The 72,089-nt window shown below is 41.1% G+C and overlaps 2 protein-coding genes across 4 annotated transcripts in view; both read right to left on the bottom strand.

The window, feature by feature from the left end:
- LOC121694912 overlaps nucleotides 1–746 on the bottom strand; it is a 2,996-nt gene extending 2,250 nt beyond the window's left edge. The window contains exon 1 of the mRNA XM_042075310.1: nucleotides 188–746. Within this exon, the coding sequence (XP_041931244.1) occupies nucleotides 188–746 (559 nt within the window). The remainder of the gene's footprint in view (nucleotides 1–187) is intronic.
- A 20,935-nt stretch (nucleotides 747–21,681) lies between these two features.
- On the bottom strand, nucleotides 21,682–49,234 carry ccdc142 (coiled-coil domain containing 142). 3 transcript variants are annotated; one of them, XM_042073504.1, is made up of 14 exons: nucleotides 48,776–49,234; nucleotides 48,148–48,279; nucleotides 47,788–47,887; nucleotides 46,194–46,255; nucleotides 46,027–46,084; nucleotides 44,296–45,927; nucleotides 39,616–39,702; nucleotides 38,260–38,418; nucleotides 25,360–25,520; nucleotides 25,136–25,255; nucleotides 24,878–24,992; nucleotides 24,603–24,780; nucleotides 23,646–23,857; nucleotides 21,682–22,430 (listed from the first exon to the last, which is right to left on the bottom strand). In XM_042073504.1, the coding sequence occupies exons 3-14, from the start codon at nucleotides 47,876–47,878 to the stop codon at nucleotides 22,186–22,188; spliced, it is 3,120 nt and encodes a 1,039-aa protein (XP_041929438.1). In that variant the 5' UTR covers nucleotides 47,879–47,887; nucleotides 48,148–48,279; nucleotides 48,776–49,234; the 3' UTR covers nucleotides 21,682–22,185. The 3 variants fall into 3 exon arrangements, with proteins under 3 accessions (XP_041929438.1, XP_041929439.1, XP_041929441.1); XM_042073505.1 differs by having other exon boundaries at nucleotides 49,073–49,234; XM_042073507.1 differs by having other exon boundaries at nucleotides 45,799–45,927; nucleotides 48,776–49,232.
- Nucleotides 49,235–72,089: the final 22,855 nt, after the last annotated feature.

Genomic DNA, 72,089 nt, shown 5'->3' with positions numbered 1-72,089 from the left:
GCCGGATAGACTTCGCAAATTACGTCTCTGTATACCCCAAAGGCTATGCAGAACTCGGGAAAGGTCAGAGTCTTAATCAGTCTAGGGTCCCCATCCTTTAACGTGACTGATATGTCGCCACAGTCTACGACACGCCGCTCGCACAATTCAGAGCCCAGCAGAATTTTCACGAGATTGATATCGTTACCTGCTAATATTTGGCTCCTCAAGTGATGAGGGATGGCAGAAGACGGTGGGAAGAAGGGCGAGCCCGTGGTTAGGGGTACAGCGGTGGCCAGGGACCTTCTGGGAATGAACTCTGGAGTGACGTCATCACGCTGAGGCTGGTGCTGGAGGTGACGCAGTTCAGGTGCGGTGGAGACTCCTGATGCGGAAATGACGGTCGGTGAAGACGAAGGTCTGATGGCGTCGCTTTCCAGCGTGGAAATCCTGGCCGTCATGTCAAGGAGTGATGCTTGAATGTTAGACAGCGCTGCAATCACTGGGTCATTGGCTGGAGGTGTGCTTGGACCCGGACGAACTTGGCCACCGGCCCGTTTGTGTGCAGTACCGGCTGGCTCGATATGTTTCCTTTTTTGAGTTTGCTTTCTTCCGGATGTTTGGGGAGTAGGAAGCCCAGGCAGGATGTCGGCAGCCGGTGGGATGTCCTGGGAGTCGCAGAGGAGGACAAATAGATCCTCATGAGAGGCGCCGATTGGAGGCTGGATGTTGGAGGTTAGATCCTCGTCGACAGTGGTGGAAGTCATGGCCGTCAGAAAGGTGAGTAAGACCACACAGATTTTAGATAATGACAGTAGCATGAGCTTGGTATGCATTAACGAGTTGAGTTGCATAAATGCGAGCAGCAAGCAGTTAGGAATAACTAAAGCAGCTTTAAATAAGGCGCCCTGTTTGGATGTAGCCATTTAGAAGTGAGGGGAGTGCGAGGGGAGTGCGAAGGGAGTTGACAGCTGATCAGCTGACGCCCATAGCGGTTAGCAGCGCCTTGACTACTTGGCCTGCCAGAACTGACGCTGACGCTCAATTAATGGCTGAACCACTTTTACAACAGGTTTGATTGCCCTGCACCAGCTCCAGATACTGCTCTTGTTTGCGTGCCTGCCCTACCCTCACCTCCCAGTCTCCCAGTCTCTCCAGCTCTGCATCCCGGTGACATCCAACAATCTGAGCCCCCATCACCCCATGCCCTGCCCCCGCCTGATGCCTCCTTGCCTGTGCCTGTTGAGGTGTCCAAAACTCTGGCAACCTTGACAGGGACATCAAGGAGGTGGTCATCCCCCAGCCCCCACCCCACCTCATTACCAGTGCAACACTCACCCCCACCATCACTGGATATTGCACCCCTCCCCCACATGGCGACCACGAACAACGAGGTGACAACGACTTCAGTCAACAGCCATCAGACACACAGACCCCAGATGCTGCCCCCCTCCCCTCCCCTCCCCCCCTCCATCATCACTGCTGATCAGGCTATCGCACCTCTCCCCCACATGGTGACCACGAGTAGTGCAGCAACAATGGCTTCAGCCAACGGCCATCAGTCTCTAGCCACACGACAACCCTCTCAGAAGCACCCCTCCTCCTCCTCACCCTCCACTCCCCTCATCCCCCCCATCATTACAGCTGATCAAGTAAGTTATCTTTAAAAAAAACTTCATCCTCATAAGGTAGCCGGGCCTGACAGACTGTGTCCAAGGCTACTCAAGGCCTGTGCTGCTGAACTAGGGGAGCCACTGATCTTCAACTGGAGTCTACGTCTCGGACAAGTTCCAACACCGTGGAAGACATCATGTCTCACCCCCGTCCCCAAGAAACCACACCCCAGTGAGCTTAATGACTTCAGGCCTGTCGCTCTAACATCACATGTGATGAAAACAATGGAGCGACTGGTCTTAGGCATGCTCAGACCCCAGGTACGCCATGCACTAGACCCGTTACAGTTTGCATACCAGGAGAAAGTGGGCGTGGACGATGCCATCACTTATCTTTTACACAGGACACATTCTCACCTAGACAAGGGGAAAAGTGCTGTGAGAATCATGTTCTTTGATTTCTCAAGTGCTTTTAACACCATCCAACCCCTCAGACTGGCAGACAAGCTCTTGCAGATGGGTGTGGACGCTCACCTGGTAACCTGGATTACAGATTACCTGACCGAGCGACCACAGTTCGTCAGACTGAAGAACTGTCTCTCTGACACTGTGATCAGCAGCACTGGAGCGCCACAGGGAACTGTGCTCTCTCCAGTCCTGTTCACCCTGTACACATCTGACTTCTGCTACAACACCGAGTCATGCCACATGCAGAAGTTTTTTGACGATACTGCAATTGTGGGGTGTATCAGGGACGAGCAAGAGGAGGAGTACAGGAGCCTGGTGGAGGACTTTGTGCATTGGTGCAAACTCAATCACCTTCAACTCAACACTTCGCTCACCGCTCTGCTACCAGTCTCCATTGATGGGGTCAATGTGGAGGTGGTAAACACCTACAAGTATCTGGGTCTCCACCTGGACAATAAACTGGACTGGTCAGCCAACACTGACGCACTCTACAAGAAAGGACAGAGCAGGCTGTACTTCCTGAGGAGGCTGCGGTCCTTCAATGTGTGCAGCAAGCTCCTCATTCTACCAGTCTGTTGTTGCCAGCGTCCTCTTCTATGCAGTGGTATTCTGGGGAGGAAGCACAAAGAAGAAGGATGCTGGGCGACTTGACAGGCTGGTAAGGAAGGCTGGCTCTGTAGTGGGAGCTGAACTGGAGTACATCACTTCAATATCTGACAAAAGGACCCTGAACAAACTGATCAACATCTTGGACAATGAATGTCATCCACTCTACAGCACTAGAAAAGAGCTTGATCAGCTGGAGACTTCGCTCACTGCCATGCACAACTGAAAGGCTGAGGAAGTCATTTGTCCCCAGGGCCATTGAACTGTTCAATGCCGCACTAAAGGGAAGAGGAGAGATAGACTTCTCTGCTTAGTCTGTCTGCCTCTCCACCCTCTCCATGTTTGAGTACTGACTGCCCACTACTGCTTTTCTACTGTTTTACTACTGTTTTTAATGTCCACACCCTAATGTTTTCACTGCTACACTGTTTTTCATGCTATATTAGCACACATGATCAATGGCTGCGGTCAAGCTTCTGCTACAATACTGAATGAATGAATGGCTATAACCCTATTACCTCAACCTGTTCTTGCACTGACATAGTTTTTTATATTACCTTGTCTACATTATACTTTACTCTCCTATTTGTCCATATTATTATGCTGGTCTCTAGACCTTAATTTTTGCACTGTTGCACTGTTGGACTAATGTTGGACTACTTTTTGCACCTTCACCATGACACTCACTCTCTTGAGCACCTTGTCAGGCACACACAACTAAAGGACTATGGTTGGACTACTTTTTGCACCTTCACCATGACACTCACTCCCTTTAGCACCTCACCAGTCCCGGCCCTGTCACTACAAGCGTCTTATGCTTGATCACCCTCAAGCACATTGGACTTTTTAAATTTAATTTATATAGTGTATTTAGCAGTGGTGGACATTACTTGAGTACATTTACTCAATTACTGTACTTAAGTCGCTTTTTCATGTATCTGTACTTTACTTGAGTATTTCAATTTTGTTAAACTTTTTACTTTTACTCCTGTACATTTCGAGACCAAATATCTTACTTTTTACTCCACTACATTTTGTGACAGCTGAAGTATAGCTGAAGTTCCTTTTGGAAAAAAGACTGTGCAAATACAGTACATGTGTACATGTATATTTTCTATGAAGCGAGCTAGGCTATAATGGTGTTGCCTAACCTATGTTATTGTCATATGCACTATTTACTGTACCTTGTTGACCCCTTTTCACAATATTGATGTTACCATAACTAGCCTCTTGACGCCATCAAGCAAATGATAGACAATCTGACACTATCAAACACAAAAGGGAACATCTTGATTTGGTCCGAAAGTGTAAAGCATTCAACAAAGAAAAATGTGGTTACTTTGAAGTATCTAAGATAAGATATCACATTAGTTTGTTTTTAGTTATTTCTACATACAACAAGTATTAGCTGATTTTGTCCTTGAATGGAGGAGAAAGGCTCAATGAATGCCTATGTCTGTGCCGAATCATTTCAACAATGCAACTGTATTAGGCATAATACATTTCAGGACTTTTACTTTTGATACTTAAGTACATTTGAAGGCAAGTACTTTTGTACTTCCACTTAAGTGGAAATGTAAAAGGAGGACTTTTACTTTTACTGGAGTAACATTTGACCATGTGTATCTCTACTTTCACTCAAGTACAGGATTTGTGTACTTCGTCCACCACTGGTATTTAGTATTTAGTTTTGTTAGTTTTCTTATCTTCTACTGTCTTTATTGTACAGTGGAGTTTAGTTATATGTTTATACTTATACTTATGTTACCATTTCTGCTGTAAGTGCATGTTGTGTGTGATGTCTGTATGCTACTGAGACCCTTGAATTTCCCCTTGGGGATCAATAAAGTATCTATCTAATATTAATGAATCCCTCTGTGTGCTTGGCTACTTCCTGGGTCAATTGCTTGGTAGGGCAGTGAAGAGCAGTGAAAGGCAGGAAGTTCTGAGAGTTGTTGGCTTTAATCCACATGAGCCAAATATACATTTTTTTCTTTTTCTTGGTTATGGGGCAGCCGTGGCCCACTGGTTAGCACTCTGGACTTGTAACCGGAGGGTTGCCGGTTCGAGCCCCGACCAGTGGGCCGCGGCTGAAGTGCCCTTGAGCACTTCACTCACCTCACTGCTCCCCGAGCGCCGCCGTTGAAGCAGGCAGCTCACTGCGCCGGGATTAGTGTGTGCTTCACTTCACTGTGTGCTGTTTGTGTTTCACTAATTCACCGATTGGGTTAAATGTAGAGACCAAATTTCCCTCACGGGATCAAAAAAGTATATATACTTATACTTAAGAAGGCACTGACTTCAATGATGACTCCACATTTCTACTACATAAATGACTTAATTTAAATACACATTAATCTTCCCAGCGGTGAAATGTTCCTTTAAGAGTGACGTTTTTTGCCTCAAAAATAAAGCCAAGACACGTGTGAATTTAAGGATTTTAACAGCAGTGAAGTTCAATGCTAGTCTCTTTTACGGAGGAAGCCCATGCTACAAAACTCTATAGTCACAAATTTGATTGTGTTGGTATGAATATGTGTTGTAGTATGTGATTCAGTGTAATAAAAATGTACTAACATCTTAAAAACGTTAGAAGACATATTGAAATAGATTAAGAAAGCCATCACTATGGTTAGATTGGTTTGTTTAGATCCAGTGCAATTGCTGCCTTGACAACGCTACATCATTCTGACCTGACCAGGTTTCTCTTGGTCAGTGGTGTAATGCGTTTTAGGTAGTGTACGACAGCGATTTTTAGACAATGCACCAGACCAATTGTGCTATAGATTGCAAGAAAATGTTCACACATTTTTGATGAGGGATGAAAACAGCTGTTTGACGGCAGGGAAAGCTCAAACAATCACGAGAGGGAAGAAGAAAAAACAGAAGAGGTTTTTAAATGACACCTTGAGAAACCTCCACAGGAACATTTCTCATTGAACATCCTCATTCCAGCCTTTCCTACTCCTTGTTTTGCCATCTGCATCCATTCTGGGTAGTTCATCCAACAATTGCAGACAGAGAAACCTGTCTTTGCAAGGTCCATGAGAATTTTTCATTTCTTGCCGAAAAGCTTCACACGCTTAAATGAATTAAGGGTGTGGACATGGAGGATATGATGACATCCATAAGCTGCAATACAAAATCAATGGACTGCATGTACAATGTGTGTCCTGATTGCAAAGGGCAGGAGTTTGCTATCCTAGCAGAAGGTGACCTGCAGAAACGTGTCGAGATCACTCAGTAGTTGACTGAAACAGTGATTAGAGAAAAGAAGAACAATGATGGTGTCAAAGAAATGGTCCCTATGAGAATAGCAGTGGAGAAGAAAAAGGAAATAGAGTTAGGAGACATGCTGGAGATGTTTCAAGATCAATTGACCCATTTGAAACGGCATGTATTTAACATCAAAAGTCAATTTTCACATTACCGTGAATTGAGGCTAAATATGTCCAACAACGAATGCTTAATTCTCGTGGATTTTTCTGAAAACTATTCATGTAAGCGTTCATCTGAAATACAAGCAATGCACTTCAACCAGAAACAAGCTACCCTCCACACAGGAGTTCTTTATGTTGGGGGGACAGCAGAGCACATGTGCTTTGGCACAATTTCTTCATCAAAAGAGAAGGGCCCTCCTGCCATATGGCCACATCTGGCCCCCATTCTCGATGAAGTTAAGGCCTCACATCCTCCTATTGAGGTGGTGCATTTCTTTAGTGATGGCCCTACAACACAATATAGGCAGAAGGGAAATTTCTACCTCTTGACCACAGAGCTGGTGAACCGTGGCTTCAAAAAGGGAACATGGAATTTTTTTGAAGCGAGCCACGGGAAAGGTGCTCCCGATGGAGTGGGAGGCCTCCAGAAACGGACGGCTGACAGGCTTGTAAGCCAGGGGCATGATATCAGATCAGCAGAGGACTTATACAGTGCTTTGGTTGATAGTGGTACTGTACGAGTGTCCTACATCTCTCAAAATCTTGTGGATGAATTCCTCAAGGAGATGCCAGGTTCTCTGCCAACAGTGCCTTCAACCATGAGAATACATCAGGTGGTCACAGGGTCCTTGGGAAAGCTTCTCTATCGAGATGTAAGTTGCCCTTGTACTACCAGGCAAATGTTTGAGTGCCAGTGTGAAGACACACATGCCTTCAGCTTTGAGGTTCAGCCATCAACCCCTGCACTGCCTCTAGTACACTCAAAGAAGGACAATGAAATTCTGTGGAGTCCTCAATTGATTGGACAATGGTGTGTTCTGACCTATGAGGAGACAATTTACCCTGGCACCATTCAGGAAATCACAGAGACTCATGTGCAGGTGAAGTGCATGAGTAAAGTTGGATTTGCAGTGAACCGCTTTTTCTGGTCCCTGAGAGATGATTCTACATTTAAAATAAGAGGTTTTCACCGAAAGCAACTTTGCTAATTAAATTCTGTCTCATGAATAAAATGTTAACAATATGGTTAACAATATGTCCAGTCAACTAGGTTACTAGTGTCAACCGTGTGATTTTCATTGTTACCTAGGTTACACTTAGATTTTTAAAGTTAAAATAGCCAATATTGATGTTTCTGACATTTTTAAGCATTCTACAGTACTTATTTGCATAGGTTGGAGTTTACTATAACATCTTTTTTAATGATCAAAAATAACTTTAATGGAGATTTATGATGAAAAACATCATTGTCCATAAGGACAGTTATAAATGCATTGCATGTTCATCTTTAAAAAAAGGTTGATTATGGAAATCATTTTAAATAACAATTGTATGTGTGGCAGAAATAGACTCAAGAGCCTTCTAAATTGCATTTAATTTCAAGTGCAAGACTGAATGGTTTTTATAACACCCTGTTTGTCCATAACATAGTTGACAAACTCTGAAGTAAAAACATGTTTTTAAAAAATTTAAAAACAGTTAATGTTTAAGCTCTGCAGATAACAGATATGTAACACTGAATTAATATACTATATTGAGACACTTAATGTTCCACTGAGAAAGGACATTGCTCTTGTGCTTTTTTGCTGACATGAAATGTACCCTAAATTAGAGAATGACCCAGGTCACACAAGTTCGTTGACTGAAAAGGCAGAGACGTGGCTTACAAAAATATAATATAATTTATTAAACAAACCAGAAAAAATCTACTCAGGGCTTGGGCTGGTTTCCAGAGAACTTAGGAGAGGGATGAAACATTCCCAACCAAGAAGCAAGTCAGAGTGCTCCACAAAAGACACACCAAGCTGGGTGATTCAACAGTACAAGTCAATAGGCATGGCAAAGCACAGCACAGCACACAGTAAACGCCTTAAAGGGAGTTCCACAATTAGCCCAAGCACAGAACAGAAAAATAAATACAATACACTAACTGAAAATAACAAAGAATAAACACAGACTGAACACAGATGAGTCTGGATGGTGCAACAGGTCTCGGCCTCCGTTGTACAGCTCACACCTTTGGAACAGCAGGGCCAAACAGGGAGAGACTGGAGCCGCCCAAACCAGCCTCATCGACGGAACCACCGAACCAGCATTGCCCAAGCACAGGGAGAACAGACACAAACGTCACATGAACGGAGGCAAGACAATATGGAATGAAACCAGAAACAGAACAGCCTCGTATGTTGGCCACCACCCAGAGTTCAGGTCTGCAAGAGTGGAGAACAATAAATAAAATGAGCTCCAATAGATCATCAAAAGATGTCTTAAGTTGGGCAAAACTGTGGCCAGCAGTCCTTTACGGACCTACAGGGATCCAGTGGGATCAGATAAGGTCTGATCTTCCTAATGTTCAGCATAGACTATGCTCTCAACAGCTGTGAAGGAGAGGCAGTGGCGTAGTGTAAGATGAACAAATGTATGTCCGTCTACAGTATATTGTATTTCTTCTAAACAAACACAAAAGACACCTAAAAATTATATTAAAAATTCGCCTACAAATGAAACAAAGAAAGAAGAATAAAGAATATTCTCAGGCATGCCAAGGAATCGGATCTGTCCTGAAAGACCCTGTGTTTCCTGAGAGACCCCTGTACGATGCAGGCTCCGAGGTCCAGGGAGGGGCTAGGAAGCTGCGCTTAGTGCTTTAAGGGCCTGTGTCCACCAATGTGCCAATCTAACCCAAAAGTCTTAGCTGAACCTCCTCCCGACCAGGATTGGTTGGCAGTATAAGATACCATGGTGATACAGCGACGCTAAAACAGAGCCACTTTTGTGTTACAGCATACCCTGGCTTTGAGCGCAACATACCTCGCCAACCCACTAATCGACCTTCGTAGTATACCCCACTGGCTTGAAGCCCGATAGGTTTGTCTTTTTTTCAACTGCAACATTGACAAACACCTTGAGGTTCAGTTGATGAGCATATCCATTTAGCAGCTGTTTTCGTGTCTTGCACAAGTGCTGTGCTGTGTGCTTGTAGGCCTACATCCCTCCCTTTCATTATATTTCGATCATGCACAAAGCATCATGACCACATGAATTTGCCACATAAAACAGATTGATAGTAGTCGATTTTATTAATGTACGTTTACAATGGTAGTGATCAGACTTGCTTCCATTAGGCATAATTGTTATGTTAGGCTACACTCGCGAAAACTAGGCTATGCTGTGATCTACTGTACAGTGGCATCCTGTGTGACTTTCAAGCATGGGTTTTTACTTGAGATTACCAGCCATGTTCAAATAGAGCAGGTTAACCTATCACACACGGTTCTGTGCACCCATTTTCCAAACCACGTTTGCTGATACTGACTTTTATGGACATCATGCTGTGACCTTGAGCCTATTGTCAGTCAATGGCACTTACAGAAACAGGAGACAAGATTCCTCTAACTCTTGCCTTGCCCACAACTTGCCTTCATATTTTTTCCTTTTCAAAAAGTGTGATAGCCATAGTGAAGTCTTACTTCAGTAATAGTCCATGAGCCACAGGCCCAAAAAGGGGTGTGCCACTACCACTTGGGGGGGGGGGGCAAATTCTCACTATATTTTTCTGAAAGCTACATATTACTGGAGTATAAAATGGTATGATAGCAAGTTGGATCTTGTAGCTTTGTGGCTGTACAGGCCTTCAAAGTTGACTTCTGATTTGAAAAAAGCAAATTCCGCCTATTGGCTTTTTTTGTTAAACCACTCATAAGAAAAATAATAAGAAAATAATCTAAACCTCATTATTACTGATGCATATGTGGTGTTTGATGTTGGCATACATATTTTGAATCGTTATGCGATTTTGCCCTTCATTTTGGTTGATCAAATTCAAGATTTATGTGTAATAATGTGCAAATCTACGTTTTCAGAGACACAACGTGAGCCCACTACCTTATTAATCAATGTATTTCTACCTTCCTACCTCCCAGCAGAGACTTGATATACAAATGATTACATAGGTCTGCATTGCTATGCTATTTACTATTTGTAAATGTACTATTCGGAAACACCCCCCCAAAATTCAGTAAATTAGTATTTTATTGAAACTACCCATAAGAGATATTCCAAGAGATCAAAACATGATGATTACCAATCACATATTACCTTTACATTCAAGGAATACCAAATGAAAATTGTTCACATCATCACGTGTACCCAGCTTAACATAAATATTATAATTGTATAATGTCCAGTAATTTCCTGTGTATTAGCCGTATTGTGTATAAGCCACAGGACAGTGTTTTATGCAAGTTAAAAGAAACAAAATCATATACCATATGAACTGCCACCGTGTATTAACCTCATAGATGAAGAAATTTTGCAAAATCAATGTATAAACTGCAGCTAATAGTTGGGAAATTATGGTAATTGCATCACAGGTGCTAAAATGATCTACATTATTCATTTCAGTTGTACTTTTGACTAGTAAGAATGTGGGAATGAGATGTAGATGAACTGGTTGGTGAAAATATTCATACATTACACATTGTTATCATTATGTACAATTATTATTATTATTAGGGCCCGAGCACCGAAGGGCGCAAGGCCCTATTGTTTTTGTAAGGATTATTATTATTTTTCACTATTATTAGGGCCCGAGCACCGAAGGGCGCAAGGCTCTATTGTTTTTGTAAGGATTATTATTAGGGCCCAAGCACCGAAGGGCGTGTAAGGGGCTCTTATTGTAATAAAAGTGAAGTGCTGCCTTTCTAAGGAACTTTTCAAAAGAGGAGAGAAATATAAAAAAACAAGGTGGTTTACTCAGAACATATAGCCGGCATTTATTTACATCAGTTATCAAACAGAAATAGAAAATAAAATGACCAGAGCTCTGTTTAACCCCAAAATAATAAATCCAAAGTCCATCTACCCGGGTAGTACGTTTTTTTAAAGTAGGTCGAAATCTCACGCTTATCTGATTGATGAAATGAAATGGTGAGTAGTAGCAGTTCGTAATGCAGGCAAGATGATCCTTCCCCTCCTTCCCCTTCCGCCCTCCGCTCTGCCGCCTCGTGTCCAATGGCGAATTTTCCAAAGGAAATCTTTTTCTCAAATCATGCATCCAAGAAAAACCAACCGGAGAAAAGGAATGAAAGAAAGTAAATTCCTTTCAGTAACTTAGAATATTTTCCTCTGTTGTCTCTTACTTAGACGTAAGCTTGATGGGAAAACTCATAACTATCTCTTAAATGCGATTATTAATTTATTTTTTAACCAGTGTGGAATCTCTAATTCAGCTTCAGCTTACTAGCGTTCTGCTGCTCATGTTGTCTGGGTCTTCTTCTCTAACAAAGTATAGCAGTTTCCCCTCTATGCAGCGCCACCACTGCCACCTACTGGACAAATATGATGTGCAGGGAAAACTTAACCAAAAGTAATCAAGAAGTTGGATGTAGTACTAAAAATAACCTAATCCTGTATGAATGCTATTTTTTTGAGTGGGTTACAGGCGCAATATTAATATGGAATATTATTGTTATTCCACTTTTTTGCTTTCCTGTTTTTGAGGTGGTTAACATGGTTGAAAACTCTTGAAATGTGGCACACACGTCAGGTGTCACGCATCGCAGTTAGGTACAAGAGCTTGACCCCGGGCGTGACCCAGGGACTTGCTAGCGCCCCCTTTGGTGACTGATCTCATGGTTGGAATATATTTTGAGGTGGTTAACTTAATCAAAAAGTCTTGAAATTTGACACACACATCAGGTGTCACACAAAGCAGCTAGGTACAAAAGCTTGGCCCCGGGCATGGCCCAGGGACTCGCTAGCGCCCCATTACGCCCCCTTAGGTGACTGATCCCGTGGTGGACATATACTTTCAGCTACACACACCAAATTTGGTAGGTGTCTGTATATCCCCGAGATTCCTTTCATATGTACAATGCATTAGCCACGCCCAACAGGAAGTGAGGTATTTGAGATTTTGTGCAGACTAATATGTGATGAAATATGTGCTGAATTGTGATCCCAAAAAACGTGCTTCCCATGGGTGAAAACGCATGACATTTGGCACACACATCAAGTGGTACAGTGAATAGACAGGGACAAAAGCTTGGCACCGGGCGTTGCCCAGGAACTCCATAGCACCCCCTTATGTCACTGTGACTTGTGGTTGGCATATAGTTTTAGATACACACACCACATTTGAGGGGTGTACAGTATGTAACTCCCAAAAACAAACAACTTTTGTATTAACATGCCATTAGCCACGCCCAAAGGAAGTGAGGTAATTGAGATTTTGTGCGTTGCGGACATGATCAATTTGAACATACTCCTCCTAGACGGTTGATCCGATTCATGTCAAAGTTGGTATACATGACGTCGAGATGTTCCTGATTATAAATTGTGAAGCCTTTTTTTGATATGTTGTAATTTGACGAAATGGTGAAATTATTAATTTTAATACCCTTCAACACAAACAGTAAATGTGTCATAAATAAGAGGTTTTCACCGAAAGCAACTTTGCTAATTAAATTCTGTCTAACATTATGCCAAGATGTTGCTGATGTTAAATTGTGAAGGAATTTTTGATATGTTGAAATATGTTTATGGTTTTAATATCTCACCACATAAACAGGAAATGTGTCATAAAGTCATAGTGCATTGAATGAATGGTCTGAAACTTCTCAGGTTAATAGATATTATGATTATGATGATATTCAGACACCCAATGGGCCTGCATGGCATAGCGCCACCACCTGGCCAAGTAGGAAATGTGCCAGAAATGGACAATGCCTTAAGTGATTGATCTGAAACTTTATAAAATCTTGGATATCATTATTGTGATGATATTCACACATATAATTCACATGCCTAGCATAGCGCCACCATCTGGCCAAGCAGGAAATGTGCCAGAAATGTTCTATGCTTTGAATGAATCTGAAACTTCTCAGGTTAATAGATATTATAATAATGATGATATCCAGAGACCCTATGGGCCTGCCTGGCATAGCGCCACCACCTGGCCAAGGAGGAAATGTGCCAGAAATGGACAATGCCTTAAGTGATTGATCTGAAACTTTATAAAATCTTGGATATCATTATTGTGATGATATTCACACATATAATTCACATGCCTAGCATAGCGCCACCATCTGGCCAAGCAGGAAATGTGCCAGAAATGTTCTATGCTTTGAATGAATCTGAAACTTCTCAGGTTAATAGATATTATAATAATGATGATATCCAGAGACCCTATGGGCCTGCCTGGCATAGCGCCACCACCTGGCCAAGGAGGAAAATGTGCCAGAAATTGGTAATGCCCATATTGGTTGATCTGAAACTTTGCAAAATATTGGATATCATTATTGTGATGATATTCACATGTGTAATTCAAATGCCTAATATAGCGCCACCATCTGGCCAAAAAGTGTATCAGAAATGTTCTTTGCTTAAAATAAATAATCTGAAATTTCTCAGGATAATTTATATTATGATTATGATGACACACAATGGGCCTGCCTTGCATTGCGGCCCCACCTGGCCAAGCAAGTAAATGTGCCAGAAAATAACATGCAAAAACAAATAGCACACACATCAAATATGTACATTTTTCAAATGCACCACGTCGGTGCTTTGTTGGATTCTGAAATGTCACGGGTTGCGGCCCGCAGGTGCTCGGGCCCGCCATTGCCACTTGCGGCTATATTTATTATTATTATTATTATTATTATTATTATTATTATTATATTGAAGAGGTTCATTAGGCTTACTGTATTACTAATTCTTACTGTTTCTCTGTACAAGCCAATAAGGTAAAATTGTGTACCTGACACCACGCCGTCGTCAGACCAACATCATGTGACACCTCTGATGAAGGCTACAGAGGCAAGGTAGCCAAAACTTGTCAGGTACACAATTTTACCTTATTGGCTTGTACAGAGAAACAGTAAGAATTATTATTACTATTATTATTATTATTCTACTTTTTTGCTTTCCTGTTTTTGAGGTGGTTAACATGGTCGGAAACTCTCGAAATTTTGCACACACATCAGTGTCACGCAACGCAGTTAGGCACAAGAGCTTGGCCCCGGGCGTGGCCCAGGGACTCAGTAGCGCCCCCTTAGGTGATTGATGCAGTGGTTGGTACATACTTTCAGCTAGACACATCAAATTTGGTAGGTGTGTGTATCTCCCCAAGATGAACAACTTTCAAATGTACAATGCATTAGCCACGCCCAACAGGAAGTGAGGTATTTGGGATTTTGTGCGGACTAAAATGTGATGAATTGTGATGCCAAAAGAGGTGCTTGCCATCGGTGAAAACGCATGAAATTTGGCACACACATCAAGAGGTACCGTGAATACACAGGGGGAACTTCATAGCGCCCCCTTATGTCACTGTAACTTGTGGTTGGCATAAAGTTTTAGATTAGGGTTGGGCACCGAAACACGGTTCTAATATGGCACCGGTGCCGACGCAAACGATAGTAACTGCATCGAATAATAATGTGGATTTCGGTGCCTCATTTCGGTGCTTAAATCGCTTCTTTTTTTTTTATACAAGGCATCACTGCATGTCATGCGCCATCTCTAACGTCTTGCTCTGATAGCAGCACATCCAGATACAGCTTGACAGCTTGCGTGAGCCCACCGATACTGGTGCTAAATCGATACTTTTAAAACGGTGCCGGTGCCGAAACGGTGCCTGAACCGGTACTTTGTTTTTACAATAAAATGGTCTAAAGCATGAATTGCTTTTTTTTTATTGATGGGTCATTCTACGAAACCGTGCCTTTTCACTTTGACATTTTTAAAAAAAATCATGTAGGACAAGCCATATTTTAAGACATCCACATGATATAAGACATATATGACCTGCATAAAAAAACATTTTCCCACCTCAGGCTTAAATCCCTATTAATATTTTCCTTTTTATTGTAGCCCAGGTGTCTTTTTTTTACCACCCCGTAATGGACAAGATGCGTTCTATTTAGACATAATGCATAAATTGAATTCAGAACATTTCATGTTTTCCTGTCATAAAAATGTCCTTAATTTGATATTAAAAGTTATAGGTTTGTTTTTTAATTGGAGATTTGCAGAATTTAGATTCTAATCTTCAAACTGTGAATTCCGCATCCCCATTGGTTGGTGTTTTGAACAATATTGGCTATTTTACTCCCTATTGTCAAACTAAAGTTACATGTGTAAATAGGCCCACTTCACCACACTATGATCAAACATTTATTTATGGGCTATTTCACTCACTCTCTAGTATTTAAAAAAAAAAAACACATGTTATGGGGTGGTAAGTCATGTTACAGGGTGGTAAATCCTGTTACGGGGTGGTTAATTTTGTTTGTTTCCATAATTTAACAATAATTTGATTAGTTCTGGACATATGTGTGGACTGTTAATGTCGTAATAAGGCAAGATCCAAAGTATATATAAACATATTTATTAATATGAAGTTTAAAATGCAAATTTATGTCATGAAATACTGGGTACAGTACATTCAACATGGATAGATTTCAGAAGATTGAGTACATTCATTTTTGAAATATGATCATAAAATTGGGTACATTGAAAAAGATAAAGTACTCTCAGGAGGGGTGTCAAAAGCCTTCATTCTAGCCTTCGCCTACCCTGGAAATCCAGAGTTCTCGCAAGAGCACAATGGAATTGTCTCTGCGAGACACTCTGGCAATGAGCAATGATGCATGTTACTTTTTCCCCTTGCATCCCGTGGAACCAATCAAATCGTATCTGACATAGGCGGGCCAGAGGCGCGCTAAACTGATGACGACAGCGCTGCAACGTTGGAAACATTGATCGTAGTGTTATCCAATTGCGTCTAAGTCCGGAATCATTCAGAGTAAACATTGGTCTGGTGTTATCCAATTGCGTGAAGTGAAATTTTCAAATGCATGCTTGGTGCCACCCCTCGAGTTGGGCCATTACATGATTGTTCGTGGCCAGACCCTTAATCTTTCTAGATTATCAGGGTGTGGATTTTCCAGGCTAGCCTTTGCCTGCTTTCTCCTTTCAGGGCTAGTCCACACGTACCAAACCAATCTCAACACGACTCAACACGTTACTTCATATCCCAGGCCTAGAGGTGGCACTGTTTCTGTTACAGAAATTGACCAAAGCTTGTGTGCTGTAGGCTATACAAACAGACAGAATAGGCTACGACGAAAATGGCTAGTGCAAGGAAACCAGAATTGTTTGTGTGGACTGATAGTGAACTGTCAACTGTAGTCAACTGTAAAACTAATAAACTTAATTTTTACGGTTTGTGAAGGGTGCAGTCCCGTCCTTTATTTGGCTAACGCAGGTACAAATAATCTGCTTTACTTTCTTTGGTTGTAGGATAGTCCGCGATTCACATTAGTTTTGGCTATCACCGCAAGTGCATAGGCTACTGAACGCTAGGCCTACCCAAGTTCTAGGCTATTCCGTCGCCACATTTATAATATTGCTATAATACCTTCGTTAGTAACATTTAAATTTACACCGCACTTCCCTAGTAAATGGACGGGGCCTCATTCTGTTCCTTCCACTTTTTCCTTAACTTAACAACTTCTTCCCTCTTTCGACATCTCGTCTCCATCTTTGCCGTTCCATCTCTAGATACTGTTGCCTCCTCTCTGGATCAGCATTGCGGCGAGCACAGAATAGTCACTGTCGTTCAGCATTACTCATTGGAGCCATGATTGTCTGCAAATTATGAAAATTATCATAATTATTTACACTGACTAGGTGTGTGTGCCAAGTTGAGAGAGACAGAGAGAGAGAGAGAGAGAGAGTTCATGACTGGGTTGTCACTAGATACACAAAAAAGCTAAGTACTCTCACATTTTGAAATGCATTCATTTGCTGTGATGACCGCAGAAACCTCCGTTCTGCTTGTAGTTAGCCCTTCCCAACAAGTCCATCACAACTAGTTAATAATTATTTCTCACCACAATAGTCTCCAGTAAGCTAACATTGGCATACAATATAGTCATACAATAGTTATAAAACAGTGACCAATGCATACTGATGAACCAGCATTCAACAGATTAGCTGGTTGCTATGGACTCATTGCTAAGGGCTCACTGCAGAAAGAACAGAGGTTTCCCCCAGTCATCACAGTATGTAAAACTATATATAAATATAATTTTTATGAATTGTGTAATCTAAATGGCAATGACAACCACTCTACATTCCCCTTATCACCCCCTCTACATTCCCCTTACCACCCCATAACGATACAAAGTGTTATGGGGTGGTATGTTACGGGGTGGTAAATTTCACCTCTGAATGACTGCAGCTAGCACTGTGATTGACTAGCTAAGATAGCAAATATACCATTCAGTTTAAAATTTCCTTCACTTTACATTACAGTTGAAAACAAAAACCCTAATTTAACAGTGTCCTATGGCTAGCTATGGCTATGCGCTAACACTAGTCAGCTGAGTTTAATTAGCGATAATGTACACCGTAGCATTAGTTCATTTGCATATCTACAGCAGGCAAAGCAACACAAGAGGATGATCTGATTCAGGCTCATACTACAGGCAAAGATCATGACATAGAGGCTGGAGTCAGATACACCTAAGCACAAATTCCATGATACATTGACAAAAAGTAAAGACATTTAGGAGCATGAGTCAAAAAAGAAAACACAGGCACATGGCAAGACCATCAGACTGGACATGAGAGAAGTCTTTTGTCACCCTCTTGGACCAACCATGGTCATTGGCGACACCTGAGGGGACCCCAAGGAAAACCTCTAAAGCAGCACTTGCAAAGCATTTGCAGAAACTTGCATCACTATCAGATCATCTTCCAGATGAATATAATACATCAACAATCATTGATGGAATGTCTCTGGTCCAGAAGGTCAATAACAATGTCTCAACTTATGCAGACACTGCTGCTGCTATTCATAGCATGATCCGTAAAGAGGCAAAGCAGAGGCAGATCATTTTTTTAGATTAAATTAGATTAGATTTAACTTTATTGTCACTGTGCAGAGAACAAGTACAGAGACAACAAAATGCAGTTTGCGTCTAACCAGAAGTGCAAAAAAGCAGAAAAGTGCAATGTGATATACACAGTATAGGCAGGTGGTGCATGCAGGACAAGAAATATAGTGCAGTGTAGACAGTAGTATGCAATTGGTTTACAGAAGGTGGTTTAGAGTAGCGTAAATTAAATATAAATATGTGCAGTGTATTAGAGCAGAATAAATATGGCTATGTACTGTAATATGAACAATGTATGAACAACATGTACAGGTATGTGCAATGTAGTGGCGGTACCATTATAGTAGTAGTAAGAACAATATAGATATATGCAGTGTATTAACAGAATATATTACAGAAAAACGGAATAAATATGGATATTTAGTATGAACCATATAGACAGATATGTACAGTATGTACAACTATGTGCAGTGTGGTAACAGTACCATTGTAGTGCAGAAACAGTAACATTACTGTATTAATAATAAGTGTATGTGCAGGATGAAAAGCAGTAGAATATGGCTATGTACAGTATAAGTGTAATTACAGTATGTACATTTGTAAATAGATGGATGGGATAGATGGGTTGGATAGGGTAGTGCAGTTGTGGGGGGTGCTAGGGGATGTCCGCCTCCTTGTTGTCTCTGTCAAGGTTGCCATGGTCGTGGACACCTCAACAGGCACAGGCAAGGAGGCATCAGGCGGGGGCGGGGCAGGGGGTGATGGGGGGGGTTAGTTTGTTGGATGTCACCGGGATGCAGAGCTAGAGTTCAGTAGGGTGACAGCCGCAGGAAAGAAGCTTCCTCTGAACTTGCTGGTTCGGATGCGGAGAGACCTGTAACGCCTCCCGGAGGGGAGTGGGGTGAACAGTCTGTGGTTGGGGTGAGAACAGTCTTTGATGATGCGCGCCTTACGCAAGCATCGCTTGTCCTGGATGGCCTCGATGGAGGGGAGTGAGGAACCGGTGATGTGTTGGGGCAGTTTTCACCACCCTCTGCAGTGCTTTCCGGTCGTGGGCAGAGCAGTTGCCATACCAAACTGACACAGTTGGTGAGGATGCTTTCGATGTTGCAGCGGTAGACGTTCACCAGGATCTGAGGATGATGACCTCAGAAAGAAGAGACGCTGGTGAGCCTTTTTGATCAGGGTAGAGGTGTTGAGGGTCCAAGAGAGGTCCTCAGAGATGTGGACACCCAGAAACTTGAAGCTGGTGACATGCTCCACCTCAGTCCTGTTGATGAGAATGGGTGTGTGTGTGCTAGCTTTAGACTTCCTGAAGTCCACAATAAGCTCTTTAGTCTTCTTGGTGTTGAGAGCCAGGTTGTTATCAGTGCACCACGATGTTAGGTGCTGGACCTCCTCCCTGTAGGCCGTCTCATCATTATTGGTGATGAGCCCAATCACCGTAGTGTCATCTGCAAACTTGACAATGGTGTTAGAGCCATGTACAGGTGTGCAGTCATAGGTGAAGAGGGAGTAGAGGAGAGGGCTCAGCACACATCCCTGTGGTACACTGGTGTTTGATTGTTGAGGAGGTGCGATTATCTAACCTAACAGACTGAGGTCTGTTGGTTAGGAAGTCCAGAATCCATAAGTTTGGTTTTTCTTTTATCACAGACACATATATTGGTAGATGTTTTTTCTTTACCTTGACATGTTTCAACGTATACTTCCGGACCACACCTCCTGCATGCCAGAGTCATTAAGCAGGAGAACAACCGATACCACCGCTGGATAAAGGAGGCGATTGAAATAAGAAAGTGGAGCCCAAAGACGATGAACAGAGATGAAGGAGCATATATGCTCTCCCATACCTGGAGTGCCACCCTGGGGGGCGGCTGACTGACAGCAGGAGGTGTGGTCCACCTGTCAAAAAACTGACAGGTGGATCACACCTCCGTAACAACATCAGCTGATAAAAACGTGTCACACTACTCTACCGTGTGACCTTCTGATGAAGATGGAAGTATACGTCGAAACATCTCAAGGTAAAGAAAGAACAATATATGTGTATGTGATAAAAGAAAAACCATACTTATTTATCTCAAGTGTAGACACAATGAATGCAATACAAGTAGTCCATAATCGAGGGAGGTATTGATGCCCAGTTCACTGAGTTTGGTGATCAGTTTGGAGGGGATGATGGTGTTGAAGTCAATGAACAGCATTCTTACATAGGTGTTGCTATTGTGGTGGGCCAGGGCAGAGTGAAGTGCCATAGAGATGGCATCCTCTGTGCTCCTGTTCTGACGATGATGAATTCAATGAATAGATTAAAGATCCTTTGTACTCGTTTCAGCTACAATTTAAAAAACATTTGTACTGCAGACCTACAGTATGTATGTCATCATTTAACATTAATTTCAACTCGCAATTGAAAGTAAAAAAAGGTAGAATAGTAATGATCAATAAGGTCTGCATTCAGGTATTGCCATAACATGTTGTTCTGAAAACTCAAATTAGCTTTTTTTTGCACATAAATCTTGAATTTTATCAACCAAAATGAAGAGCAAAATCACATAATGAGTCAAAATATGTATGCCAACATCAAACAGCACATATGCATCAGTAATAATATGATTTGGATTATTTTCTGGGCTCTTATGAGTGTTTTAACAAAAAAAGCCAATAGGCGGAGGTCAACTTTGAAGGCCTGTACAGCCACAAAGCTACAAGATCCAACTTGCTATCATACCATTTTATACTCCAGAGATATGCAGCTTTCAGAAAGATATAGTGAGAATATACCCCCCCCCCCCCCCCCATTGTTTGATGAACAATGAAACACTACAGAATCTCTACTCTACCACATGCTGCTTAGATATTTTGCCTACCATCTTTTTCAAACTGTTTTTTTTTTTTTTTTACTTTGCATCACATGATGTAAATATATCACTGCTGTCTGGCACATTCATAGTCCCTGAAAGGAACGGTTCTAAGCCTCCTACAAAAAAAAATGTTGTGAGATGTGAGATCAGTGTTACTGTAGTGTAACTGGTAACACTGATGTGAGATCAGTGTTACCAGTTACACTATTTATACACAAGATGGCAGTATAGGTAGCAAATACGGAACTCATAACCTGCTCAGACCAATACTAACAGTGCTACCCTCTGTGAGGGGTGAATAGATGGTGGGCTGGTGTAAAATAATTTGGCTTATAGAAATATATATATTGTGAATATTATAGGTCTTGGGCCACCCTTAAAAGTGTTGTTTTAGCAATGCTGTAATGTCCATTGTAATGTAATGTCCCCCCCCGTGGCTCATGGACTATAACTAAAGTTTACCTAATTAGCAAGCTACCATCAGAGGCCAAACATCACACTCACTCTCTCTTGTTTTATGTAGATTATGATAGAGTTTACATTATCATCTGGCCCTTGCCCTTTGAAACTTTCCCCACTTCCCAGAGACAGATGCACTCCAGCCTTGTGCTGCATATGTTGGTGTAGTCTGTCCACAGAGAGAATAAAAGCATATTCAACTTTGATTCAGCAAGATGCCTGTTTTCCTTGTGTTTCTGCTGCCACACTAGGGGCCTCAATGAAATCTGAGGTCTACTACCTTTATATGGGACACTAAACAACCTAAAATACAATAGGAAAGCAATAAAAAAAAGACTCATTTAGATATAATTATTTATGTGTTGTTTATGTGAAAATTAATGCAAAAACAACATGTAGAAATACAAAACAGTAAGTACTGGACTTCAATCTCATAAAAAATAAGTTACATTGGTGTCAAATGGCAATTTTACTTAATTTTTCATAGGGGTTTATAAAAATGATAAATGATGACTTGATTAAGCATTATGTATATAATGTTGAATATTGATGTTAAAATAAGCACCAAAGAGGTTTTTGATGTAAGATTTAGAATAACTGTGAAAGAAATAAACCAATAAGGTATTTCCTATAAAGACAGAAGACTCTGACTACCTATTATGACTACCAACCAGAATGTACACTGTTTTTCATTTTAGTCAGGCACTTGTGGCAGAGTCTTTCATAGTTTTGCCATTTTCCTATGTAGCAGTATTTCCTCCTTGAGCACAAAACTGAGATAAGGCACAGGGCCAACTGTAATGAGGGCTGCAGAGAGTAAATGAGCTGCTCATGCATTGTCATTTCATGGCTCCGACCTGGTTAAACAGTGCAAGCCAGGGAGCTTCCAACGGGAACTATTATGAATGCGCAGATCTAGCCACTCTTGCTGAGCCAGAGGAAGATAAGAGTCAGGCAATGCAGAAACCAGCTCTGGGGTAAGAGAATCCTGGGCATGGGTCAGTGAGCTCTGGCAAGCTGCTTGAACATCCATGCTATCCAAGTTGTTGAGACTACCAGCAGCTTGATCCACTTGTGTAATTCTGGGGCCTAGAGTTGGAACAAAGGACAATGTCAAGAAAGAAAAATTATTTTATTACTTTTATTTATTTTCACAATAAATCTAAAGCAATTAATCAGTCAATCAATCAGTTTTTTTTTCTTTTTTAATAGATAAATTAGGCTACTGGTCATGTTATGAACGCAAATACACTTGATGTAGCTTACACCAGACCTAGGTTGACACAGTATTAAAGTCCATGAGGTGAACTGTAACATGTAACAAAAACAGTAGCAAGTGAGCAAAACCTCAACATTACTAATGAAAATGTAAGCTATAATGGATTTTTTGGTTTCCCCCAAAGGTGAAATTTATAAAATCAGGGACATAAATCCTTTGAACACCTCACCATTTGGAGTGAGCAATAAGAAAAAGAACTTAATGTCAGAATTTTGTTTGATGAACAATGAAACACTACAGAATCTCTACTCTACCACATGCTGCTTAGATATTTTGCCTACCATCTTTTTCAAACTGTTTTTTTTTTTTTTGCTTTGCATCACATGATGTAAATATATCACTGCTGTCTTTTTTTTTTTGATGAGATCAGTGTTACCAGTTACACTATTTATACACAAGATGGCAGTATAGGTAGCAAATACGGAACTCATAACCTGCTCAGACCAATACTAACAGTGCTGCCCTCTGTGAGGGGTGAATAGATGGTGGGCTGGTGTAAAATAATTTGGCTTATAGAAATATATATATTGTGAATATTATAGGTCTTGGGCCACCCTTAAAAGTGTTGTTTTAGCAATGCTGTAATGTCCATTCATATGTATTTCTCAGTCCTGAAGGATTAAGATGAATCAGAGATTCCAGTCCTATTGTAGCCCAACTGGTTTTATGTAAAAGTTGTATGAGTGAAGCATTACTAGACCTCCCATTTGAGAGCACTGCCACAGCAGAGTGCAGGGAGACCTAACCCAGCTGCAACATTTTTCACTTTGCCAAAATATGCATACATTTACAACTTTTCACCATTGTTTACAAATATACTAAATACACATATTTCTGGGTTAAAGTTTTGTTTCAATTTAAAGAATTTCAATATTTTTGTTCACTTGAACAGAATGTTTCTCTTACTAAAGGGAATATGACAATTCTTCTAGACAAATTCTAGAAATTTGGCACTAATTTGGTACCATGTAAGAAAATTATAAATGCAATATTTAGATGTCTTATAGGTTATGTTGAAGACTCACAGCAATGTCGAAAGGGCTCCCAGGCTTGTGAAGGCATGTAGGGCTTTGCCATGGGCTGCTGCAGCAGACACATAATAGCACTGTCTACTTGCTGAAAGACACGCAGAGACAACAACCTCTGGTGCAGCTCCTCTGATAAGCTATATTCCTCCGACTGGATCAGGTCTCGGATCAGGTCAAAATCTTGCTTAAGCTGCAGGGCTCCCTGGATGCTGAGAAAGATAGGATGAGTGGTTTTAAAAAGGTATAGTAAATTTGGGCCCGTATTCACAACAAATTTTAAGGCTAAAAGTAGCTCCTAACTGACGAATTTAGGAGCAATTCCTAAAAATAATGGGTGTGTCACTTGTAACTTTAGGACTCCTAATTTTTTTGACTAAGAGTAATTCACGAAGAATTTTAGACCTAAAAGTAGCACCTAAGTCTGGGACAGCTTGTGAATTCAACTGAACCATACAGTAGCCAATACACTAGGGCTGAACCATACTGAACCAATACACTAGGGCTGCACGATTAGGGGAAAATAATTGTAATTTGCGATACGATTTTTTAATGTCAATGAATTGATTCAGTTCAATATTCCAAATGTCTCTATTTAATTTGTGAACCCGATCGGTGAGCAAGAAGTGGCATAGTCAAAGAGGATGAAATGAATATAAAAGTCAGAAATGTGACAAAATGTGCGCGATTATTTGTAGCTTTTGCTACTATTTACTACTTACTACTATTTTGGGGTAATTGCATTGGTTCATGTTGCGATTGCAATTGCAATAATTGTGCAGCCCTACAGTACATCTCTTCAAGCAGGCCCAGGTATGGTTCAGCGTGCCTGGCCACAGTACAGACAACTTTACCAAGTGTGCCAATAATGGTGTAGGGCGCTGTGCATACAAGGAACAGATAGGAAGCAAAACACATCCTCCGAAGGTTATGGCAGAGGCAGTAACACATCCCTACCTGAACTTGATCTTCTGCTTGAGAATGTGCTCCATCCAAGCCTCCATGAACACAGTCATGGCTTCAGTCAAAGCTGCGACCCGCGCCTCCTCAGGCAAAGGCTGCACTCCCTCAAGCACCTGGCCAATTACACTCTGGGCTGCAGATGTGGCATACTCGCTAGGGCTGCTGGGTAATTCTAAGAGATTTGGTAAATATTCTAAATGAGTATGATGCAACTTTACTTTCTATTCAATAAAAATGCCGAACTTCCTACATGAGTTGAAATGAATGACCTGTTTTGTAATTGACCCTCCAGTGTTTTGCTGATGGCATTGTTTGTTCAAAAATCTCAATTGACATCCTCTTACAATCCATGGAAAAAATCCTCAGAATCCTGTCAGAAAAAGCCTGAATATAGCCAACATGATTAAAAAAGGGGGACAATTGTATTACTATTTTGTTATAAAGTCAACATTTAGTTAATGCCTTGTATCTATGACAAACTATAAAATGTTGATCACTAGATACATTGCATATTTACTTAAGCTTACCTGTAGGTCTGCTACTCCTCTAGTAAACTGTGCTGTCAATGGTGCAATGACAAGATGGCCTCCTTTGCCATTTAAATCCTCTACTTCCTGTGCATGTCTTTTCAATGAAGCCTGTAGAACCTGCCAATAAAATGAAAGTTTAGTTACACATGTTGTCTGGTATTGAATAGATGAAATCTAGAACGGTATCTTTTTTGTCAGGGAACTAAAACAATCCTTCCTACCACAAGGTCTCCTTGGGTGATGAGAAGGAACTTGTTGATGTACCAGGAAGACAGAAACTGGTATGCCTTGCTCATGACCCAGAGAGTTGTTGATTGCACAGTGGCAACAGATCTATAAAGTGCACCAAGGATCTGTAGCTGAGCCACTCGGCCACCATTACCTTTTCAAGGAAAGAAAAGACAGTGACTAATTAATTAATGTGTTCATCATTAGAGGACAAAGCAGTGAGCAACTTGGAACAGCATTCAAATTCAAGTTCACAGTTATTACTAAATAATAAATCTAACAAGCAAACATAAAACACACAATACAGTACATAACAACTTTCTCCCACCTAAACCAGTTTTGAGCAGATAAAAAAACCCATATTAGTGATGGTTTCACACACGAAACTCCAGCTAATGTGAACATTTGCATTTCTTGATACCAGGAACAGTTTATGCAGAAAAGAGATGAAAAAAGGCAAATAACAAATGCATTGTCATAGTCAGTTACCTTGCCAACCCACAAATAATGTAAATATTTGTAATATGACATTTCCTTTTCCTTTTATTTACCGCAAAGACTGATATACTGTAATACAGCCTAAACCATGCAGGCAGTACCGTATTTTCCAGACTATAAGTCACACTATTTTTCATAGTTTGGCTGGCCCTGCGACTTATAGTCAGGTGCGACTTATAATCAAAATGTATATAAATGTTAATTCATACTGACTGACATGAACCAAGGAGTAAACATTACCGTCTACAGCCGCGAGAGGGCGCTCTAGGTTTGTGGAATGAGATCGGGAGCTTGGTGAACTTGCGACAGTTCAGACATGTTTTTGTACTTAAGCCCAAAAGTTAGAGTCACCCCTGGGAAAATTTATTAAATATTGTTATGTAAATGCACAAGTTCTGTGCACTTTCAGTCAGAGATTAGGGCCTGCACTTTGCCTAAAACGCGCGTGCATAGTCTGTCTCCTAAACATTCCTCACCCGTTATCCAAACATGCATGAAAACAAAACTCGCAGCCATAGGTTATTTTGAGAATGATGACTTACTCTTCAGCATTGTCCTAACCATTAAAACGTGGCAGATATGACGAGGCATTGCGGCAATGTTTACAGAGATACTCTGTAAGGTTGGCTACAAAGATTATGCAGACTGTTACGATTGACTGACACGCGCACACACACACACACACACACACACATTATCGAAATCATACGCAGGGCGCTTTAGTTAATGATCAGGCTATAATAAAACCTCACTTCAATCGTGGTTGGGACATTTTAGCGTCCCGACAGGCTTTTGTTAAATCGGGACCCTATTCTGTGTGCTAGTTAAATAACTTGCCTTTCCAGATTAAATGTCCATATTGGTTAAGAAAGGCATGTGAACAGTCTCGTTTCACATATAGTCCCTTTTAAAAGAACCAAACTCAGTCCACTAAAAGGGGACCAGAAAGAGGACCAAAACAAAAGGGACTCAGTTCATTTATGTACCAGAATAGACTAGAATAGAATAGATAGAATAGACACTGGGTCATGTCATGTAAGGAACAAGGTACTGCAAATAAGGGACTGTTTGTTATTTATAAACGGGGCCACCGGAGGAAAATAGGGGAGGGTCATGTCTTTTTATTCTTTGTTGAGGGGAGGGTCACCCATCTTTTGTATTAATGAAAACAGCAAAAAATCAAAGTGGCTTGTTTGATTGTTGATTTCTGTCGCCATATAACGTTCTCTTTCGTTCCATAGCTCTGTCAACATTGAACAATGAAAATAAGGGAGATTTCCCGGGTTTCTCACGCAAAATACGGAAAATGTCAACATTCGTCCCCATTAACGTTGGAAGGGTTGGAGCAACAAAGTAGCCTACTTTATTTACGCCTAACAGCCTATATCCATTTGGTCAACTTTATCCAGCCCTAAAAAAGCTAAATATAACTTTGGTTTACTTGTAGTTTACCGTGTAGCCCAACTTTAAACAGTGTGCATGCTTAACATAAAGCATACTTGTGCTTCATTCATCCACACATCCAGCTCCTAACGTTTTGACAAGCATTTCTACCAATTGACCTTGTTCCTGCCCATCTTTAGCTTTGCCGTCTCCATCCTTTCTGTTTTTGTTGTTTGTAATAAAATATATAGTAGGCCCTATTTATTGGTAACCAACAACAAGTGCAATTTGTTAATCGCTGTCATTCTCTCTCCTGCCAACAAAAATGTGTTACGTTCCAAGTAGCAGTGCGTAATTCTGCTTCATAAAGTTGAACAAATACATTGGTCATATAAATAGCCAGTTTATGGTCTACAGTGTAGAGTTGGTAAGTTATAGAAGGCCAACTTGGAGTGAATATACAGGGGGAATTCTTTGTCTACTCGTAGCTGAGTAGCCTGGCAGGTGCGCACGTAGACATAGCCTACGGCCGAACACTGCAAGCGCCAATGAATCATGCTCTTACGACAACCACGTCGTTAACTTAAATAGGCCTAGGTTAACATCACTCTGAGTTCGCATTCAAGCAAGCAAAATGATGATTTGAATACATCTGTTTCACTGGAAGGGCAAGGGGTAACAACAGGACAACACAGAGACAGGCCAGAATGCAGGACTAATGTTATGAGAGAATTACAGTAATATGGGATATTCTACGGGAAAATATTAAAACGGCAAGACAGCGGGGAAAAGTTAAAATTATAAACCCGGAAAAAGTTGGCATGTTAGGTATTTTTCGGTCCCTGTGATTATTTGTGAAATTGTGCAAACAGCCTTTTCAAGTCATTTGAGAAGGAAGGAGTGTAGCAAGCTCCCAAATTGACGCTCGTCTGAGAAATTGAGTTTTGGATAATGTTCAGCTTCGGCAGCTTTACAATGACTGAGGAAGCCTAGAGACGAGTCCATAGCAACAAGTTCATGTGTTGAATTTGTTATTACCCAGTGTGCTTTGTTGAATGGTCTCAATGTTTTATTGTTTTATTTCATGTGAATACTTACTAGAGGAGTAACAAGTAGGCTAATGCAGTTGCAGGAAGTGTGCATTTAGTTTCCATGCTTATTGTGTTTCCACAACAATGTTAGTGAGTAAATCTACTGAAATGGCCACCAACTTGGTGAAGTCAAGTGTGATATGTAAGATCAGAAAGCAGAGGTTGATTTTCGAACGGTAGCCTAAGTCAATGTGTTTTCATAGCGCTTAAAAGCGTGGGCGGAAGGTATCGACAATTGGCCGGGGAGGGTCATGTATTTTTTGAAAAAACTGCTGAAGGGTCGTTGAAAATTTTCTTGCAGGTAGGGGAGGGTCATGCAACTTTTGATTGAAGCACTCAAAATCCCTCCGGTGGCCCCATTTATAAATAACGAACAGTCCCTAAACAGAAACATAGCCTACATTGCAGAGCCACTTCAACTTTATTAATTTATGTTTAATAAATCTTACACTACTGTGCACAGCCCCATGCTTTTTGACGTGACGATGCTAGCACCAAAGACCCTTTAGAACGCTTTATCAACAGTCTCTGCTAGCACATTAGCAGCAGTTAGCTAACTATGCTAACGTTAGTTATTAGTGTCCTCCAAGTGACAATCATATTATACAATGATAAGAACAATAAACATCGTTGTTTATCTTACTTTGTGTCGGCTGTGTGGCTTAATCTACAGATGTGGTGGAGCACTGTTTCGTTATAGTTTGCTAAGGAGTAAGTTGACCCTTTGCTTAAAATAGGGGAGAGCTGGGAGGAAAGAATTTAATTTAACATAATTACAGAAAATGATTCTGTGTGTCGGTGTTGCGTTAATCCCATACATGTCGTTTGGCCGTCCTTTTAAAAAAAACATAAAACCAGACAAAAATCAGGGCTCCCAATGCATTTCTATGGAGCTGTAAGCTGAAGTTGACGGAGTGTGTCTGCCATAGGATCATCTGCATTCGACGGGCGGGGCATGCGATCGGTCAATTGGTGTGGTCAGAGCCTGTTTACTAAGAGCCGGTTCACTCCCTATTAACTCCATTATACCTACAATCTGTTGCAGTTCCGCTAGGGGCGATCATGAATAAGTGCAAAAACAATGGGGGTCTATAGAGCTAGACAGCTAAATTTGTCTCTTCCACCTGGTTGTTGTTGAAAATTCGAAGATTTGATTGTGGTTTCTGCAAGCTCAATATAGATTATAGGTCAAAAGTTGAATGAACAAGTACTTACGTCCTTTCGATTTCGTACAGGTTGGGTCGTTGTTGCCCACAACACACTAGCTTTCTGCTAACGAATGACGTCATTGACACATTTGAAAGGCTTTTTAGAACAAATAAGTAAAAAATATATACTTAGCGGTGTGAATTTTCTCTGCCCCCTCTTTTGACTGCAACATTCAAATTTCTACACAAAAAATTATATCCCGAGAAAAGTGGATTTTGAGTGGTACAGCTCCATAGACCTCCATTCATTCTTCACTTATTCGTGAGTGCCCACACGTGGAACCAAAAGGGGAACTGCAACCAGTTCAGAAACTGGAAGTTTCCAGAGAGTGGTGGTTCTCCCCTTATTAGATATTCTCTAGTGTGGTGATTTTGTTTCACATTTTTTCTGAAATATAAATATTATAATTAGTGCTGTCAGTTAAACGCGTTATTAACGGTGTTAACGTAAACCTATTTTAACGGCGTCAATTTTTTTAAAACAAGATTAACGTTCTTTTTGGTTAAACAAACAAACTAGTTTTTTCACATGCTGTTGCAACAACTAGTAACGTTAGAACAACTACAACACCACACTGGATTTAGCTAGACCGGAAACTAAACAATACGTACTGACGAATAGAATGTAATATAATGGAAACCTATGCTGCATCGAAGTGGGGAGCGAAAAGGGCTTATACTTACTAAATCTTGAAACAAACGTGAATAAAAGGCACAAAATAAGGTTGGTGTAAGAGTTATCTGTGTGTTTATGGGATTAATGTGACCATGTTCCTATGGTTTGCTCTTTCTAGTTTACAGAAGTGTCACAAATGTATCGATAGGCACAGTCAAACTGCCCGTGGCTGACTATAACTAAGTTCAGCAAGCTTAACTTTACATGTCATAACATCAACTAAACATAAGTCACACATTCATTCTATTACTTGTAATATGAACGTAGCCTATTTCCTACAACTAGGTGAGATAATTGGCTATGTTATACTGAAGTTCCACAGTTAGCTAGCTAGCAAGCTAATCGTTTTGCATGGGATATTATGGTAAGTGTACATGCTAAATTTGTTCTCAACATGGGGTATTGCAAACGAATTAGGTTGGTAATGTACATAGTTTCGACATGAGTAAGTTACATAAACATAATTCTTCATAACTGCCGTGTTAGTAAAATGATTGAATGTCCTGTGAATTAAAAAATAGATGTAACGTCAACGTGTGATTACTAGCTGTCTTTCCCGGAATCAATGATATAATGTTAACTTGTTTTCCTCTAAAATGGGGCGTGATGCAGATTAAATGTATCTTTATGATGATGCGCCGTTAGGCTACGTAAAGGCATGCTGCACACACTTGTGTGGGCTTATAAGCCGGCCAAAGAGTAGTAGCCTAGGCTGACACATTAAATGTGTGCCGCCAAAGATTCTTTCACCGTCACTTGTTCTGTTATCAACATTCCTTTTTGGATGCTACTATTTGCGATGCACTCTGCTTTCGACATTCATTTACATTAGATTCCATTCTTTTCAATACAACTTCAATACGCACAATACAACTTTTCAATACAACTTTCAATACGCACACCAGCATCGCACTTTGCCGCCGTGTAAATCACGATTCAGACGCTGCTCCATAAAATCCATTGTTCATCCAGTGTTTGCCTGTTAAAAACTTCGGCGCTGATGTGTGTGGCAAGTGACAGTGCACCATAGACTGTAGGCCTATAAAATGGCAATGCACTCATGTTGAAAACGTCCTTATTTTCAACTGAACTCAAAAGATAATTAATATAGTATGAATATAATATTTCTGTTTGTTATGCCCTTTATAATGTGTTTAGGCCTACATTTTGTGCACGCACTTCTGTAGTAGCATTTATTTCAGTTTATATCAGCTAGATTTCTGAAGAATATATTGTGTTGCCTCAGGTCTGCTGCACATCTTTTGAAATTTGATTTGAAATAATCAAATAGAACTACGTCTTAAAGTTCAGTTAATAAAGTAACTTGCTTTGCGTTCATTCAAATCCCAATCAAGATACACAATAATTGCTTTATTGTTAATATGGACTCCTGGAAAGTTCAGAAATGCAAAATAATAGAATTTTAACCATATGATAAAATATGTGATTAATCGTGATTAACTATAGGAATTTAGCGATTAACCGCGATTAAAAAATTTAATCGTTTGACAGCACTAATTAATAATATATTTTCAGAATAAATTCTGATCTAAAGTTATTGCAAAGATCCTCTTGAACTGTCAGTCATTCAGTGGTAGGCCCACCCCACCTAGTAACTGTTGCTATGTCCAACTTTAGCTCACGTCCAAAATGACAAGTGAATTAGCAGCCTGTTAACTGCGCTGCACAGTCTCTCGTATATGTTTCCAATGAGAGTTCGACAAAGAGATAATAGCCTAGCAGATCATGAAAAATGGTGAGCAATTTTTATACATTGTTAGTTACAAATAGCTTGGATGAAAAGATATTCAGCCTCAATGCTACAAATTACATTCGCTGTAGCTACAGTGTATAGGCTACAAATTACATTCGCTGCATCGCTGCATCCACACACACCCTTACACATAGGGTTGGGTATCGTTTGGGTTTTATCCGATACCGGTGCTAAATCGATACCGGTGCCGAAACAGTGCCTGAACCGGTACTTTGTTTTGAATTTTCTTTTTTTTTTAAATGAAAATGGTCTAAAGCAGGGGTCCCCAACCTTTTATGTACCATGGACCGGTTTGATTCCTATTTTTTTTCACGGACCGGCTCCATGTTCCATATGTGTTGTGCATGCATGTGCAAGTGAAAATTGAGCAATATGAACTATGAATATTGAACAACTTGAAGCTACATCTATAAGTGTGAACATGCTTAACAAAATATGGGAACAAAACATGGGAACTAAACGTGTATTACGAATATAATCAGTGGGAGCCCTGCTTGTTTCCCTGCAACAAGAAGCTTCCATCTGGGGGTGATGGAAGACAGTGACACCCTCAGTGTGTTTGAAATGTCCAGTCGATTGCGCAATTTGTCTAGTTGCAGTCATTGCCGAAAACCCGGTCTCGCATACATACGTGGTGGGAAACGTTTATCTCGGCTATCTCGGGATATTCTGCTTTGGTTTTGATCCAAAAACCCGCCAGAGAGGTTTCCTTATACACACTCTTAAGACCACCGTCATTTGCAATTTCGATCAACTGCTCTTCCTCCTGTGCTGACAAGTTAGGACTATTCGGGATATTGACAAATGGGTTGCGGACCCACTCATTGGTTTGCCGTGAATCTTTGAAGGATGGGAAGTAACGCTCAAACTCATTTGACAGCCCGTCCTGTAGTGTGACATAATTAAGTCAGATGTCTAGCTAGATTCTCGTCTGTTATGTTTGCAATATTAAACATAAACATAAATATATCTCTGTCTCTCTCTCTCTCTCTCTATATATATATATATATATATATATATATATATATATATATATATATATATATATATATATATATATATATATATATATATATATTAAACAAATATTGTAAATATTAAATATAACTTACCTACATTATACATATTTTAAACATAAATATATATATCTGTCTTCATTATACATAATATACTTATATTATACATATATTAAACATAAATATATATCGGTCTTCATTTGTTTGTTGTATGTGTTTGTTAACAGTCACTGATCATTGTTTTTTAAGTGATTTTTGTCCGTTTTTAGGCATGAGCAAAGAAAGGACAAGGAGGTAACGGGAAAGGTTAGCACAGGATGAAGCCAGACATGAGGAGACCCTTAGGGAGAGAAGGAGAAAGTAAATAAGTTTATAATAGGGATATTGAGTTGGTGAAACATTCTCTAAGACGTACAATTGTATAGAAAACATGTAAAAGCTGTCTCTGTTCCATCAACAGATATCAAGAAAAGAAAGCTAAAGGAGAAATTAGACCACGAAATATAACGAGCCTCCCAAAACATAAGAGAGCAAAGCTTTGTGAGGAATGGAAGAAGACAAAGGCAAGGAACAGGAAGAAGAAGAAGGATCTGGCAGATTTGGATATTACTCCCGAAGAACTTTATGTGTCCTTTAGTCCAGTTCATCTTTCTCCTGCTCATGGTTCTATTTCCCCAATTCCAAGTCCCCCCCAAGAGGTTTGTCCACCCAAGTTGACAGCAAAAGTTAAGAGGCTGGAAAGAGAAAACAAGGAGCTAAAAGCAATGCTCGATGGCATGAAAAAAGCCAATAGTAAAATGAGGGTTCAAAAGCATCGCTGGTATAAAGCTAAGAAAGCACGTCAACCTACCCTCAGATCTTCGACGAGCTGCAAAAAAAAAAACACAAAAAAAACAGCAAGTCACCAACTTTCTCTCCAGGGATGAAAACAGCAGGCTCTTAGCAGGGAAAAGGGATACTGTGGGCCGGAAAAATTACAAAATGCAGCGGTGGGTTTTGACCAAAACCATGAGTGAGCTACAACCAAGCACATTACAGAGACCAGGCCAACAGATAGAAATACTTGTGCGTGCTACCAGCATGAGAACATGCGCTTACTGATTGACTCTTAGGTTTTTAAAGGCATGATTTCACCCAAAAGCCTGTCTAATCTTCTTTCCTCCATTACTTGTAACACAGAGGAACAAAAATGTATGTACAGGCAGTGCACCAACTGCTGTTTTGATGAGGTGCGTCTCAACTCACACAATGCTGATGGATTCGCTAGGTGGGAGCAGTGGGAGCGGGTTAAGGTGACTGTAGGGGAAAAGGTGTTCACGAACTGGGTTAAAAAAGGGGTTGAGGGAACGCTGGGAAAGCTGGCAGAGACCTTCCAGCGTGACCTGGAGTCAATTGCATCCCATCAATTCAATTGGATGCACCAATCAGCCAAAATGAGGGAGTTAAAGGAGAAATTGCAAGAAAATGATTTGGTGTTGCACATTGATTTTTCTGAAAATTATGGATGCAAACTGAACACAGAAATTCAATCTTTCCACTTTGGTGGAAATAGAACCCAGTTTGCGTCACTCCACCTCATCAGCGATGGTCCTGTGACACAGTATCGCAACAAGTCAAATTGTTTCCTAATGAGTACGCTACCGTTTACCTGGGGGTTCCAGTGTCTCACATGGAATTATAGTGAATGTGGCCACGGATAAGGAGCTCCTGATGGGGTTGGCGCTTGTGTGAAGCGGATGGCAGATCAGGCTGTCCAAAGGGGAGCTGATCTGCAAACTGCAGAGGCCCTCTTTGACTTCTTGTCCAGCAAAGAGGAGAGGAAAATCCAAATGAAATGGATAGAGGAAAAGGACATAGAAGAAATTGACAAACTGCTCCCTCCTGTGCTCCCTGCTGTGAAAGGCATATTAGGCACACACCAAATTTACTCTACAACACCAGGGGAGGTGTTTCATAGGGCAGTAAGTTGCTTCTGCAGCTACCAAAAAGTGTGTGGCTGCTTCAAGGTAACAAAAGTCACAATGGCTGGTGACAGTCCAGCTCAAGAGATTACCCCTATCCCTACCCCGTCCTTCTTGGATGAAGATGTTGAAAGTGATCAAGACCAAGTTTTTGAAGTGGGAAAGTTCATCATAGTAAAATATGATGAGAAGCGATATGTGGGCCAAGTGTTATTGAATATTCAGGGAGAGGAAATACAGGTGAACTGTATGGTTCAACATGGAAACAAGAATGCCTTCCAGTGGCCTGACCAAGAAGATACCATTTACTACTCGCAGAGTGAAATAATTGGTAAGATTTCAGAGCCTGAGCCCCATGGTCGAGTTGCAAAGTTAACGAACATGGACTGGCTCATGTTCAACACATAAGTTTGCCATTTCTCCTATAAAATCATTCATCTTTTTTTTAATATATATTGGCTTGTCATGTTTATGGTTTGATATTTTGTTTGTGAAATTTCTCTTGTTCACTGGAATCTTTGTTCAAAGAGCTGAATTGATGATTTTAACATGCTTTTAATGACTTTCTACTAAGAAACAAAATATTTGTTTAGTCTTTTAAGTTAAAAACAGAAATGAATGTTCTTTATGACTGGGTCTCATTTGACGTCTACAAAATGTTAATTATTCAGTATGTCTTGTTCACTACGTTTTTAGTTAAAATTCATACACTAAGTAATACGATTGTACTGATATGCTGAATTTTCATTAATGTTCAAATAGAGATGCAAATGAATTTGTTTGTTACAAAAGTATTCAATAAATTTCACCATAAATGTTCATACAGTGTCTCATTTCGTCCTGTGATGTGACGGGATGTCATGTGGTGTGACATCACTTCAAAAACAATTAAATGACTTCTACTATGTTAACCAGCTTAAATAATTATATACATTTGAAAACATTGCATAATATAACTATAGTAGGGGTGTGAATCTCTCATGTAAAAGACGATACGATTCGCATCTAGATACATGGGCACGATTCGATACAAGAAAAGATACATGTTTATAAAAAACCATTCAGTACGATTCGATGCAATTCGATGCAGTTCAAGAATGGAAAGCATTCTGAAAGATTTTTTATAATTTGCTCAAGGTGCACATTAATTTTATATTATCAATTATCATGGTCATGGTTGTCAATTAGGCAACAAAATGTGTGAATATGATTATCTAAACTGAGGTTTGTTTCATATACTGTATTGAAATGAAAAAAGAATAGTCTACATTTCAGTCAAGCACAGCAGCCAAATACAACATAAAAATACATTTTTATAGACTTTACAGATTTTATAGAGTTATATCTGATTGTTTTCATGGAGCTGTAGCCTTGTTGAGGTAAGACGATACCGAAATAAAATAAAACAGTGCTTAAGACACTCTTGGCCTTTTCTCATATAGGCCTAGCCTACCCTACAAGAATAAAATAGGCCTACAAATCCATTAACTCTCTGGGCTTATTTTGTTACAACAGTAGACCTAATGCAGAAACCTAAAATGCCACAAGTCTGAGTGAATATGAACAAAATCATTGGCATCAAAGGCCAAATTATTATTTAACATTAAGGAAATCCCTTCATCAAAGGTAAGGCTACTCTACAGACTATCGTTGCTGTTTAGGAATGCTGTAAGTGCTTAATTTCAAACCCGGAAGTGGGATGAACGCGCTTAGTTTCAAAACCGGAAGTGGGATGAACGCGCTGCTTGGAACGTAAATGAGTCTGAGCGAGCAGAAAAGGTTGTGCACCGATTCATAACAAGTAAATCGATATAACGACCGGTTCATTTCAGTTTTTTTCCGATACGGGGCTTCACGTATCGATGTAGCCGTATCTTACACGTTAAAAACGGATACCGATACGTATCGGTTAATCTTTACACCCCTAAACTATAGAAAAACATAATTAACATTTTCAAATATTTTTTCTCATTTTACACAATATTTCCACTGGAGTGAGTGGTAAAAGATGGCACAAGCAAAGAATATAATCGAAAAACAGCTGTGAAAATAAATATGCAGAATTTCAATGATAATTCTTTAAGAATACTTGTTAAACTTAAAACATACCTGATTTGTATTTGAAATGAATGATATATCAATATTTGAATGTTATAGTAATGTCATGTCACACCGCAGGACATATCTTGCCTGGAGTTGTGAGAAAAGCTTAATTAATTACATAATGAGAAAAAAAAAACTGCTAACCTCTTACAGTTTCAAAAACAACAGTATTTGAACTTTACAAATTCATACAATTCTTAAGCAATTTCAAACTTTTTAAAATTAAAAAAAATGCTGTTTCACCCTTATTCGTCATCTACCCAAGCTCTGCTTTCAAGTTTACCCAGTGTAGGCGGTTTCCCATAAGGTATGTTAAAACTGCTTGCCATAAAACTGCCAGGTCATGGACAACGGCATTTGCAAGCAAGCTAATCTAACAGGGACTCTACTTTCCAGTTAATTCAGTGTGTTCCCAAATGCTTCAAGAAATGGCATGTCTTAACCCATAACACGCACCCTTACAACTTTGCTGATAACATTTAAAAATAAATGTCAGTTAGCGTATTAGCAAGGATATTGTGTAACGTATAGGCTAGCCTACTGTTGATGTTGTTTCATAGCCTTTTGCTTGTGTGTAGTTAGGCCCACTGCTAGATTTTGACACGAGCTCGCGATATCGCTTTAAAGTAAGCTACTTGGGCTCACGCAAGCTGTCAAACACTGTCCACTCGCCTATGTGGTGCACCCCCCTGGTTTATACATCGAGTGTTTATTATATGTTAGGTAACTGTATCTGGATGTGTTGCTATCAGAGCAAGACGTTAGAGATGGCGCATGACATGCAGTGATGCCTCGAATAAAAAGAAAAAAAAAAACGCTATTTAAGCACCGAAATGAGGCACCGAAATCCATGTTGTTATTCGATGCAGTTACTACCGTTTGTGTCGGCACCGGTGCCATATTAGAACCGTGTTTCGGTGCCCAACCCTATTTACACACAAAGGGATTAAAGCCAAAAAAGTTCTAAAGGCCAGTCACACACCAGGGTTGTTCGGGAGGCACTGGGTTAAGTTGTAGCTTATTCCAAAACGCTGACAAGATTTTAGATTTAGATTTTTAGCACACAAGACACCAGTCCTATTTAGGATAACATAAACAGAATACTTTGAGTCAAAATACATAACGACAAGTGGCATGTGATGATACATTTCCAAATAAAATTCACATGACCGGATGGAGTTACCTGCTTGTAGCCTGTTTTTCAAGTGTTGTAGCATCATGAAAAGGGGGTTAAAGAGCTGGACCAGTCGCTCTGTGGTGGCTGTTCTCACCATGGTGGTCCTCGCCATAGCCCCAGGAAGACACTTGTCCTTCAGACTATACCCCAATGCATCACATATTACTGAAACACATAACAATGGGATTTCCTTGGTGTCAGTACTGTCAAGATTTTTTCACTTACTGATTTCATTGGAACTAGGTTTCAGAACGAACTACCACACATACTCGTCATACAGCTTTGTACCTAAAGAGCCGCTTGAAGGCGTGATTGACACCTTAGCATGTGATGCTGAAGTTGACTAAAAAAAATGTAGGAAAAATCCAACCTTTAAGGACACCAATTTTCTTTGTGAATGAATAATGTATTGTAAATCAATAAATGTTTTTCTTTAAATACAGGAGGCATAAGTATATGAACCCCTATGTTAAATTCCCATAGAGGCAGGCAGATTTGAATTTTTTTAGGATTTTAATTAAAGGCGAACTATTCAGGGTTTTTTTAGCTTAATATGCCGTTTTTTTAGGTTAATTTACCATAACTTAACAGCTTCGGAGTCATTGGAATGGTTATATGACTTTTTTGGGGTTGAATGGTGGCCGTCTCGCTTCCCCCTAGCGCCTGTGAGCGAAAAAACCACCCTTGCAACTTTGCCGCCAGCCTCAGTGTCAGGAAGTATAACGAGTGTAACAAATTGCTTTACTGCATCTAAATACACATACACGCCAGGCAATGGCTAGAACAAGGTAGCGATGGAGTTTCTCAGACATTCGTCATGACAGAACCAGGGTCAAGTCAACTTTAGCATACTTGTTTCACATACTTTTTCTTGCCACTGTATAAGTAGGTTGTAGGTACCTTGGCCATCTTGAAATGTGCAATTTCCAAATAAATATTCAAAATATCGTCACCTTCCAAAAATAATGGCATAACAATTATTATTATTATTTCTAAATCATCATCATTCAATTTTAACTTTTTTTTGTGTTTTCTGAAAAACCTGAAAAGAATGACTTATACCATTGTTTTAGGATGGTGATAATATGCTACCATTCAAAAGTTTGGAATCACCCAGAAAATGAAGCATCTTCAGGAACACCATGTTTTATCCATCAAATAAGAAGCAACATTTACCAAAAAATTTTCTTTACAAGCCTACTTTTTTCTGCATAAGCCCAATGGTAATCTCTTATGTCTTTGCGCTCTTTCTTACAAACCATCATTGACTTACTAATTTTGCGCTACTAAACAGCTGTTGAGAAAGAGTACAGTAAATTAAGTCACAAGATTTGTTTTGTCTGAGTCAAAAATTTTACTTACCTTCATCCCACTGCATGCAGGCAGTGTTATACAAAATCTGTGAACACAGCCCCTTCAAAACCTCTACACATTCAACTGGAATGAATTCTGAAAATAAATAAATAAACCAGGCTCAGTTAAACAGATAATATATACACTGTGGTAGTACAATCTAAGCCAAACTGCAAAAGTCCAATAGGGCATGTCACAACGAAATGTGTCTTATGTTGTAAGTTCATTCCAAGATATAGTGAGTGGGTTTCATGAATACATTCATTAATTTATGATATCTGTCTCCATGATATTACACTCTAAAACAACCTAGAAAGGATTGGTTTCACATTCCAGGTAAGCCCTTTATTAAATATTCTTGACATATCATTATTTGCTATTTGCATTTGTTTTGTTTGTTGTTGTTTGGCATCTTCATCTATTGAAGGAATATTAAATGTTTCATGGCAACTTGTCATTGATAATTCTTCTGATGTACTTTTTCGCCATCAGTATAAGGTTAAATATTTGTATGTAATATTTGCACTGTTTGTTATTGCCCCTTGTGATAACAGCATTTAAGTGAAACTGGTTAACTAGGCTATAGGGATGCACAATATTGGATTTCTGTAGATATTCAATATGCCGATATTCTCATAACTCATTTTGGCTAATTGTTGATGCCGATATCGATACATATTTTTCAATTCCTGCAGTTATTTTACCTTTATAAAAAGCTTCAATCGTATGTTGATGCTACAGTGATTTTATAATATGGAGAATAAAGTCTCTATCATTGCCAACGCATCACGGGAACGCTTGATATCACACTATGTAACATTGTTCATCGGGTAGGATCACCCATTTAGTCAGTTTTTGATGAACTGGGTACCATCTTTGTGCTATATGATGTTGACTAGTGATGTCAAGGGCCATAAATATATATTCTTCAATGGTGTTGCTTTAAGGGTCTCTCCTGTACTATAATTAATCATTTACTCTTTTTTGTGATGCAGCAGATACAGGCATTTCATTTTTGTTCTACCCTAAATGTAAACTTTAAGAAATTCACTCATGATAAATAACAAAATTATTTCAAATTGATGTAGATGTACAATATGCTTATTTATTTTATTTAGCTTTTAATTCATGACTACAGGGGCCCATTGCACAAAAGCAGAATTAATACATCCGGGATAAGTAAACTAAGCTGCACTCAATGAATCCAAAACAAGAGCGTACAGGCTTAATTGGTTGCACAAAGACCAAGCCAGGATAAGCAGACACGGATTCATCAAGCCAGGTTAAACCCATCCTGGATAAGTGAGCGCTCACGGCTCCCTCAAATAGACCCCGCCACAGATCACAATTCACTGATTCACCATGGCAACTAGAGCGGCTTCATTGCTTCTTCTACGGTGTAAAGTGGGTAGCGATAGCCTTTTCACAACAGCAACAAACAGCAACACCTCTGTTTAGGAGAATATTGCAACTAGTGTCACGATCACCACGTGTGAAATGGTTACGGCGCTCCCATGACGTCACATTGTCGCATGACAGGTCGGGAATGGCGATATGTTAAAGTTAATTAATGATTACAAACATTTAAATAATGACAGTGGGTCTAGTTATATGTGATAACAATGTGTAGTGGGCAGTGGAATAACTATTGGTTTCCGTTTGTGGTGACTGCTGACTGAGCTAAGGGATGAGATTAAATAGATCCTGGAACATAGCCTGGTCTGGAGCTACAGAATAAATCGCCATGGTGACTTATACCATAACATATCCTGCTGCCCCCATCCCGCTTTTGTGCAACCGGATCACGGATAAATTGAGCCAGGATAACCAAGATATCCCGGCTTAATCCCTTATCCTAGTTTTGTGCAGTGGGCCCCAGGTCTCTAGTTTTAAAACACTCCATTTTATTATTATTTTTATTTATTAACTTTCCTTTTTGTTTTTGTCTTTTCTTTCTTTGTCTTTTCTTTTTGTTTTGCTAAGTGTGTTTGTTTATTTCAGATAATTTAATGACAACTCTCCACTCAAAGTACATTGGGCTGTATTTTGCACTCTGGCACATGGCGTAAAACTCGTTTTCCACCCCGCACAAAGTTTAATTCCTTATTTTGCATGTTTATTTTTTAAACAATGCGCCCAGGGGTGTGGCAATTAACAACTTAGGGAGTGGCCTGGCGCATTGTCTAAAAATCGCTATTGTACACCTGGTCAGACGTCTATGGCGAGTTGTTTATATGTTATTTTAAGAGCGCATTGTCAACAGTCATATTGGCAGGAGCACAACGCACCATCCTTCTATCATCCATGAACACACACCAGCGCACGTCCATGCAAAACATTACAAATTGCACGATTGCAATGGGAAACATAATTCGAATAAAGATATAACAAAATACTGTACATCTCATGATGAGTAGTTATTCACTATCATTTGCAAATTGGTAATGACGGTTAAACTTGATTAGGGGAGAGGCGAGAGACACGTATGGAGCACAGCTGAAGACGCAATGTCACGAGATATAAGCAACTCCTCTCCTCTGCAGGATAAATGTTGTTTTATTGAGTCATTTGAACAATATTAGAGTAAGTGTTCTATGTTTTTGATGGTAACCCATTGTCAGTCAATAGTGAAAGTAACTTACTGCATATAACCGTCTTGTCGTTGACTGACACACCATGGTGAAGTTAGTTTCATTTTGCCAATGAGTTCAAATAATAGATGAGTGCAAGTGCGTGAAGGCTATACTAGGTTTTAGTAAAGCATGGTTTAGTGGAATGACTATTCCACATGGTCTTGCAAGCAGCCTCCTTCTAATGCGCTGTTGACTGTCAAAATACCGATGCATTCTTTGACATCACGCCTTAAAGGGAATGACAGATGTCATTCTCATTGGTTTAAATGATGTTATGCCCCAAACACACCCCCATTACTGATTAAGAAACCTAGGAACACCTTGTTGCGCCATGCACTCCTCGTTTGATAACGAAAACACTCCCAATGTGGACTGGACATCCTACTAAATTTTAATAAGCTTTTGACGAGTGACGATGCACTTTAGACGGTCATGATAGGGCCCATTGTGTCTATGTATGCCATATGAAATGAGCTATACAAATAAACTGACTTGACATGACATTTTAAATAAAAGTAGGTTTCATTCTAGTATGCTTCCACTGAAACCCTAAATTAATCTGCCAGTAGTATCAGCAGAATAGTTCCAATTTGCAGATGGCGATAATAAAATTCTTGCATGAAATAACAACCAGTTATCTATTTGACATGACATTCTGAATTTTACTTGTAACATAGGCATATGGGAAAAGGTAGAGGTGACTTGCAACTTCGTGCCTAAAAGGGTTAACCTAATAACGTCAACACCGTGCCTTGTTGAGTCAGTGGCATGAATCTACCGTGCACCAAATAAACCTAAAAACGTAAGTTTAGCACTGTTTTTTCTGGGTCACTCACTTTGGGCTTGTAGTCAAGGCCGTTTGCTAGCAGCATCAGGAGGGATGCCATGTTGACGATTCAGAAATCGGGGCATATCCATTTTAAAAATACGCTCATTATTTAAACTCGCTTAGATGACGTGGTGTAATATAGTGACAGACCATAGTGACAGACCAATCTTTGATTCTTCCTGCTGGCTGCCGCAAGAGGATTTGTCACTGACAGTCTATACCATAATGCAGCACACTAAAACTACATGTTGTGCAGGTTCAAAAATATGAAATTAACAATATGAACAATATGAAACTATAGACAACTATAGCTTATGTCGCTTTACGATCGACAATCGATCGTAAAGCGACATAAGCTTAAAGGCAATGTTGGACATCATCACTTCTGTTGACGTTCAAATAAAACAGAGAGCTAGCTCGCCCCTCCCTCCCCTTCCCTCCTCCCATGCAACTGAAACTCTCCTGAACGTGCATCTCGTCGGTGAATGCCTGGAAAAGTTTGTTTCATGGTCTAGGCTGCACAAGGCTGTTTTTGGAGCCTGGGCTGTCTACAGAGACCGCTTTTTTTTACAGTGTAAGTGGATGGTTAGCAGATGTTTGCTACTGTATATGTGAAAAGAAAATGTTTTAGCTTAGAGCACCTTTAATTAAGAATGGCTTAAAAATGGCAGGCTATACAAAGGTGGATAAACGCAATTTAGAGATGCTTACGTGCAATTTAGAGGTGCGTAAATGCTATTTCTGATTGTAAAACTACCCAAATATGACTTTGTTCAGGAAGTGGGTTGGAAGTGGATCATTTTAATTAATTTGGACACCTTTATTTTATTTGAACAGATCTAGTGTTCTCCGTTTGTTGGTCATATGGAGGAACTGCGCTGAGAATGGCTGATCTTTGGATTAGCGCAATTGGTTAGATTAAACAAAAGATTAAAGATGAGGAAGCTTGTCGTCATCAATTTTTTCATGACAATCGATTGACGGGAAGAATCTGGTTGCTGGTATCTTAAATGTATAATTTAAATTTATGTATTACGGATTTGCAGCTGATTTTCTTGACTTTTGGTTAAGATGATGACAGTTTAACATTTTGGTCAATTTCTCTAGATTGGCTGAACAGAATCTAATAAATCACCTTTTTTCATTTTGTGACCAACATTTTGTTGTGACATGCAAATTCTCCCAGCTTTGGCGAAGTGACTACCCCATGACCAAATGGATGCATACCCAAATCACTTCTGAAACCATGAGTGAGCCACATGACTAAAAGAAACATCATGTGATCCCTCCACTGATTCATACTTCCAATGACATTGTGATGTCCCTTGTAAAAGAAACATCTAATGGCTGCTTTGCTGAATTCCATCCACAACATTTCCTTGTACTGGGAGAAAAGTTCCAAACATAATTCTGTCTTGATCAAATCTCTCCACTGAACTGGTTTTTGCTTTTCACAGATAGACACTGGCTGGAGCTCTCTCCCACCAAGTCTTTTACAATCTTCCAAGAGGGTTTCAGTGGTGCCCAGATGACCAGGCATGGGTGGCTTTGGAGTCTGTGGTAACAGCAAGTCAGTGGATGATACTAAAGCCTGAAACAGAATCTCTATACACTTACAATCAATGTGAACAAAAGAGCAAAAGGGAAGATCTGTGCAGCAAGAGCAAGATTGAAGATCTTTTGTGGCCTTGTTGTGATGCAAGTTAAGATTGCCTTGTTGACCCTGTGGCCCAGTGGAATTATGTTCTAAAGTGTGGTTTGAGAGAACTGATAAAATCTCTTCAGGATGTTTCCAATCAAAACTGTTGTTTTCTGTAGCAAGTCCAGACCAAGTGATGACATCACTCTGATGAGAAGTCCAGAGATAGAGTTGTCCTGCCGCCATCTGCCCTCTTTGTTCAGCCAAGATCTTTATTAGCTGAAACACTGTAAAAGTCCTGGGTTCTGGGCCTATTCTAGGCAAACTACCACTTAAGTAAGGCCAGTCTGAGAGTAGAATGACATGTTTTCTCCAAGCTGCTGTGTTGTGCTGGAACTTATCCTTAACAGTGTGGTTGAAGATCTGTACAGAGGCTAACAGGTCCTCTAAAGCATCCCTTGGTACATGGATGAGGTGTTCAGTAGCCAGGATACACAGCGCAGTGTAGATACATTGCTCCATCAGGAACAATGACTGTAGCCCCACAATTCGAAAGGTTTGACACATTGTGTGAAGGGGTTCCTTCCACCAGAACAGGACTTTCCTCAAGTACACATTTGAGTGGGCTTTGGCACAAAGTACATCCCAGTGGTTCAAATGTACTCTCAGCTCTTGGCTTAAAGTTTGTAGGCCAAGGTTCCACATCGAAATGGACTTATTTGCTCTCTGTGTTCTGTTAACCAACAATAGCCGCTCACGGTCCAGCAGAACAGAGAGCTTTGTCACAAAGCAATTTGCCACACGTAAGCGCTGGGAATACTCATGAATGAAAATTAGTTTAGATCGCTCCTCCAGTAACAACTGCAGCTGCCCATAGTGTTCGCCAAAAGCAGATGCTTGTATGTGACAGTATGCATCACCACTGGTAGTAGATGACAGTCCCTTGACGCAGCCACGCGGCTGAAGCCGTCTTCCACGGTCCCACAAAATATGGCAATGTGCACTCATGTCCACCACCGTCTGCTCAATGCTTTGAAGGCGAGCAGAAGAACGGGAGGTCAAGTTCTGGCTTGCTACAAATGTGTTCTCACTCTCAAAGTCCCAGCTCCCATCCTCCTCCTTTTGCCATAGCAACCAGCGAAGGCTGGGGTTCAGTCGAGTGCGTAGAAGGGCCTCAGCCCTCTGAAGAGACTTGGTGAGGGATGTCTGGCACCAGGAAGCTGTAAAAGATAAACATATTTTATTCAAACCATGAGTCATGTATTGAAAGTTATGACATTTTAAAATGTGCATTATTTGTTGTTTTTTCACATACATACCACTATCTCTGGAAAGGTGTTCTTCAGACAATATTTCGGGAAATACTCCTGTTCTCTTCTGGAATAAAATGAAATAAATACAATGACACTTGTAAGAAAATTATGTGAAGGTTTGAAACAGCACTGTCTGAAACATTAATCTATAACAAAGATGCAATAATATTTACCAAATCATCATCTGACACGCTTCCATCTGGACCTTCGCTACAAGCATGCGGCTCCAAATGTCCTACAAAAATATATTCATTGGGATCATTCTTTGAACAAAACTCTTATTGATATTCAGCATTCTCATTATAAATTAAAGACTACTTTAAAAGGCTTTACTTCAGACATGACCCAGTTTACACAAAAAAACCTGCTGTTAAAAACAAACCATTTTCAGTATTTAAAGCTACGTTAAACGTTCCTGGGCTCTGTAATCAGCTATTTACTTAATATTTCTATTTAGTACACAGTATCTAGATATCTTTACAGGAAGAATAATTAGTGTAAATGACCCTCTAAAAGATTATTTATTTTCGGCCATTTATCTGTCTATTGATTATATTCTTGATGTTTATGTAATATTTGAAAAAAATTCAGCCTACCAACAATATCAGTTTCTTTCATGCAGATGAAAGAACGCTCACCACCACCACTTAATTGTATGCCTCTATTAAGGTTTTGCACCTGCATCATGTCACTTCACTGTTTGTTTACAACTGGAGTGGTAGGCAAGGCAGAGTGGTAGGCTAGCATACAACAGTCTGGCTGCATAAGCTACACATAGTTACAATAGTTACAAATTGCTTCAAAATTGACATTTTAATATCAAATGTTGAGAGAGAGATGCCGACCACTTTCTGTAACAGTTGTTTTTTACAATAGGAAGCAAAAAGGTGACGAAAGATCGTTCTCCATTAGATCCTTATGGTTGTGGAGGATGGTTATGGTAAGCAGCTGTGAAGTGTTTTATTCTCAAGATAGCCTATGGTGTAACCTACTGTCTACGAAATTGTAGGCTTAATACATACATATCATAACTATCTAGTCATCCAAAAATGAATTGCCAGGGAAAAAGTGCATTTTTTCATTTAAGCATGGCAAGAATATATTTTACCGGAACAGTTTGTTCCAGTTTGTTCCAATTTGTCTCGTGAAATTCATGCTCATCAATCACATGTCATTCCTATCTTCTGCCCCTCTGTTTCATTGATGACACCAAATTAGCAAGTATTGCCTGATTGGGGAAACGATTGTTTTTATTTTTTCTATCGGCCCGCAGTTCCATGATCAAATATTATCAGACCGGTGACAGAAGCACCAGACATTTGACCAGCAGTCTCCTTGGCCCATATGAGAAACTACTGCTCTGGTTCCTCTGGCTCAAGTGTCAGCAGCTTAGTCTGTGTGCTCGCTATGTCCGGGACGGTGGTCTAAACTGTGACTGATTCTTTGGAGCAAGCCCTTCCTCAAATATGTTGCCTAGACAATAATGCTGTTACCTGAAATGTACAAAAAATATCTAAATATTTGAAGAGTTTGGTTCCAAAATGCTATATCTCTGTTTTTATTAAAACATTAAAAAGTCATGCTATTTAATTGGGTATTTCAGATCAATCAAATTGCAGTGGTGTTGTTTTGATTGAGTAGATATAGCAAATAACAATACCCTATTACAGTTCTACTGAAATTACTTGGAAAACAAAAATAACTTCTATACTCTTTGGTGATGTAATGCGAATTTCAGTATCTAAACTGCAGTATCTAAAATACAACCTGCACTCTCTTGTAATCCTTCCATGCCACCCTGGCCCAATTGTGCGACATTCTTCTGTCCTTCTTGAAGGGTGATAGAAATAAGGGACATCCTTTAGCCCTGAAAAATAGAAGTATTGGTGTCAAAAAGATGTACCACATCACCATTAGGTGGGCCTATAAAACAATTGGCAAAAACAAAGCACCAAACAAAAAGCACTGCAAATCTGCAAAACATACATTGGAATTCCAAGATTGCAAGACTTGTTGCAGGTAGCTGTCTAAAAATGTGTATGCTAAGCCCTAAGCATGTTTTATGTAAATGTGTGTGTTTTAGTGATTTCTAATTCTGTAAAGCAGTTTCTTTCTGGGATCACTTACCAGCTGATGTCGGTTTTCAGTCTTTGATGGTTCAGGGTTTAGACCTTAGGAGGAACATTGAGAATCGGGACTTGATTCCACCATCCTCGTTGCATTCCCTTTTCATTTCCTTCATATTTTCACGAGGGGGGGCTTGATTAAGAAGCGAGGAAGGAAGAATGAACACACTTTTCACTAACCGAAATGACTATGCCTTGCACATACAGTGTTTGTAAATGTTCGAGTTAGGCTATCACGAGCGCTTTGCACACAACTGTGGAGTGTTTCCTCCATATTGTAGCCAAATATAATCTCCAGTTAAATTAATCTCATACCGTTAGATCAGTAACACTGTAACTTAACTGAATTGTTCAAGCATTGTTTTTGTTTTTATTGTTGAAAGGGTCTATACTGAATGAGTTATTTTGATTTTAGCCTATGAGGCAAAACGTCGAAGTTAACTAATCATCTGACAGGACCCCGTCATTCCAGAAAGGCAAATCCAGAGTTAACGGAGTAGCTGCTAACGTTAGTCATGTAGCTTCTATCGATATTTACGTGAACATGCAATGTTGCCCTGCATCGGTTTAACACGTGAATATGGTTTACCAGAGCTTTAGATGAAGACAAAAAGACACTCAAGACCTACCGCTAGATGATGTCGCAGAGGATACGAGAAAATCCATGTTTTCTTATGAAGTAAATACGCGATTAGCTAAATAACTTAGCCTACCAACTCTGAAGTGGCTAAGATCCAATCACAATAATCAGGTCTGAATGGGGTCTCACATACTGTAACGTTATCGTTAATGGTACAGTAGAGTGGTTGCCATGCAAACTTCTTAGCTAATATCTCACAGAGGTTACTGTTATGCTAACGGTAGCTAATTAACGTTAGCTAGCTGGCTCACTAAACCTCCATCTCCGTGTACTGAACAGCACAAACCTTTTTAGCGCTTTGCTTACATGCCAATATTAGCACACTATTTAAAGCGTTAATCCTTAACCAGTAACCGCTAGAGCTAAACAGGATACGGGTTTTCAGCTTGGTAGTAAGCTGCCATGCAACAGAGATGGCCAATCCATACAGGTTTTGTTGTGAGTCAGTGTTGCCAAGTTGGCGCAATATTGACTCATGCACAAACAAGCTCATAAAAACATAGGAAAAACCACACAAACGTGGCTGCTTATCAGACATTGAGATCAAATAGCATTTAAGTTGGGACAGAAACCTGAAGAATCTGGGAAAATTCAGTTCCTTCCACATGAAGCCATATGATTTGGGAAACAGAAAATAATTTCAGGCTGATGTATATTATAGAGAGGCAATAGGCATATAACATGTTATTGCACAACTAGATCTAGGCTACAACATATTTATTGTTGCTCCATCGCCTAAGGCTATGCAAACTTTTCCCACCACCTTAGCCCATTCTACCGAGAAAATTGTGAATCTGGCAACCAAGCTGGTCTGGGAAAGTTTGGGCACGTTCAATCTAAAAACGTTTTGCACAACTGATCTCAAATAGGTTTTGCATCATGTTGCTATTATCGTTAGGTTTTCAGGTTGAACCTTTTTTCCCCCTATTAAACTGGTACCCAAGAATGTTGATACTGTTGATGATATTGTTGATTGCTGCACTATTTTGCTGCATACAGTAAGCTGAATCAGACAACAATAATGTACTGTATGCTGGAGCTAGACTGTGAAGAAAGAGCTTCAAATTAAATAAAAAAAAATCTAAAGCTTGAAATTCGGAAGCTTCCGTAGGCCTAGGCTATCACAAAAAGGTAGGCTAGGCCTTGGCCTACATTGACCTTGATTGACCAATATTTATCTACTAGCCTACAGGGTTTCTGCGGGGTCATAAAAAGTTTTTTCCCCCTGGCATGGCGGAAAAACTCGTTTCCCGCAAAGGTTATTTACGTATTTTGCATGTCTCATTTTTAAACAATGCGCTAATGTATACTAAAATATATACCTATATAGTTGTTGTTTTTTTGTGTGTTTGTTGTTTGTTTGTTTTTGTTTTTTTTGGGGGGGGGGTCCCGAATTTTCAAAAATCAAATGTGGCAACCCTAGCCAGGAGGTGTGGCAATGAACAACCTGAGTGGTCTGGTGCGTCTAAAAATCGCTATCGTACACTACCTAAAATGCATTACGACACTGACCAAGAAAAACCTGGTCCATGGTGAGTTGTTCATTTGTTATTTTAAGAGCGCATTATCAACAGTGATATGGGTGGGTGCACAACGCACCATCCTTCTATCATCAATGAACGTGCACCAGCGCATATCCATGCAAAACATTACAAATTACACGATTAGGCCTACAATGGGAAACATAATTAGAATAAAGATATTACGAAATACATCTTACAATGAGTAGTTATTCACCATCATATGCAAATGGGTAATAACAGAGATGAAAATATGAAGCACAGCTTACGTTCAGTGTAAATTGACCCATAGCCTTGTTGTATAAGCTCAGACCCATGGGGGCATCAAAACGGAAACTGAAAGTAACTCCCCACTGCACCTGTTTGATGTGATTTCCTGTATTCTGGTGCATTTCGGGGGTTGGCCAGTACTTTAATTCAATCAGATTCACATCCTACATCCTGATGTGTTGATATTGAGGCAATGATTCCATGCAATGGCTTGGGCTTCAGGCCCCCCGACTCCTTGGGCCCCTGGGCCTGGGTACGGTAGGCCCGTGCAGTAATCCATCCCTGGGATTTAATTTATTTTCTATTTTCTTATTTCATCACACGTCAAACACACACACACACACACACACACACACACACACATATCTGACTTTCTCCAACTTTTTCACATCTCCATAGAACTTTTTATTTATTATTTTTGTTTTCTCCTCCATCTATCTACCCATGTCCTTGATTGCCTTGCCTTGATTACTAAATTTAAATAAGCTTTTGACTAGTGACCATGCGCTTTAGACTGTCACGATAGGGCACAAAAAATCTTAAATTTGATAATAAGAATTTTAGGCCCTAAAAAGTCATAACAACGTCCGGATTTTCCATACAAGGTCATAAATTACATTTAGTCACGTCTTAAATTCAAACGCTCGTTCAATCATTGGTTCTATTGCCTTTTCCCATGAGAAATGCACTGGTGGCGCATTCATTCCTTCCACTTGTAGTTCTGAGGAATCTGGGTGTTATCACAGCGTTCTACAACTCCTTTAATTTCTGTGAACAGACCACCGTGTCGTCCATTATCCCTTACATAATCAATTTTGAATATGACTGTAAACTCATTCGAATGTCACTCAGCATCCGTAGGATGACATCAGAAAAATGGGCAGTGATCTCTCGATGTTTTCTAGAGCTGTATAAAGTTTATATGAATTCCAAAATATGAAATAGAAACATATGACATAAGCCATCAGCTATGGCTCAAAGACAGTGTGTTTAGTAGTTGGCTCAAACCCGTCACTAACAATCGGTATCAATATTGATACCAATCAAGAAGATCGATACTGCACGGGATTCCGTCTGTGTCGCCTCCAGTTCCACACACAGTGGGTTCGGATCAAACTCCACCTTGAAAGCGGAGGTCTTGTGGGTATTGAACTGTGACCAAACACCACTCGTACAACGGGAACGAAGATATAGCCAAACTTTTCCAAACAATGTTCCCAGACTCTAACATCGGCCAAAAAAATATTTTGAAGGGAATTTTAATGATTCGTAGTTTGTGTAGGTCAACACACACAAACACATACACATACACACACACAGACACACACACACACACACTCTCACTTACATGCACACTGGTGGTGGGTGGTGACACACACATAGGCACACTGTTACACAGTTTGGTACATTTATAATTGCATCTAGTTTTGTTATTTTGTTTTGCAGTTCAAGCACATCCAGTTCAGTTTTGATAATCTTGTATTGCATTGTTCAACAATCTAACAAAGGGGAGAGGATGTAAGATTTAAAGTTTAAGAGTTGCAGGAGGAGGGGCTGAAGAGGACTTGAAGCGTGCTTTGCATGGCATCATATCATGTACTGCTATGTGGTACATAGTTTCCTAATACATTACCTTTTTCATTGCATCACATTCATCAGGCCTGTGGCATGGAATCCAGCATGCTTCCTGATGTGATGAAAAAGAGTAGACTTGACTTGCAAATAATACAGTCTTTCTGTTCCCTTTTTACATGATGCATTTTAAGCTACACATGTCCTGGACTGCATTTTTTGATTCTTGACTTATTTTGGCTGAAAGGACCGAACTGTTTATGTATGGAAAGGGGCCTGTCAGTGATTGATCATGCCTGGATTTTGACAATCATGTTGAACAATGTTGTCTAAAAGCTATTTTATTTGCAACTGTTAATTCCTGACCTAACATCAATATATATACTCTTGCTTTTCTCACTTTGACTCTGTTTTATCAATTACCAAAGTATGAATAACAAATAAAGTCTCACATACACATCTGTAAGAGATCACAAATACTTTTTCCTTATTTGCTTTCTCTCCTTCTCTCTCACACAGAAGCGTGCACAAGCAGTTTCCCAATATTCTACTGAGCTCAAGTGTCCCTGCACTGTTATATTTGTGTGCAGCTCATCCAGGCAAACCTATTTCATTTAATTAGGGTTGTTAGGGTTACCATTTTTTAGCCCTTTCAATTATGGTTCTGACTTTTATAGTTCCTGGAACTACTGATGTGCTATAAGGAGCCATATCAGTGGTGCAGCATATGGACAGTGGGGTACTTTGTCTCTCTCAGCGGCCGACAGGCCCTGTCAAAGCCACTGATGTATTACACTGTGCTCAACGTGGCAATCCCTGCACTCAAAAAATCAGTTTCCCCTCCAGTAGGCTTTATTGTTTAATTTGTGCAGCTCATAATTAAATAGGGCAGATTAATTGGTACAAAATTTAAAGGTAATGAAAAATAAACTGTTTTCACCTCCCCTCCCCCTTATCTACGTTCAGAAAGGTTTCCTTTCAATTACCCAATTGGAGACTTATAATTCCAAGGGTATGTCCATTGTTTCAAAGAGCTCAGTTCACCCGCATATTCCTCTTCAGGTCGAAGAGACATTAAGTCTCCCTGCCAATATAATTTCTTATGATCCACTAATTGTAATTTCTACAGATTAGGAAGTTTATATATGTCCTTTTCAGACATATTTGTTAGTGAAGGGAGGAGAAGAAATTCAAAATGTCACCACTTAACTTTGACAAACTGAAGATGATAATTGCTCAAATTTTGTGGTGCATTTTGATTTGATTTAACAAATAAGGATTTGGTATGGGTAGAGACACATTATAAAACCTGGTTCTGTTACAGACTTAAATATTGGTCATGTAAACAGTATGCAGACTTCTCATCTTCAGATTAATCTAAAATCATAGAACCATGAATGTTACTGCTGTTGCACTGTACAGTTATAGTTTTATGGTTTTGATAATATATAAAAACTCATTATTTGTATTGTTGATCAGATATTGTTATTGTTATTATTACTATTACTGTTGACCTTTTCAACTTTACTTTACACATTTTTAACTAATGTTCGCTTTGGGCAATAGTGTCTGCAAAATAACATAACCATAACATTTGTCCATAACATCTGTCTATGTAGGCCTGTATTCTTTTTCGATGTGAACGTAAGAAAAAGGTGTAGGATTGTTTACATTTACATGAATTAAATAAATAAAATACCAGAAATATCATGTGCTTTCATAATGTATTGTGGACACTGAACATTTAAACATTTTTGTGTGCCATTCTTTCTTATGCCATTGAGGGTTGAACAAATTACAACCACAACTATACAGTCTAAAAAGTATTCACCCCCCTTGGATGTTTTCTTTTTTACTGCTTTTATAAATGGAATGTTGATCAATTTATTTTGCCCTTTTTTACAATCATTTACAAAAAATACCCCACTTTAATGTCAAAGTGAAAGCAGATTTCTACAAAGTAATGTTAATTAATTAAAATATATTATAATGCAAAATAAGTGGTGCATATTCACCCCCTTCAAGTCAGCATTGAGATGCACCTTTGGCCGCAATAAAAGCATGGAATCTGTGTGGATAGGTCTCAATTAGGCTCACACATCTGGATACTGCAATTTTACTCAATTTTTCTTTGCAAAACTGCTCAAGCTCTGCCTGGTTGGAAGGGGATCGGGTGTGAACAGCCCTTTTTAAGTCTAGCCACAGATTTGATTGAGGTCTGAGCTTTGACTCGGCCACTACAGAACATTCATCTTTAAACCATTTCTGTTTAGTTTTCGCTGTATGCTTCAGCTCATTGTCTGGCTGGAATGTAAATCTTCTCATAGTTCTCTTGCAGACTGAATCAGATTGTCCTCCAGGCGAACTTTAGTCGAAATTTACCACTCACCCATAGAGCTTGCAGCTGCTGAAGCTTTTAACTTCTTCAAAGTTGTCATAGGTGCCTTTGTGGCCTCCCCCATTATTCTTCTTGAATGGTCACTCAGTTTGTGGTGACAGCCTGCTGTAGGCAGATTTGCACAATTGCCAAATTCCTTACATTCTACTTGTTGTAACATTTTTATTGTATCCATCCCCTCACTTATGCTTGTCAATAACATTTTCTTTGAGTTGTTTGGAGCGTTCTTTTGTCTTCTTGGTAGAATTATAGCCAGGAATACTGATTGACCAGTGACCGGACCTTCAAGACGCAGGTGTCTTTATATTACTACACATTCACTCAGGCGATCTCCATTTCAGTAATTGTGAGACTATTGGCACCAATTGGCTGGCTGTTGATTTATGCAATCGCTTATTTTGCATTAGATATTTTTATTTAATTAACATTACTTTGTAGACATTTGCTTTACATTCTTTTGACATTAAATAGAATCAGAATCAGTTTATTAGCCAAGTTTGCGTAAACAAGCAAGGAATTTGACTGGTTAATCTTTGCTCTCAAAAGTACAACACTCACTTAACATATAAAGAATAAAAACAGAAAGGTCAGTAACAGAAAGGTCAGTAGCAAGGCACAATATATAAAATAGAAATGTACTATAACATTTAAGAGAGGGAAGAAATCATACAATATCAGTAAAGTCTAAGAGTTAAGATTTAAATATATATATAGTGCAAGGCAGTTCAGTGTAATGGTAATATAATAATAACAATATTGTAATTGTAAGATTGAAATATACAAGAGGTAGATGAGCAGAACAGAGTTGATTGTCTTTGATCAGTGTGAGGGTGGGCGCTATTTCTGAGTGTTCAACAGAGTGACTCCATGGGGAAAAAAGCTGTGTTTGTATCGGCTGGTTTTGGCGAACAGTGCCCTGTATTGGCTACCAGAGGGAAGGAGGTTGAACAGTTTGTGACCAGGATGTGAGAGGATAAATAGGGGATTTTTGAAAATGATTATAAAGAAGGCCAAATTAAACAAAGATTCCATTCATTAAAGCAATAGAAGGGGACATATCCAAGTGGGGTGAATACTTTTATAGGCACTGTAATCATATGAACATAAATCTGTGCATATTGTGGCCAAACTAGCAAATATTCAAAAACCTTTGTGTATATTATCATGGTTCCATGTGATCATGTTAAACTAATGCATTCAGAGTACCCTAAAAAGGGGGGGGGGGGGGGGTGATGATGCCATGATGATGCCAGTAAAGGAGCAATAGCTTCTAGGATGCAGTTGTTTTGGTTTGAATATTGTTTACATGATCACATAACATTATGTATGACCTCCCACATGACATAAAGACAACAGTTAAAAATACTTTGTAGTAGCTAGTAGTAGTTTAAGCTCCATATCGGTAAAGTTACCCAGGCAGCTTATTTCCACCTGACAAACATTGCCAAAATGTTACCTTTTAACACAACAAGATCCAGCCAGCCGGATTTTTCAACTTGTAAACCTTGTCACCATCACCTCCGTCTTATTGAGGGTAAAACAAAATCGGTTAACTTTAACAGAGCAATTACTGAAGCTGTGCAGTCAAATGATACAATCAAGGGCTACGTGTAGGCTTTCGCGAAAAATAGGATTTTATTAGGTTGAGGCAACAAGTGAGTAGTAGGATGACAATTTTCTTAAAGGCTACACTGAATAGTGTAAAAAAATAGTTTATTTTACTGTTTATGGAGAAAACCAAGCAGCTCTGAAAGCCATTGGACCCGGAAAAAGATTTATTAGCCTATTATTGCATTATCATTTAATAACCGAATACAAGCAGGATACACCGGATCGGGCCTAAATTTTTTGGAACCATGTTGATATCTCAAACATTCTAGGACAGTGTTTCTCAAAGTGTGATCCGAGGACCACTGGTGGTCCGTCCGCAAGCTATCCCAAGTGGTCCGCGAGCAGATGTGGTACAACATAATATAGATGAGTTGTTTGCCATATTGAACCAACCAGCACAGAGACTGCCTTAGTGAAGGTAACAAATGACCTCCTCTGTACAGCTGATGCTGGATTCATTTCCATCCTAATCCTCCTTGACCTGAGTGCAGCTTTTGACACTATATCCCATCAGCTGCTTCTGGAGCGTCTTACCAGCATTGGAGTCCAGGGCAGTGTTCATCTTCTCTGGCATTCCACATAAATCACTCCATCGCCTCCAAATAATTCAGAACTCTGCAGCCAGGATAGTAACAGGCACAAAGTCCACAAGCCATATAACACCTGTACTGTTACAGCTACACTGGTTACCAGTTACCCAGAGAGTCCAGTTTAAGATCCTACTGGACTCTCTAAGGCCCTGCATAACCTTGCTCCCAACTATATCACCGACCTCCTGGAGAGCTACACCCCTTCCCGCTCGCTGCGATCCTCATCAGCTAGTCTGCTCAAAGTGCCCAAGAAGAACCTCAGCACCATGGGAGAGAGAGCATTCTCCCACACAGCCCCAAAGCTATGGAACTCACTTCCAAATGACATCAGGCAGTGTGAATCCACTGCCCAGTTTAAAAAGGAACCGAAAGCCTATCTCTTCAGACTAGCCTATGGACTATGATATGACTAAATGGACTATATATTTTTTGATAATTTTTCTCCTTTTTTGATATTTTTTCTTATATTTGTTTTATCTGTGAAGCGACCTTGGGTGTCCTGAAAGGCGCTTTAAATAAAATGTATTGTTATTATTATTATTATTATTATTATTATTATTTTAACTTGTATGTAAATCCAAATAGTTCTGCAACACTGTCTTTGTAAGATATGCCAGTTTAAATCATATGAATCCTCTGACACAATAAGCAAAGTGCACAGACAATAAGCAAGGTGGTTCAATGAGTAGGCCTATTGTGTAGGCTAACATACTCTTGAAGTAGGTCTAATCTTTTTTTTTACTGTAGCTAGGTGGTCCGTGCGTTTATTTTTCATTGGTTAAGTGGTCCTTCGTCTGAAAAAGTTTGAGAAACACTGCTCTGGGAGGACAAAAAAGTGGGTAAACGGGAATAAAGAAAGTACACTTAAAGGGACACAAGGCAAGCCTGATGCTTTTTCTCTATGAAACTCGGTCTGAAGCTCTTTTCCTTTTCTTTGCGTCTTCTGTCAAGGGTTTTCGCTGCTTCTTCACCGGCTCTGCCATTATACACACGTTTGCAACAATCTCTAGCGTTTCATTAGCCTGCCTGCTTCGGTCGGCGGGTAGGATACACTGAACTTGCAAGCGGGATATTCTTCCTACAGGCAGTAGGGGCGGGCGAGAGAGTCTTCATTCGCCCTGTAACGAGTCATTTAGCTGACTTACAAAATACCGACTTACGAAGATGAGTAATTAACACGAAAACGTTGCCTGGTGTCCCTTTAAGAAGAACAATAGTGCTTAAGGCTTGCTTGCTTGATCAAGCCCACTAATAATATGCACAATGTTAAGTTGTAAAATGTGTGTAATGACATGTTGCTTCACATTTATGTTCGCAATTAAAAGTGAATTATGAGCCTGATAGCCACCTAGCTATCTGAATGGAATGTGTTTCAGTCAACTCGGCATATGATGTGCTTCATGTAAATGCTTGGAAAACAAATTACTGAAGACTCACCAATTCCATTTACTAAGGCAAAGTAGTAGACTAGTCTTTATATTCTTGTCCATGTTCCAAATCACATTGACTGCAGCCTATATTAAAGAGCCCTCTTATCTCACCAATCTCAATTTAAAAATGGTCAGTGGGAACCGGATAACCTCACAAATCGCAACCTCTAGTAGCCTCGTCTTTGTTGCCCTTGTGATTTACTTAAAAGTTTATTATATTAAAAAGGAGATACACAATGACAAGCCAGATAGAAACTGACACTCTCTTTGTCTCTCTCCTGCACACACAAGATGCATTCTCAATTAATTGGAGTAAGCTAGATCTGCTACATGGTGGAGATAAAAAGAGATAAAAGTATTATCCTTGCATGTAACGGGTGTGTTCGAAACGGGAGACAGCTGCCTACTGCCTCCCTCCCCTACATAGAGAGCTCTCACTAGACATGACTTTGGATTAAATGCATCTTTTAAAAATGAGCGTAGCACTCTAGAATCTTTGGTTAACACTACGGTATGACGTTAGCAAAGGCCTGACGTTAAACTAAATTAGCTTACATAAGCTAGCAGGCTAACGGTATAAATTAGTTTTACGGCCGGCAGATATATCAGACCAGACGCTATTAATGGTTACAACAATGGCATAATCAGATAGTAAATTGTTTATTTCTAATCTGTAATCTACAAATCTAAGCAAAATAAGGTCACACAAATTACATTTTAAACAGATTCAGCAGCCATTACCGATGTCATCCGCCATGTTTGTTTACCTTTCACAGCTGTTTCAGATGTTGCCGCAAGGGATTATGGGTAGGAGGGAGCATGAAGTGTGCATCGATGCTGCCTTCAAAAATGACCGTTATTTGGGAATTCTAAGATATCTTAAAAGGCAGCAGAATTTGTTTTTTCGGTTTGGCTACCTATAATGTAGCATACTATTGCAACAAAAAGTAAAAATGGATTTGCATTTATGCTGTCCTTCCAAGACAATTGACCCTTCGCCAAGTCCCACCCTCCTTAGTTACTGTTGCTATGCCTGGCAAGCTTTTCGCACCCTGTACGTCTATTACATAGGGAGAGAACTGGGACTTTTTAATGAAATGTCATTTACAAAGACATTGTATCACACTGAAGCTAATATTTTGTCACTAGCAACCTACATCTGTCCTCTGTCAAATATAGTTGCATGTTCAGCTCTGAACAAAACCGTTCATGAATTACTTAAGAAGAGGCCGAATGTGCATTTTGTTTCATTCGTCCCTCCTGGCCAGGACGAATGAAACATAGTTTAAGCTATGTACTTCCCACAACTTCAATATTTGACAACATATCATGAATGCCACTTTAAATAGTAGGTGTTATTTTAGATAGGTTGCTGATGGGCTATACGTCTTGGTGAATGTCTGTTAACTTCTTGCCATCTTCGTGAAGCTCGTGATGTTTAATGTCATGTGCAACATGTTATTTCACTGTGCTTTTACGTTAGGGCACCACACATCCAAATAAGTGCCCTTCATGACCCATAGGCCGTCAGTCTCCACAGGTTAACATGGCAAAACTCGAAAAGCTTGACAGACCTCCTGTGCCTAGTTTGGGTTGCTAAGCCACGATTGGCCTGTGGCGGTTTTCGGGTGTGGCTTAGCGAAGGGTCAATTTGTGTTTTTAAAGAAAAAAATCACTATTCTGGTCAACTTTAAGAGCTATAGCTTTTGAATAAGACAAATCTCAAATTGTCTTCAGTATACTTGCCTCATGGACTCTACTTCTGCAAAGTTTTGAGATTGTAAGTGCTCCACATTCAAAATATGCATTTTCCAGTTGCTGTAAAAAATGTATCTGGGTTTGTGTCTATCAGTATCACTGGTGGGTAGGACACCAATTCCAATGTTAGGCCAGCTGCGGACTGCCTGAGTGGCGTGAGCGTGGTGTGTCTGTTGCGTGTCAGTTGTGTGGCAGCTGTGTGGTGTTGTCGGGTGCATGCACACGTTTTTGGCACGGCTCGAGCCGCGCCTGAAGTCTGTTACATGCTTCTGCGTCAACTCCTTGGCGTAGCTATGGCGACACTCCTACGGCCTCGTGACCCTTTTATGGTTCTGCGTTGGGTTGCTTTGCATCCCGGTGCATTTCACTGCCATAACTGTAGGGGGTGGCTTTGAAGTTTGGTGTTGCCTGTGTCTGCATCGCAAACCACCGAAATCATAGACTGTATGACCGAAACGGTACTCAGAATGGGAAACCCCATAGAAGTAAAACATTTTTGGAGGTACACGTCGAGCTAGGCAAAGGGGTCGAAGAGGGGTTCACGGCGACGCAGAGGAGTCTGCGGGGGTACGCCGTCAATTCGAAGCATAAAACATTCGAAGCATAAAACAGCCTTCAAAAGACATGTTTGTCACGCAGGCAGTGAGCAACCTCTAACCAATTAACATGGCAGCCGAAATAAAAACGACACACCATGCAGATGACACACTCACGCCACGCAGACAGTCTGCAGGAGCCCTGTTTCACACCGGGAACGTGGCGCTGCGTGGCATTTTCTATGTCTGCTTACCAAAACGTCTCTTGGACGGACGGATGGAAACGCTTCAAACACACTTGCGTGTCGCGTGAAAAATAGGTGTCGGTCCTATTTCTATCACGCACACGTATTCAGCATGGCGCGAGCCGCGCATGAGACGTGCGTGTCACGCCGGCGGTGTGCAAGTTCTAAGCTGTTAACATGGGAGCCGAAATAAAAACAGACACGCCACGCAGATGACACGCTCACGCCACGCCACGCACCTGGTGTGAAACGGGCCTTAGATTAGAAATCTAAAAGTTACTACTCCAGAGTGTAATTTAATGGTTTCGATGAGAGGAATATTTTTAAAAAGTGGCATGAGTGTCAATCAATAGTTGAAAAGGCATATCTCAGTAACGAAATAAGATGTCTGGCTGGTCAATTTCAAGACCTTAAGTATTCTTTCACACTACTACAACGAAAAGGTGTTTATTTCATTACATTTTGTCTACTTGCGCCTGTAGCATTCTAACGTTGCATGCACCACTGCAACCGGAAACATATCATGTCCGGTGTTGTTGTAAAGCTCTCTCCCTGCATGACGCTATACAATCCAAATATGGACACTTCCTTTGTATCAGCAACCAATCACCAAAGTGTGTGGCGAGTCTAAGCTAAGAACGGAATCTCATTGACCTGTTTCAAAGCTGTTTTCTCAAAATGAGTTTCCTCTCCCACTCTGAGAAAGAAATCTCCACTTCAGAAGCACATACATACACCAAACTTTCCAGTCTTATACCCTAACTATATTTAGAAGGTTTTTACAGAGGGGTTTGTTGATATATTATGACATGACGAAAATTTCTGTTTTACTGAACAACTAAAAGAGATATCCACAATTCCCTCAGTAAGAGACTTTTCATCTAATATGTGTACACAATGATAAAATAGATAAGTTGATTGATTAACACAATGATTAAAATAGATTTAGTTTTTAAAGTGTATGCAAAATCGCGCATATTGAATTAGATCCTAATTATCCTGAATTAGCCTAATTTGCCTATTTAAACATTAAATTACAGAAAACATGTAATACATTTTTTTTTCATATTAATGTAAGTAATCAACTGGGGAAGTTTCATAGTGATATCTGCTAGGTAAAATTTTTACCCTAGTCACCTGTAGTGTCTCACCTTAATAAGTGCCACCACAAGGATCATGTTATGACACATTATGTTATTATGTTTAGAATATGAATACAATGTGATATTTTAATATTATTAATATTAAATTTAATTATTTAATTATTGAAAAAAGAAGTTATACAATATTATACAATATGCCATAGCAATATTTTGTCCCACCCCTACTGTAGATTGGAGCTTGATTGTAGCGTTGTGTTTTTGTGAGTTGAAGGCTTGGCTTGGCTGAAGCTGTGTGGTTTGGGTATCCATGAATATCAAACTGGATTCATTTGCCTGTCTTTGGTTCCATGCCCTGCTAGTTTACGCTGACTAGACTCCTTTTTCTGACTGAGGTTTGAAGAAATCATTGGTGCGGTCTTCAGACTGGTTCTGAAATGCTATTTATCAGCTGGTCGCTATTTCATTATAAATCCACGCCACATTCATGAGGCAGAAATAGCACTGTAGTGCATATTTACTTCCATTTTAGCCGCTCCATTTACTATGAGATAGCTCCACATTATGCTAACATAATATGAGCAGTGGCATACAGAAAATTGCACTGTACAGCTAATTCATTGTGCATCCTTTGCACTAGGGACAACAGCCTAGACTATTATTAGGCTATATCAGTCTGCGAGTCCTACATACAATCCCAATACCCAAGGCTTGTTTTATGACAATCTCACATTTTTTGTGATCAAATCAGCCTACATCCAGAGCTTCCTAATTAAAAAACAGCCAATTTACATTATATGTTGTTTCCAAAGTTCACTTAAATCAGATTAAATTAGGATATCAACATTGGATCTAAATTATTTGGATGTGTTACATGTACATTCCCATAGATCTATGTCAGTGATGGTGGTGATGTACAAGTCATGAACATAGGAACCGATATCTAATTAAGTGTTTGATTCCTTCAGCTGCCTGCCCAAGTGAAATGAAAGACTTTTAAAGGCATTTAAAAATAACATGCATGAGAGCGGTTTAATTAAAGGTGTTCTGTGCAACTGGACCCACAGACAGAAATGTATGTGGGTGAGGGGGGCATCAGGATACATGTATGTGGTACTGTATGACACATACAAGATTATGATACAAGATACATGATGCATACAAGTGCATACAAATAGAGAGAGCTAACATTTAAAGTAATGTCCTAAGAACAGCTTAGTGGATAGTGTAGTCATTATGATAGCATGTTTAATACAAATATAACAGAATCCAACAATTTTAGACATCCTAAACACACCTACTTTTTCCTCTCTAACCTGTCAGTCAACATGAAACAACAGTCAACGGTGATATGAATATTCTTTCTGAGAAATGAGGGACATTGACAAGTAAGCATGATATCTAGCTTTCTCTTGGTGGCATGTAGATGGGTAAACCTACTCTCAAATCAAAAGGGAGAACATTGAAAAGCCTTTAGTCATGGTGTAGTTAAATATTTAAAATAGTTGAAAAATATTTGAAAATAGTTGAAAAATGAATTTGAAGTTAGTGAATGAAGTTAATGATCTGAAATGAATTTGAAGTTAGTGAATGAAGTTAATGATCTGAAAAGTTTATTTCACATGGGTTGTTTTAGGATTTTTTTCTGAGGCTGGGTTATACCAAGAAGGATCAAATTCATTACGGATCATATCTAATTAAGGATTTCCTGAAGGGTTAATTTTAATTCAAGTACAATTTAATTTTGGTTATCTGCAATGATGGAATAAGGTGAACTGCAGTGATGTTACATATTTGTTTATATTTACATTTTGAGTTGATACATTACACGTGGAACAATTTAGTTAAATCTGAATTTAGTTAAAGTTAAATCTCAATGATTTAACATAATTCCATTAGTGCATTCTGTGTAATGGCTTGAATATTATTACAATGGCTAATTTCCACTTCACTACTTCAAGTAATTGACAGAGGGATGGAGAAGTCTATGTGCTTCCATCTTTTAATCTTTTATCTCACGCTAACACAGTGCAGTATCATAAGTCATTGGTACAGATGTCATATTTCAGTGCTATAGATTTTACATTAAAAGATATTCATTTATCATTAAGTCTCAACTTGAAGTCATGGTTTCAGCTTTAGAGGGTGAAATATATACACCCTTTAGAGTATCTGCCTCTAAGTGAATCGGACCAATGTAATCATTGGCTTATGAAGCATCATTACTGTGACATGCTCCCTCTGATCACTGCCCCATCCACACATTACATTAGTTGTTTTGGTGTGGCTAGTTTATTTTGTTACACTTATACAATTGGGGTATTTGATAACTTATTTAAATGTTGACACTATTTTTTCCTAGCCTGACGTAGCCATACTCAATTCTAGTCAGAATATGAGTCTGATACGGCTCCATTGGGACGTAATTATGGGGCGTGTTTCAACCGATACAGGGGGGGAATGCCTCTGCACTCGATTGGATAGACCTAACCAATCAGAGCAACGAAATAACTTACCGTGAGATGTAGAAAGAACACACAAACCATGCTTTTTCTCCACAAATACCTTAACATTGTTTTCTGGTCTTTTGTAAAAGTTATTGTGCCGTCAATATCTCCTACAACACTCATTAGCGAAATCTAAGAGATACGTACTACGGTAGGCTATTAGGAAAAAACTGATAGCCTATATCCCCTCCGTTTTTAAAAATAATTCTGTTGAACACTGATATGCTACAAACATGTTATAAATAGCTGCGAAAGGCTGTCGCAAATCCCTCGAACAGGTGGTCAATCAGAGATTTCAAACGAACGAGGGAACAACATGTCACAATGCAACACACTGTTTTCCCTTGATGAAAGTGAAACCATGAGTTTTCCCACACCTCAACTTTGGCCAAAGTTTTCAGAAGTAATCGTTTTCAGTGATAAAACCTCATTGAAATAATATGCATTTTCCATATGGGGTCTTAGAAGCCATCTGTGTCCTACTAGCCACAGTGTTTTTGTTGTCAACCTAAGCATGCTCAGATGACGTGATAGACGAGGCGCTGTTGCTCACCTGTCCATCATCGTAAAGCCCGATTTGATTGGTCCGCCAGATTTGGGGTAAGCATAGTTGCTCCACAACGGAGCAATGCCAGACCGAACTTCCCGACCTCAAATGTTGTGGGCGGGACTAAGTTCGGCTGGCACCCAGGCTAATTTTTTCCCACCTCTGTTTAATTAGTTTGCATCACACCAAGAGGTTGCATTTTATGGCGTGAACACTAAATTGAAAAAAGAAAGAAGTAGAGGAAAAAATTGGTTGAGTTTACATTATCTAAAATTAGTTGGATTTTAACATCACTTGAATTGCCCAATGTGCATGTGTCAGTCAGCTTAGAATTTTATGAAATGTTTCAAAGCCTGCTGAAAAAGTGGTGCCATAGCCTGTTTGAGGTAAATTGTGGAAGTGTTTTAACTAGGTTTGCACATCTTTGTATAACTGGCACATTCATTAAACTTTGATGCAAAATGCAGATAAAGTGGGCCTATCGGGGGTTTACTGGCTTAACTGGGTATGCTAACCCAGAGTAAGCGGTAAACCTGGGTTTTCAGTTCCCAAATGGTCAGGATCTGATCTGGAAGGGGGTAGGTTTTGTTCAGGTTATCAGGTTATGTTTGGATATCTGCAAAGCCACTGCTTTGACACTTGTCACACAATGGTGTTTCTTTTTGAGGAAGGTCCAATTGATATAGAAGCACAAATCATCCGTGCTATTCACCATGAGAGGGTGATAAGACCACAATATGATATCCTGTCTTATTCAAACGAATACGAGAATGCTACCGTTTTTCCAGTGGAATCCTTAATATACTTGAACAACATTCTCCCTACATTTCTAAAGTTACGCATTGTGGATCTGCCCCTCAACTAGAATAGAATAGATCCTTAGGGCTCTAGCTGTCACGGTTCAGACAGACGACCACAATTGCGTCACACCAGAAAGTTTATTAAACTTAAGGGAAAAGGGAAGTAGGGAGTGAGTGAAGGCTCCAGGGGTTACTGGGAATAACAGGGATACAGGGGTTCCGTCCAATGTGCTGTGTCTGTGTTCCCCCCAGTGGCAGCAATGTGTCCTATGACGCCGGTGGTGGGTGGTCCGGAAGTCCTGGGGGGGGGAACACAGACACAACAGGGCGGATGAAACAAGGCAGAAGTACAGTTCAAGGGAAATCCAAATTCGTAGTAGCAAGGCAGAAGGCTGGTCAGAGTTACCGGGATCGAAGAGTAGTCAGGAGTCGTTACGGCAGAAAGCAGGTCTGGTTTTCTGGGGCAGAAGAGTATCCAAGATTCAGGCAGGTCCGGGGTCACAAAACAAGAGTGAGCCAGAAGCGCGAGCAAACAGGTTCCGGGTGTGAGCTTTGCAGACGATCTGACAAAGGAGAGCTGAAAGACAGGGCTTTAAATACTGGGAGAGGTTAGTGGGTAATGCAGCGCAGCTGGCAGAGTAATTAGAGCAGAGCAGAGCAGGGACAGGTGGAGCTAGTTAGGCTGAGTAGAGAGAGTGGTGAGCAGAGTGGAAGATAATGGAAACCAATTAAGGTGGTAACCCGGTGGAGTGAGAGGGCTCATGACACTATCTTGGCGATCTAAACGCATGGTCAGAGACAAAAAGCTTTAATACATTTAGGGGTGTGTCCAGTCCACATTCGGGGTGGTTTGCTTGGCGCAAAACGGTTGTTCTTATGTTTCTTAATCAGTCATGGGTGTGTTTTGGGCATAACAAACCAATGAGAATGACATCTGTCATTGCCTTTAACAGCAAGCAGCGCAACTTCAAACGGCGCATGGGATATTTTGATAGCCAGTGGCTCATTTGAAGGAATCTGCTTGCATGCGAGACCGTATGGAACAGGTATTTCACTAAACCATGCTTTACTAAAACCTAGCAGAGTATAGCCTGGACGCATCTGCACTCGTCTATTATTTGAACTCATTGGCAAAGTGAAACTAACTTCACCACCGTGGTCTCATAGTCAACGACATGTTGTACACTCTGTGCTGGCGACAAAGTGCTGTAGGAAGTTCCGGAAGTCTCCAGTATATTGATAGCGGCTCCCTGACGCCCACAAATTAATAAAAATTAAAAATAAATTAAGATAAAATCTCCCGGAATCTACAGTAGAGCAGCAAGAGGGTGTGTGTGTGCCTGAAGTGCATCCAAGAGAGCATCCTGATTGGCCTGTTTCGCTCTAATCAGATCAACCAATCAGATGACTTCATTGCCCAAAACCATTGCAAATGACTTGTTAAGGTGAGTTTAACAAGGGTAATTTCATTTGCATATTATTCAGGCCTATACTAGATGGCTAGTTGCCAAGGCTACATGAAAAGCCCAAACTACCAAAATCTACATATTTTATTACCACAACTTCATCTATAGGCCTTCCTTATTTGGTGTACTGACTAGACATTACAAACATATTCATCTGTATTTTAGTATCTATGTCAGACACCAAACAGGACGAGGACCACAATTGCGTCACGTTCAAAAGTTTATTTAAGGGTTGGGGGTTTCAGGGGTTCCGGGGGGGGGTACAGGAGTTCCAAGAGTCTGCGTGTGTGTGTTCCCCCAGTAGCCGAACAGCGAAGGCAGGAGCTGGATGATCCGGGAAGTCCTGGGGGAAACACACACACAACAGCAATTGAAACGAAGCAGCAGTACAGTCAAGGACTAGGCGGTATTCGTAGAAGAGGGACGGAAGGCAGGTCAAGATTACCGGGGCTGGAGAACACAGAAGTAGTCGAGCGGGTCCGGGATCACAGGCAAAGAGTCAGAGGCGTTTTCAATAAACAGGCAGGTAACTGGTGCTGGTTGCAGACGATCTGACAAGTGTGGACTGAAAAGCAAGGCTTTATATAGAGGGCATGATGAGTGGTGAATGCAGTGCAGCTGGTAGGTAACGAGGGTGAGGCAGAGCAGAGCAGGAACAGGTGGAGGTCATCAGACTTCAATCAGCACGTGTTACCAGGCAGAGAGAGAGCTCATGACAGAACCCCCCCCCTAAGGGACGGCCCCAGAAGTCCCCAAGAGTGACACCACGTCGGGAGGGCGGAGGGGAGCCGGTGGAGGGCTAGAATTCCTCCGAGCGGTCCGAGTGAACATCCTCATCCTCGGAGGGAGCTGGAGGGTCGTGGACAGAAGACGGGACAGGTACCGAGACAGGGTCAGAGTCAGGCACATGACAGGAAGCCGGGCGGGCAGGACGGTTAGGGACCCCTCTGGGGCGGCCCCTACGGATTGCAGGTTGATCAGGATGCAGACGGTGGAAGTCGGCGATGAGTGTCCGGTCCACAATCCGACTGGCTGGCACCCAGGTTCTCTCCTCAGGTCCATAGCCCTCCCAGTCGACGAGATACTGGAGGCCCCTACCTCGCCGTCTGGACCGAAGCAGGCGTCGAACGGTGTACACCAGCCCACCGTCAACGAGGCGAGGAGGAGGAGGAGGAAGCGGCACGGGGACCAGCGGGCTTTCATGCGTCGGCTTGACTTTCGAAACATGGAAAGTAGGGTGCACCCTCATGGAGGTTGGCAACTGGAGCCGGACTGCGGTTGGGCTGATGACCCTCTGGATAGGGAACGGGCCGAGGAATCGAGGTGCCAGTTTACGCGATTCCACCCGCAGTGGGAGATCCTTGGCTGACAGCCACACCTTCTGGCCAACACGGTAGGCAGGTGCCGGCGATCTTCGGCGGTTAGCCCCAGTGGCATAGCTGACAGCTGACTTGAGTAGCGTGGCACGAGCTTGTGACCAGGTACGACGGCAACGGCGGGCATAGGCGAGGGCAGACGGGCAGGACACATCTCCTTCCTGGCTGGGGAACAGGAGGGGCTGGTAGCCATACACACACTGGAAAGGTGACATACCAGTGGCAGAGCAGGTGAGGGAGTTGTGAGCATACTCTATCCACATCAGTTGTTGTGCCCAAGCCTGGGGTTTGCGAGAAACCATGCACCGCAGCGCCTTCTCCAGCTCCTGGTTTGCCCGCTCGGATTGACCATTGGACTGGGGGTGGAACCCAGAGGTGAGACTCACTGTGGCCCCTAGAAGACGGCAGAACTCCTTCCAGAATGTAGAGGTAAATTGCGGGCCTCGGTCAGAGACAACATCCCTGGGCAGCCCGTGTAGACGGAAGACATGATCAAGAACAGCCTGGGCAGTCTCTCTGGCAGATGGCAGTTTAGGGAGGGGAATGAAGTGTGCCATCTTGCTAAACCGGTCAACCACAGTGAGAATGACAGTCATCCCACCTGATGGTGGGAGGCCAGTTACAAAGTCCAAGGAGACGTGGGACCAGGGTCGTGTGGGCACAGGCAAGGGCTGGAGTAAACCAGCGGGGGGCCGAGTGGAGGACTTGTTCTGATTGCAGGTGGGGCAGGCACGGACGAATTCTCGGACATCCCTTCTCAAAGACGACCACCAAAAGCGCTGGGCAAGGAGATGGCAGGTGCGGGCGGAGCCCGGGTGGCAGGCAAGGCGGGAGTTGTGTCCCCACTGTATGACCCGGGACCTCAAATTATCTGGGACGAAGAGACGACCGTCTGGGCATGCACTGGGACTGGGATGGTCACGGAGGGCCTCTTGAATTTCCTCCTCGATATCCCAGGTCAGGGCAGCTACGACGCAGGGATCGGGCAGAATTGATGCAGGTTCCTGGGAAGGGGCGTCATCCTTATGAAACTGACGGGAGAGAGCGTCCGGCTTGGTGTTCCGAGAACCTGGGCGGTATGACAGGGTGAAGTTGAATCTGGTGAAAAACAAGGCCCAGCGGGACTGTCTGGGGTTAAGACGTTTGGCATTGCGGATGTATTCGAGGTTTTTGTGATCGGTCCAGACCAGGAACGGAACTGTGGACCCCTCCAGCCAGTGACGCCACTCCTCCAGGGCAAGCTTGACAGCCAACAGCTCACGGTTTCCAACATCATAATTGCGCTCTGCAGGTGAAAGCCGGCGAGAGAAAAATGCACAGGGGTGCAACTTGTTGTCCTCCTCTGCCCGTTGAGAGAGTATGGCCCCGACTCCCACGTCTGAGGCATCCACCTCGACAACGAACTGCCGGTCTGAATCCGGCATCTGGAGGATGGGGGCAGTGGTGAACCGGGCCTTGAGGGTATGAAAGGCTGTGTTGGCCTCTGGGGTCCAGGAAAAGGGGTGTTTGATGCTGGTCAGAGCTGTGAGGGGAGCGGCGACGGAGCTGTAGTTCCGGATGAATTTCCGGTAGAAATTGGCAAAACCGAGGAATTGCTGCAGCTTCTTCCTATTCCCCGGAACTGGCCAGGAGGTAACTGCCGAGACCTTTGCGGGGTCCATCTGGATATTGCCTTCAGCGACGATGTATCCCAGGAATGACACAGTCTGAGCATGGAACTCGCATTTCTCCGCCTTGACATAGAGAGAGTTCTCCAGGAGCCGTCGAAGAACCAGCTGGACATGACGGGTGTGTTCGGACAGAGTTCTGGAGAAAATTAAGATGTCGTCCAGGTACACGAAGACGAATTTATTCAGCATGTCCCGCAGCACATCATTCACCAGCGCCTGGAATACCGCTGGGGCGTTGGTGAGGCCAAATGGCATTACCAGGTACTCATAATGGCCGGTGTGGGTGTTGAATGCTGTCTTCCACTCGTCACCCTCCCTTACTCGCACTAGGTGGTAAGCATTTCTAAGGTCCAGTTTGGTGAAAATAGTGGATCCCTGGAGCAATTCAAAAGCAGAGGTGAGTAAAGGCAGAGGGTACCGGTTCTTCACTGTGACATCATTCAGACCTCGATAATCAATGCAGGGGCGAAGAGAACCATCTTTCTTTCCCACAAAGAAGAACCCGGCACCAGCAGGAGAGGAAGACGGGCGGATGAGTCCAGCTGCCAGGGAGTCCCTGATGTAATCCTCCATAGTTTTTCTTTCAGGAGGGGATAGTGAGTAGAGGTGACCTTTGGGTGGAGCAGTCCCAGGGAGGAGATCAATGGCACAGTCGTACGGACGGTGTGGGGGCAGAGATGTGGCTTTGGTCTTGTTGAACACCTCTCGGAGGCCATGGTAACATTCAGGGACATTAGAAATGTCGTGGGCAATGCTGGGGGGTACTGAGCCGGGGGGCAGCGAGGCAGCACGCAAACAGGTCAGGTGGCAGGCATTTCCCCACTCTTTCACAGTTCCGGAGGCCCAATCGAGGTGAGGATTGTGGAGACGGAGCCAAGGGTAGCCCAGGATTAGGGGTTGGCCTGGAGAGCTGAGCAGGTGGAAGCGGATGGTCTCTCGGTGGTTTCCTGACACCATCATTGAGATGGGGGCTGTGATGCTGGTAACTGTGCCAATTGCGTGACCGTCCAGGGCCCGGGCTGGAACAGGAGTGGACAAGCGATGGCTTTCCAAGCCCAGCTGACGAGCAAGTCCTGTGTCAATAATGTTTGCTTCTGCGCCAGAGTCCACCAGGGCTGCCAGGGTGTGGGTGGAATCAGACAGGTGAAGACAGACTTGGATGAGGGGTTTACGGCTGATGGAGGGCTGAATGTTCATTGAGCTCATCCGGATTCCTCCTACATCTGGTGAGCTCCGGCTTTTGCTGGACAGGTGGCGACTCGATGACCATCACCACCACAGTACAGGCACAAGTTGGAGGTGATGCGTCGCTGGCGCTCTGCAGGGGTTAGGGAGGTGCGGCCGATCTCCATCGGTTCAGACTGGTCCGGCTGGCTAGATGGTGTGGCAGGTGCGGACAGAAGGGCAGTTGGGACACTCCGTGTGCTGGTGGATGGACTCTGGCGCCCTCTCTCATGACGGCGGGCCTGGATCCTGCGGTCGATGCGGACAGCCAGAGCAATGGCTTCATCAAGAGTGGGGGGTTGATCATGGGAAACCAGCTCGTCCTTTATGTAGTCCGCCAGGCTGTGGAGGAAAGCATCCACCAATGCTTCCATGTTCCAGGAGCTCCGACTTGCCACGGTTCGAAAGTCGATGGAGTAATCCGCAACAGTCCTTCTGCCTTGGCGAATACTCATCAGGATCCGAGATGCCTCGGCTATTGTGGATTCCAAATCGAATACCTTGAGCATCTCCTCTGCGAATAGGTTGAAGGTTGCACATGCTGGGGTCTGGCGCTCGAACTCCGCCGTTCCCCAGAGTCGAGCTCGGCCCGTCAGGTGAGTGATCACGTAACCGACCCTCGCCCCTTCAGTGGCAAAAGTCCTGGGTTGCAGGGTAAACTGGACACGGCAGCTCGTCAGGAA

Source organism: Alosa sapidissima, chromosome 20 (genome assembly GCF_018492685.1).
Source record: "Alosa sapidissima isolate fAloSap1 chromosome 20, fAloSap1.pri, whole genome shotgun sequence".
NCBI lineage: Eukaryota > Metazoa > Chordata > Actinopteri > Clupeiformes > Clupeidae > Alosa > Alosa sapidissima.
The sequence above is the reverse complement of the archived record's forward strand: the minus strand, read 5'-3'. Positions and strand labels throughout refer to the sequence as shown.

Coding starts and splice junctions, on each gene's coding strand:
- ccdc142 (XM_042073504.1), bottom strand. CDS start 47,878: ATGTCCCTTATTTCTATCACCCTTCAAGAAGGACAGAAGAATGTCGCA. Junction 24,993..25,135: donor GAGGAGTAGCAGACCTACAG/GTAAGCTTAAGT, acceptor GGCTATATTCAG/GCTTTTTCTGACAGGATTCT. Junction 23,858..24,602: donor AAGCAGAAGATCAAGTTCAG/GTAGGGATGTGT, acceptor TATCTTTCTCAG/CATCCAGGGAGCCCTGCAGC.